At 37.5% G+C, this 72,089-nt stretch overlaps 2 protein-coding genes, 2 long non-coding RNA genes and 1 other non-coding gene across 20 annotated transcripts; 3 read left to right on the forward strand and 2 right to left on the reverse strand.

The window, feature by feature from the left end:
• The first annotated feature begins 14,481 nt into the window (after positions 1-14,481).
• Positions 14,482-14,583, forward strand: LOC147474657 (small nucleolar RNA R71). Its single transcript, XR_015209940.1, has one exon. It is a non-coding gene; the product is annotated as a small nucleolar RNA R71 (small nucleolar RNA).
• Positions 14,584-19,207: 4,624 nt separating this feature from the next.
• Positions 19,208-19,579, reverse strand: LOC147474658 (uncharacterized). The gene has a single exon (XM_086585150.1). It carries the CDS (start codon positions 19,577-19,579, stop codon positions 19,208-19,210), a length of 372 nt encoding a protein of 123 aa, XP_086441276.1.
• A 9,987-nt stretch (positions 19,580-29,566) lies between these two features.
• On the reverse strand, positions 29,567-30,676 carry LOC147474659 (uncharacterized). Its single transcript, XM_086585151.1, has one exon. It carries the CDS (start codon positions 30,674-30,676, stop codon positions 29,567-29,569), a length of 1,110 nt encoding a protein of 369 aa, XP_086441277.1.
• A 3,456-nt stretch (positions 30,677-34,132) lies between these two features.
• LOC147474660 (uncharacterized) lies at positions 34,133-45,631 on the forward strand. 16 transcript variants are annotated; one of them, XR_015208373.1, is made up of 13 exons: positions 34,133-34,260; positions 34,512-34,565; positions 34,644-34,699; positions 35,322-35,398; positions 36,299-37,392; positions 38,081-38,164; positions 38,297-38,397; positions 38,532-38,640; positions 39,556-40,968; positions 41,629-41,696; positions 41,898-42,081; positions 43,289-43,371; positions 44,084-44,813. It is a non-coding gene; the product is annotated as an uncharacterized LOC147474660 (long non-coding RNA). The 16 variants fall into 16 exon arrangements; XR_015208359.1 differs by lacking the exon at positions 34,644-34,699 and adding an exon at positions 45,460-45,631 and having other exon boundaries at positions 35,322-37,392; positions 44,084-44,814; XR_015208363.1 differs by having other exon boundaries at positions 35,322-37,392.
• Positions 45,632-46,129: 498 nt separating this feature from the next.
• LOC147474661 (uncharacterized) lies at positions 46,130-51,153 on the forward strand. The gene is made up of 7 exons (XR_015208375.1): positions 46,130-46,245; positions 47,924-48,021; positions 48,320-48,412; positions 49,107-49,255; positions 50,069-50,144; positions 50,266-50,329; positions 50,857-51,153. It is a non-coding gene; the product is annotated as an uncharacterized LOC147474661 (long non-coding RNA).
• Positions 51,154-72,089: the final 20,936 nt, after the last annotated feature.

Raw genomic sequence — 72,089 nt, forward strand, 5'->3', positions numbered from 1 at the left:
TCCTATCCGATGCTCCGCTGACCTAATCTAACTTCCAGCACTATGCCACTACAAATGCCCCTTCTCAACTCCGCGGTCCTGTTAATGGATCCAGGGTCGAGAACTCTCATGGTTACTCTCTTTTCACTGTACACGTTCTCCTTTCCTCGATTTGCGTGTGATGGGACTGCACTCATCACGCGCATTTTCAGCCGCCCCTCATACCTCGCGCTTCCACGTGTCTTAATCTGGCTGGGCGGTCTACCCGACTCCTCGAATTTCCCAATGTCCATAATTACCTTTAATCCCTTCTTTTATTTAAACTCCCTTCTTCTCCCTATTTTTCATTTTATTTCCCCCCTCGCTCTTTTCTCTTCCACTGCTCCTCCATTTTTGCTCTCTTCCTATCTGTTTCCGGCTTGTGTGTGCTCCTTCTGTCTTCTAGCGGCTCCTTCATCTCACTGGCTCTCTACTTAAGCATAAACAATCTCTTTTTGCCCCCGTTGGTATGTTTTCTAGGCCTTGCTTATTTTTGTTTGTGTTGCATATTCGAGTCTGTTCGTATCTTGCGTCTGTGACTCATCCCTTCTGATGTTGGGATCAGAAACCGATGAGTCTTCCCCTTCTCCATCCCATAGAGCGGCGTCTCCACCTCCTATCGCCACCGCTGGGATCCCATCCGCCTCAGGACGCTAACCCTCTTTGCTGCCACCTCCTTCTAGGTGTCGCCACCCTAATTTGGATGCAATTAGGGTTGCCTATGGCATTCCAGCCAACATCATTTTAGAGCACGTGCCATCTATCACACACTATCCCCATCTGGTTCCCCACCGTCCGGGGTATCTTGTGGTCACTATGGGCCAAATAGTTGCCGGTTTACAGCTGCCCCTCACCCTACTGGACGTCGAGGTATCCAACCATTTCAGTATTCCCCCGTGTCAAGGCATAGGGAATTTTTGGAGAATCATGTATGCCGCGAACTCATATAATAAGACCGGGAACCCTAAGATTACAAGTCGCGACATCTTCTCTCAATATTTTATTAGGAAAAGTACCAAAGATGTCGGCGTGGGTTACCAGTCCTTTTGTGTACGTCCCCAGAAGCAAAACTTTCTCCTCCGCATTACCTCTTCGGACAAAGTGTGGCATCACTACCCGTTGTACGTATCAGGGCAGTTTCTATCCGCGGACCTTCCTTCTGATTTCTCTATTAACAATCTCGCCTTCATAGCCCATGGTGCGTATCTCGATTCCCCCCTTTTAACTTGGTATACAGCCCCTGTTATTTCTAACTGCGATATCTCTCTGTTTTTCAGGTTGGCGGTCAGATTCCAAGTCCGGCATTTACTCCGGCATATCAAGCCCTATTTTTCAGCAGCTCCGTGATCTTGGCCAGTCCCAAGCCGACCGCCCAGGTATCCATCCTACTACCGCTACCCCCTTGTTACCAGTTCCCGCCTTACACGACATAGGCAGTTTCTCCACCCCATTTTATCGCCCTCTGCCTCCCAAAGAACGTAGACCTCGTGCATCCCCTCCTCCCAAGAAAAGGTCCCAAGCCCCCACAGTCCACCGCAAACGCCCCAGAACTTTCACGCCCTCCCTCGCTTCCCTTGAATCTCCCGACCCTCCCAGCTCCTCTGCCCTCGAAGACGTCCCTTCATATCGCTCCATTTCCCAGTGGGACGACCAGTATACTTCACCCCTCTCCCCTCCTGACGACATGGATGTAGACACACAAAAGCTTTTTGATAGCGATTCTGATGAGGATGCTGTGAAGGAGGTTTCCCCAACTAAGATATGAACATCCGCTAACCAACCTCCATCCAAAAGGAAAAGGACTTCGGCCTCCATTGAACCTACCCCTGCCACCCAGCAACCCTCCTCCTCTGAAGATTTTGCTACTGCTACTTCACCACATCAACCCGCTGTCGCTTCTCCCCACCCACGCCAGCCTAGTAAAGACCCGGTCCCCCCTGCTGCCCCAGCTTCTGAGCTCGCACCGGTGGAGGACTTCTGTCCTATTTTCACAGTACGCAACTGCCGAGTAAATATTGCAGACTCTGCTTCGGACAATGCCGCCATAGCCTCCTCTCTCTTTTTCCATGCTCATCTTCCAAAGGACATAGCTTACGCCGACGGGGGCTCGTTCGATCAACATCGCACTTCCCTATATACCAACTGATATCTATAAAGTGAATAGTCTACCTACGAAATGAACGATTAATTCAATCCGTAAGTAAACTAAAACTGTTATTTTACGAGTCTCTATTATCAAAGCTTTTACTCTCGATGCGAATTGCACTAAGTGGAGTAGGAAGTTCGTTCCACTCCTAGTTCCCTAGCATGGATTGTTTTCTAAGTCTAAGAAATCAGTCTTAAGTCTAATGAGAGCTTTACGAAATGTTATGCTAACAAGACGCGTTAATTTAAATAACGAGATATAATAAGTAACAAGATAAAATATAAACTAAAGTTAATCTACGAAAGCTACGGAAATACGATTGTTTGAATCTAGATAAATAAATTAGAGGGGAATTGAATCCACCTCGAATCCAACTTAACGACCTAGCGTAGAATGTTGTATCTCAATTCTCACGTTCTTACGGTGAAAATTTCGAAGTTCTAATCCCTAGTGTTCATGGCATTCCTACGGATACTAACTAGCATGTGAGGTCGTCCACCCATTCTCATAAAAACACGACCTTCTAGAGTGGAATAGATTCTACAACCAATTCTATACTAACCACTAAGTTTTCATCAAGGCTTCATCAACCCCTCTAATGGAGGTTTTAGCCTTGATTCATCAAACTAACATTTCCCATTGAATTTAAACTAAACATAATGTAAGAAATTGAGATTTACTTAATTAAACAATAATGAATCTAATTTAATGGCTGGAATGAAATAATAACAAGAATTGAAATTAGATCTAGAATGAAAATGACAAAATCGAAATTGACAAACTAACTATTTTATTTATCTAATCAATCAGGAACAATGATTCAAAGATTTAATCTAAAACAGGAATTGAAATGGAACTAAAACTTAATTAATTAATAAAACTAGATCTAGAATTCTATATATTAATTTAGGTCTAACTAGCTACCATTAACAAAGAGTGAATCTTTGGTTTTTATACATTCAGATCCAAAAATCGTGCATGGGCTTGGAGCCATGTTTTGGGCCAGAGAATCAGGCCCAAAACCCAATACTTTCAGTCCAAAAAGGCCTCTTCAGCTGCAGTTCGCTTCAATAGACTTTTCGTCCACTTCTGCTTCTCTGATTGGGTCAAGGCTTGGACCATTGGAAAGCTCTTTCCGAGCCGGTCGTTTTGACATAAGGTAGGCCCAATTCCGAGGTCTGAGTCTAAAGATATGGTCTTCTGAAGTTCTGTTGACTTTGTGCCTTTTTACTTTTGCGTGGACTTTGACTTTTCATCTTTTGACCAGGGCTTTACAAAGGCTTTGTCTTCTTGAATCTTGGCCTTTAATCACCGAACTCCTTAGTAACCAACCATTGCTCCTTTATCTCATCAAAGTGGCACATTCCGCCGCATAATTGACTTTGAAGCACGAAATACATAAAACACGTGAATCGGTATTAACTCTTACTTATTACTCACATAATTGGTCTAAAAGTATGATTGCTAAGGGGTTAAAACTACAGTTTTGGGCTCTTATCAACCACCCCAAACAGCATTTTGCTTGTCCTCAAGCAAATATGAGAAATTAGCATAAGTGACCAAAAATGGAGTTCTATCTACTCTCGTCATTTGAGTCGCGATTTCATTGACCATATCTTGACAAGGCCTTAAACCACTAGGAATTCCCTAGTGGGCCGAGTTATAGCCTCGTGAGAGAGTTTTCGATGAAGGTACTCACAAACTTCATCTATACTCTGGCGACTAAGAAATAAAACTATTGTTTTCTCCTTCATGTCTCAACTATCTATACATCTCACTATCAAATACATAAGAATAACCCAAATCGAACCCTAAGCTAATATATGCATAATAATCAATCATCTAAAATAAACATATAACAATGAGTAATACTATGAAATGTAATAGCGGGTTCGTTTTGAAACTTCGGAATAAGCGTCCTTAAGTAGGTCCTCACATAAATGTCAAGACAAAACCACTCACGATTTTTCCACTCAAGTTTATTTGCTCCGATTAATGCGATGGGCACACTTTACCTTACAATCTCAATGACAACAAAGGAAGCGGTCGATCAAACACATCTGCCACTTACTATCACACTAACTTATTCCTAATTGAGTTAGAGGTCTTTATTAGGTATTGCGGGGATTAGGAGATGGTTTAAGAAGGAAGGAAATGGATATTCAAAAGGACAAGTCTGAGATAATAGAGTCTTCATATTATGTAACTTAGAGAAAACCTTGTTATTTCCTTTTGCTTCTATACTTTGTTTCCATCCTTAGCCATATTTTTCTTTTTCTTTTCTTTGGCTTTTGACTCCTTTATTCTATTTTTTGGAGTTTTTATTTATTTCTATATATATATTTTTTTCTTTTCCTTGGATGGAAACTTCTTTTCTTTTTCTGAAGCAACTAACTAATTTTTGTTTACACAGGTTTTTCTCTTCTTCTTTCTTCACTCATTCTATTCTCAGACTTATTCTAAATTGGGTAGGTTGATTTATTTTTTTTTTTTTTTATTTTGTTTTGTTTTGTTTAAGGGGTAAAAGGAATTGTGGTTTATGGAAGGCTAAAGAAAGGCTCGAGAGGCTTGACTAGCGGAAAATAATTCATAGGTTTGAATTTCGGCTATATCGATCCAAAGAGGGCCTAAATTCTCGCTTAGGATATGGCATAGTGATCAAGCAAGTGGACGTGTGATTTCTCTATCCGGATTTTACTTCTCCCCTTGTGTCATTTCTCAAATGTTTTCGCTCATATAAGGCTTTAGGCTATATTCTCACAGGATTTGTAGAATAGGTACTCTAGCCTAGATTTGAAACTTCTTGCTAACAATCATAGATACTCATGTAATAAATTTATAGATAGATGCAAAGATTATTACCTACATATTAACCTAAGTTTCTAACAATTATTCGATGCAAAAGCTATGTGAGACTTCTAAATTGTTAAGAGCATAGAGAAAGAAAACAATACCAATATTCCTAAGTGTATAGCATACTTTTTTTATTTATATTTTTGAATTTTTTTTTTTTTGAAATTTTAACTAGAAAACAAGTGCATATTATACATTATCTATATCCTAACAGATGTCTTAATTACCGTGTTTCTATGCCCCCAAACAAGAAGCATGCTTTGTCCTCAAAGCATTTAAATAAAGAGGGTAGGAAAAATACCATTGAAGCGTGAAATTGAGGGGAACATCGCAAAACAAGGTTAAAACATACAAATATAGTAATAAAAAAACCGACGTAACTCTATAAGAGTTCCACCCATTATGGGGTTAACAGAATGAAATTGCTTGGGACATAAGCGGACACTAACTTAACTAAAACTTACGCATCCCGGCATTTACTTCGTCATCCTCCTCTTCTATATGAGGTTCTTTCGCGCATCTGCCATGCCATAACAACTTGCCACGCCTTCGTGTCGTGTATCATCAACTAGTGCTAACCTCTCTAGTGTTACTTGGTATGATGGGGTGTAAGGGGCAACCAAATGTGGTTGCACTGCCATCCCGCCAAGTCATGGCTCGGAATGATCTTACCACCGCGATTGGTGGGTCTCATGGTTTCGACCCTTTTCCAATCGGTATCGCGGTACGAATATGGGTAAGCAAGCTAAATCGCGACAAACCAAAGCAGGCATAAGAAGGTACTTATGCCTCAAGGTATGGCCTCGCCTCGCCCGAGTAGCAACTAAAACTTCGGGGAATGTCATACCGACGGCGTCCCCAGCTAAAGCAAAGGAAAGCGTCACCCGGTATTATTGGCGTAGTAAACTGCATTTCCCCTAGAATGTTCATCATGATGAACAACATGGTTAATGCCTACATTCAGCGATGATATAGGCTACTTTCGAGGCGATGTTATATTGGTCTTGGTCCATGATCTGAAACACCCTCCCCATAATACTCATGGAAATAGGCATATTCATATAGGTATGAGTTATCTGTCATATATCCCCACGTGTGCATAGGGTCAGGTAATGGCAACCCCGAAACCAAAGCTATCAATTGCTTACTGAATTCCATAGTCGTGCCATCAATAGCAAGGGAAAATTTTTGTTCTCCTTCTTGGGTACAATAAAAAGTAATATTATTATAGAAGAATTCAGTTAGCTTAGGTGAAAAAGAATCGTCATCACTCACCAGAAGATGCCGCCATCCTAACTGCACGATCCGCTCGCGGAACGATGCTCCATAGGTATCGGTTCCCATCAAGTCTTCAAATGACTGTTCGGGAATCACTATAGGAGGTGTCATCTCAAAACTACTCTGTAGAACAGCTGCGAAAACACGGAAGAAACCTCGGAAAATCGGAATTTCACTGTTTTACGGGGAGGGCGGGAGGTTTTCGTCGTAGGTTTTGGAATTACGATGTTTTGGCGCTGGTTGGCGCTCTGCTTGAAGCGAAGTCGCGCTAAAGGTTTTTCGATTCTGATGTTGTAGGGCGAAGTCGCTCTGGCTTGAAGGCTTTCGACAAAAAAATTTATGGCGGTGTATAGTAGCGCAGCGCTGGCGAAGCGTGTGGGCTTCGTAGAATCTTGAAAACAAGTGTTTACAAGAAAAACAAAGCGAGAAAAAGCTTGGAGTGAAAGGTGAGAGATGATTGTGGGGTGTAGTATGGGTTGTGAGTGTAGATTGATGGAAGTTTAAATAGGTTACGGGTTTCCAAAGCGAATCGGCAAGTTGCCAAATTGTTTTAAAGGCAATTTCGGGAAATAGAAAACTGCCAAACGAAAGCGGACACTAACCATAGTTTTGATTTTCTAACAACCCTGGTATCTTTTAAACTTGGTTTAGAATAGTAACTTCTAAACTCTACTACATATCATGCTACCACTACAAAAAAATCATAGATATGCCGATATCGGCCTAATTTTCAACTTTGACTCCAAGACAACCTTACGAAAGATGATCAAAATAAAATATATTAAAATAATATGAAATCCAAGCAATCGAAAACAAACAACTTAATATTCAAATCTAACTACTGAAATAAAATTCCACTAACAAAACAATAAAAAAAAAAAAACAATGAAATAACATGACACACTTGATGGTGAACACCTAGGCGTGTGAAGAAGATGGTCCCTGAGATGGAGACTGGTTCTGTGGTGAAGAATGGCTTGAGCCATCCGGCTCTTGGCGATGGCGCTCATGCCTCTCGGACTTCGGTGAGACGGACTCATCCACGAGTGGCATGCGTCGTAGCATCTCTATCTGAACAAAAGCGTGCTTCCATCTCGATCTTGAAAATCGCATCTTGGGCTTGGTGATTACGGTGGATACTCTCCAAGTTAGACAAGATATCTTCGACCCATTTCGAGCATTTCAACTCTCGTCGAAAGTTCGTTTGCTTATTTCGGAAGTACAATTTGTCTATGTGGGATATCTTCACGGATCGATAACCGCGATCGCAAAACCGGTTTGCAGCATTATCATTCGTTCTAAATTAGAAGTATGACTATCGAAATTATCCTCAACCAACCATGTCATATCTTCCCCTTCATTATGCGACTCAACTTCATTCTCTGCGGACAACGGCCAAGTCTCTTGGATGCATTCTTTATAAATACTTGCATTAGAATGCAATTTGATCTTAATAGGAGCCGATTTAGCGACAGCTCTAAATGAGAGCATAATCTTAGTGATCAATCACGGGGAAGAAGCCATGCTCTTTCCCACTCCTCTAATCACATTCAAAATTAAATCGAGGATGCAGAAATTACACTCATTCGTTTGCAAAATTCAGGAGAACGCGTCACGGTTTGACGAAGTCGATGTCGTGACTTTGTCTTTCCCGAGGGCGTTCCTACCAATCCACCGAGCTCTGACCGGTTGATTGGTTCTCGTGGTCGTCTGGCTTAACGAATGAGATATCGTATTGTATTCACCCTCTATGACCGTATCTTTCATCAAAGCGGGAACTCGATTATCTTGGGATTCCTGAATGGTTAAATATCTAGGTTGGTTCTGGCGTGATTCCTAATAGTTGACCAACAACCTGCCTCGTTACTTCCTCCTCGTTCTGCTATCCTAATGAAAATCCTATTTCCCTCCAATTCTCGTTTCTTATAAAACTGTTCTACCAAATCATAGTGATAGAATTGATCGCCGAATACCCGAGTCTGTTCCAATCCCTCTTAATCATATTGGCGTCGTAAAATGGTGCGAAATGGTCGGCCTCAAACGTGCTCGGCAACATTCTTCGTCGTAAGCGCCATTGAAGTTTCTTAGATAACTAATGGTTTTTGTAGCCTGTGGGGGAGGCGAGTTTGATAAAAAACAACGAGAAACAATGGTGGTGGCGGTGGTGGTTACGGTGGCAGGTTTGAAAACTTGAATTGGTGGGTGTTTTCTTGGTGGAAACGGTTGGAGATTGTGTTGGTGTTTCACAAAGGGCGTGGGTGGTCTTTCTATTTTTATTTTTATTTCTTTATTTATTTATTTTTTATTTTTGGTTGCTAGGGTTTAATTTGAATTAGTGAAAGGCGGTTTGAGAAGATGAAGTCGCGATTCTGTTTTGGAGGATGGAGGATGGGCTGTGTAGGTGAGTGAGTTGGCCCAAAGCCCATTCGATTTTTCGACTTTAAAATCGATTTTTAGCGCAACTTCAAACTAAATTTCCCGCTTCGTTATCGGTCCGATTTTTGCGAATGAGATATGGAAATGATCAGGAGAGAATTTCCAATCCAATGATCCATAAACTACTGTATTCCGACCATGGGTGACATATAAGATAGTGGAAAACACCTCAAAGTGCGTGCATGACGTAAGTTATGCGAACGAATGAACACTAAATTAGATGACGTCAACCCCAATGAACTATACTAATGGACCTAAGCAACACAAAATAGAAAGTTCGAGCAATCCGGATGGAAAGACTGATTTCCCACCCCCAAACAAATTTTTAAACACAAAATTTGTTTTAACATGGGTCGTTTAAAGTCAGATTCCCAAGACTTGTTGGATTGCTAGTTCTCTGGGTTTAGATATATATCTAAAAATGAAAACAATTATTATTATTATTATTATTATTATTATTATTTTTTATTTATTTTTTATTTTTATTTTTTTGAAATGCAAATAAAGACATAATTCACCCCATAGAGAAACATGACTAAAAAATCCGAGAAAACATGCAAGAGTGGAAAACGTGAACTATGTGAACCGTGGACTTAGGATCCGGTACTTACAGCCACACACTCCATAGGGAGGGCCCGGTTACCTTAATGGTGCACTTACCATTAAATGGAAGTGAAAGGAAGTACACCAATGACAAGGGTCATTCCTCATATATAGGGTCTGTAAAAGGACTTCCTCTATATCGAGGGGGCGAAGTTAGTGAAAATGTTTTAATCGTTGATCGTTAACTTGAAAGATACTTGTTGTCCTTGGGATTTACCAAGGTAATTGCCCGTAAGGGGTGACTTGATAACTAGAAAAGGACCGGACCAACGGGTTTTAGTTTCCCGAGAAAATATGTAGGCGGGAGTTGTAAAGCAAAACCTTTTGTCCGACCACAAACTCTTTGCGCCAAGATATGTTTATCATGAACACGTTTCATGTTAGCTTTATAATCCTTGGCGAGATCGTAAGAATCGCTTCGGATTTCTTCAAGCTCATTTAATTGTAACTTGCGTTTGACACCGCCTCATCAATATTGTAGTTAAGGCTTTTATAGCCCCGAGAGCCGCGGTGCTCTAATTCAACGGGCAAATGACATGGTTTCCCAAATACAAGTCTAAAGGGAAACATACCTATAGGAGTTTTGAAAGCAGTTCTATATGCCCATAAGGCATCCGATAGGACGCTTCAACCGATCTTTCCTATCGGGTTTTCTTGTTGTTTCTAAAATCTTTTTGATTTCCCTATTAGAAACTTCTACTTGTCCGCTAGTTTGTGGATGATAAGGAGTTGCTACTTTGTGTGTAACTCCATACTTTTTCACTAGGGATGCAACAACTCATTTGCAAAAATGTGTTCCACCATCACTAATGATGGCTTTAGGAATGCCAAACCGACGAAAATATATTCTTTAATAAAAATACAACGGTCTTATGGTCATTGCTACGGCAAGCTGGGGCCTCTATCCATTTAGAACCGTAGTCCACGGCAACTAGAATATAAATATAACCGTGAAACAGGGGAAAGGGCCCATGAAATCAATACCCCAAACATCAAAAATTTCTACTATCAAGATTGGATTTAATGGCATCATATTACGCCGTGATTAGCCCAAGTTGTTGGCAGCGAATACCGTCTTGCAATGCACTTGGGCATCCTTAAAAGGGTAGGCCAATAAAATCCACATTGAAGAACTTTAGCGGCTGTTTTCATTCCACTAAAGTGGCCACCACACTCTTTGTCATGGCAGAGCGATAGAACTTCATTATATCCCCTTTGGGGAATACAACGACGAATAATCTGATCCGCACAATACTTAAAAGGTAGGGCTCATCCCGGTAGTATAACTTGACTCGGCCAAGAACTTCTTACGTTCATTTCTTGACCAATTATAAGGCATAACATCAGCTGCTAAATAATTTACAATGTCGGCGATACCATGGTCTTTGAAAAATAGCATAAAGATGCTCGTCGGAAAAAGAGTCCCGGTATGGACTCGGAATCACTACTATCGTCATTTGTAAGTCTAGATAAGTGGTCGGCAACTCACGTTTTCGACCCTCTTTTGTCCTTTATTTCTAATGTGAACTCTTGTAGGAGAAGAATCCATCGGATTAATCTACGCTTAGCATCCTTCTTTGCAAGAAGGTACCTAAAAGGCTGCATGGTCCGTGTAAACTAAAGTTTTAGAACCAACCAAATAAGGGCGAAACTTATCTAAAGCATAAATGACAGCTAAAATTCTTTTCAGTAGTTGTATAATTCCGTTGGCGTCGTTTAATGTTTTACTAGCATAATAAATAACAAGTGATGGACTTATTATCTAGTTTACGTCCCCAAGACGGCACCAAACTGCATAGTCACTAGCATCACACATGAGTTCAAAAGGTTTAGACCAATCGAGGGAGGCTGTATAATAGGTGCGATGGTTAGGGCTGACTTTTAAGGTTTCAAAAGCCTGTTTCTGATTAAAATTAAAATCAAAGATTGCATCCTTCAAAAGCGAGGTTAGTTAAAGGCCTAGCTATTTTGAAAAATCTTTAATGAAGCGCCTATAAAACCTGCATGGCCTAGAAAGGCTCTAATCTCCGCGGACGGTCCGTGGTTTAGGTAAATTCGCTATCTTATCTAGTTTGGCTTTATCTGCTTCGATGCCATCACTAGATACAATATGACCTAGTACTATGCCCCTTTTTGACCATGAAATGACACTTTTCCCAATTTAAAAGCGAGGCTCTTTTCTTCACACGTGTCAAGACCTTAGACAAGGTTAGACAAGCATTCGTAAAGGAGTCTCCATAGATAGAAAAATCATCCATGAACACTTCCATAAAGCTCTACCATGTCACTAAAAATATGAAGCATACATCATTTGGAAGGTACGGGGGCATTACAAAGGCCAAAAGGCATTCGATTATAGGCATATGTTCGAAGGGACATGTGGAGGTTGTCTTTTCTTGGTCATCAATATCAATAATAATCTGAAAATAGCCGAGTAGCCATCCGAGAAAACAATAAAAGGCATGACCCGCTAGGCGTTCTAGCATCCGATCTATAAATGGTAAGGGAAAGTGATCCTTTCGTGTCATAGAATTTAAAGCGTCGTAATCAATACTGATTCTCCATTTTCGTAGGACCTTGAGTGACAACATAGTCACCCCTTCCGTTCGCGTACCATGGTAACTCCGATTTCTTAGGAACTACATGAATGGGACTTACCCATTCGCTATCGAGATTGGGTATATAATACCCGCATCGAGTAAACATAAGACTTCTTCCCTAACCACCTCTTTCATGGCGGGGTTCAAGCGGCCGACGAGGTTCACGAGAAGTCTTGGCGTTATCCTCCAAATGGATACGATGAGTGCAAACATTAGGGTCAATTCCTTAATGTCGGCTAGGGACCAACCAATCGCGGACCGATGTTCCTAATCACCCTTATTAAACATGTCTCTTCATCCTTAGTTAACGAGAAGATATAATTATCGGTGACTACCATCCGGATCAAGTTGAATATATTTTAACTCTGGGGGGAAGAGGTTTAAGACGGTGTGGGCGGAATGTCCGTTGATGTTTCATAAGTGTCCTTATCTTGCGTAATGAAGACTTGCTTAGGTAGCAAGTCTTCGTGAATCGATATATGGAGCAACCGGCGGTTCTACAATTGGTGTGGACTCGGGATGGTGTTGACTTCCTCTAAGTAGGAGTCATTTACAAAATCTGAAGTTCCAAAAGAAAGGAATTTGTACATATTGTTTTCGGGGAAACGTGTTGTTAAAATAATCTTGAGCTAAACTCTCGATCATGCTAACCTCCCCATCTACAGATCTAATCACGTAAAGCTGTTTCATCATTTTAAAACATTTACCTCGGCGGAAAAGATGGCCAAAAGATAAGGACATCTTTCCATCGCGACAATTTATAAAGCGCATTGGCGGTTGCCAAGAAGGGCGCCCTAAGATGATCGATGCAGAGTCATTAGCTTACTTACGTATCGAGGATAACAAAATCAGCGGGATAGTAGAAATCCGAACCTTAACAAGCACGTTTTTCCACTACACCTTTAGGATACTTAATTGACCCGTCCGCTAATTGCAACGTTATTTTTGTAGGTTGCATTTTCACGTAGACCTATTTGTTTATACAAGTAATCACGGGAGTAAGTTAACACTCGCCCCGTGTCTAATAAAGGCGGTCGTCGTGTGTGGGAATCTCCTAAGGTGCATTTCTGATGAGGGGCGACCGGGTCCTTGTACTTAACAATTCCATTATTTTCGGATAAAGTTGGGAACCGCTTGGGTTAAAAGGCGTCTTTAGGTATGTTGGTCTTACGCCTAGTAGTGCACAACTCTTTAAAAACTTAGCGTGGTTAGGTAGCTTTTTAATAGCCGAGAAAAGGAAGGTTTATCGTTAGATTCTTGAAAACGTTCCTAATTTCCTCAAAGTTTGTATCCACTGGTTAGCATGGCTAATTTTTTTGAGGAACGGTGGTTTCGCTCTATATTTAGCATATGGCTCTACTTTGTGTGTAACCTTGGCTTTCGGTTTCTTTGTTTGTGATTTAACTGGTACCTCTACCGTGGTAGGCTCCTCGATTTCTATTGCGGTATCTAGTTCGATATCCGGTGTAGGAGTAATCGATGGGGTAACTATAGGCGTGAAGTTACTTTGTTATCAACCACTCTTCGAGCGGAGAGTGGTGATGGCATTTAGGTCACCTACGATTGTAGTTTCCGTACTAGAATTACCGTTTACCTCAAAGGTGTTCTTTGTTTTAGGGTTTGGTATCGCATTGTCATTCCGGAAACACGCCTTTAGGTTGGGCTTTCGCTTGGGCTAACTGTTGTATGCCCCGATTTATGGATTGTAAAATCTGTTGGTTTGATTGAGTCATTGTGCGGAAAAGTTGTTGGGTAACTTGTATAAAGGCGTCGATCACGATCCGGTTGTGTAGGTGTAGTAGTCACGGGTGGTGCGACCGAACTATCTCGTTGATTATTTATGGGTGGGTTGTGATAGTTATTAATATTAACCGAACGATACCTCTATTGGTATTATAATTATTATAATTATTCGACCTTGTGCTTGACCTTGTGGTGGTTCGCTTGGTTGTTATAATTATTATAATTCCCTTGACCTTGTCCTTGCCTAGGTGGAGCTTGGTTATAATTGTTTGCTTGCCTAACGCGTTTTGATTATTGTACCACGGAGGTGTTACTTGTTGATTATTTCTCCAACTGAAGTTGGGATGTTGTCTCCAAGGGGCGTTAGGAATAGGATAGTTATTAATAGAGTAAACATTATCTTGTTCTGGTGGTTGTTGTTCATAAGCTAGAGGACAATAATCGTCGAGTGGTGCTCTGGACTCAAACGAAATTACATGGGTTGGAGTTTACATTCATGAGGGGATAGGCTTTTGTTGGCTTGAGAAATAGCCTCTACTTTTTAGTTAGAGATTCGAGTAAATTTTTAAGTTCGGATCGGTTTTCTTCTCAAACATACCGCCGGCCTTGATTGAAGAAGAACTAGGTGGAGGGGGATATCATCACTACCCCCCAATTATTATTTCGTTTAGTTTGGTCTTCTAAAATTTGTAAGCCTCCAGGGGCTCCTTTACTTAGGAAACTACCCCATTCATTATGTCAAGGACTTCTTTATGGTGGTGTAGAAGACCTTTGAAAAGGCACGAACTAACGTGTCTTTTCGCTAAGTTATGATGTGGACACTCTATAAGGAGATCGGTGAAACGATTCCATGCCTCAGAAAATGATTCATGAGGATTCTGCCGGAAAAAATGAATCTTTGAAACCATCTCATCCGTCTTTAGGGGTGGGTAAAAATGTTCCATAAACAGCTGAACAAGTTTAGCCCACGAGTCCACAGAATTAGGCGCTTGGGCAGTTAACCAAGACGCCGCCTTATCGGCTAACGTGAAAGGGAATACCCTCAGTTTAATTTGTTCCGCACCTACCGTAGGATGATGGAATGTTGTAAGGACTTGTTCAATCCTACGCATGTGCTGATAAGGTTTTTCATGGTCTAACCCATGAAAAACGGGTAACAAATTAAATATGTTTGGGGGGATTCGAAAATCCCCCACTGGGTCTGCTAGAACGATGCAAGATTTGGGGCTATCGCTCAAGGCTTTGTAGAAGTCGGAGAGAGGAGTCTCTCTTTCTTCCCCCATTATGTCAGGTGGTGTGTGTGAAATAGTAGCTAGAGGTGTAGTGTGTGGTATACTAGATAGACTTGTTTGTTGCCGTGTAATTACGTTTGTTGTTTTTGTTCGACCAGACCTTAATCTCATGCAAGACTAAGTTGAGCTTAACTAAACATGCAACACTCCAAACAATTCTGATATACTAGTAGAAAACCTCTGGCGGAAATGCGAGGTATGGAAGAAAGGAATACCGATAAGCGTCCTTGCTTCGCTTATGAATAGCGTCTTGTTTACGCTTGTTTGGTGTATATAGAGCAGGTTAGAACACTGAAAAATATGAAAGATCAAAGTTTGAATCAAAACCGCCGAAATCCGAAAAATTTAACCTGAGGCCGCCAAGGCCCGAAAGTAATTGTCAAATTACAGTGTTTTTAGCACGGTCGCTCTCAAAATGGGGTCGGTCGCTTCGATGTAAATTCGAATTCTGAGTGTTTGGAGCTGGTCGCTTGGTATGTAAGCGTGGCGCCATCGGTAGACGAAATTCCATAAACTTAGCGGGTCGCGCTCTCCTCATGAAGCGCTTGGCGCTTCTGGTATTTTCTCGCGGAATTTGTCAACGTTGAAATGGGCAACCACAGTATGAAACAAACAAGGGTGGGTGGGTTTAATGGGACTTAAAAATGACTACTTCAACTATGAAAACAATGCTAAAGTGCAACTAAGATGGCAGCGGCGCCATTTGATATCTATAAAGTGAATAGTCTACCGACGAAATGAACGATTAATTCAATCCGTAAGTAAACTAAAACTGTTATTTACGAGTCTCTATTATCAAAGCTTCTACTCTCGATGCGAATTGCACTAAGTGGAGTAGGAAGTTCGTTCCACTCCTAGTTCCCTAGCATGGATTGTTTTCTAAGTCTAAGAAATCAGTCTTAAGTCTAATGAGAGCTTTTACTTAAATGTTATGCTAACAAGACGGCGTTAATTTAAATAAGGAGATATAATAAGTAACAAGATAAAATATAAACTAAAGTTAATCTACTTAAAGCTACGGAAATACGATTGTTTGAATCTAGATAAATAAATTAGAGGGGAATTGAATCCACCTCGAATCCAACTTAACGACCTAGCGTAGAATGTTGTATCTCAATTCTCACGTTCTTACGGTGAAAATTTCGAGTTCTAATCCCTAGTGTTCATGGCATTCCTACCGGATACTAACTAGCATGTGAGGTCGTCCACCCATTCTCATGGCGAAACACGACCTTCTAGAGTGGAATAGATTCTACAACCAATTCTATACTAACCACTAAGTTTTCATCAAGGCTTCATCAACCCCTCTAATGGAGGTTTTAGCCTTGATTAATCAAACTAACATTTCCCATTGAATTTAAACTAAACATAATGTAAGAAATTGAGATTTACTTAATTAAACAATAATGAATCTAATTTAATGGCTGGAATGAAATAAGAATAAGAATTGAAATTAGATCTAGAATGGAAATGACAAAATCGAAATTGACAAACTAACTATTTTATTTATCTAATCAATCAGGAACAATGATTCAAAGATTTAATCTAAAACAGGAATTGAAATGGAACTAAAACTTAATTAATTAATAAAACTAGATCTAGAATTCTATATATTAATTTAGGTCTAACTAGCTACCATTAACAAAGAGTGAAGCTTTGGTTTTTATACATTCAGATCCAAAAATCGTGCATGGGCTTGGAGCCATGTTTTGGGCGAGAATCGCCCAAAACCCAGTCTTTCAAATCAAAAGGCCTCTTCAGCTGCAGTTCGCTTCAACAGACTTTTCGTCCACTTCTGCTCCTCTGATTGGGTCAAGGCTTGGACCATTGGAAAGCTCTTTCCGAGCCGGTCGTTTTGACATAAGGTAGGCCCAATTCAGGTCCGAGTCTAAAGATATGGTCTTCTGAAGTTCTGTTGACTTTTGTGCACTATTTTTTTTGCGTGGACTTTGACTTTTCATCTTTTGACCAGGCTTTACAAAGGCTTTGTCTTCTTGAATCTTGGCCTTTAATCACCGAACTCCTTAGTAACCAACCATTGCTCCTTTATCTCATCAAAGTGGCACATTCCTGTACATAATTGACTTTGAAGCATGAAATACATAAAAACACGTAATCACTATTAACTCTTACTTATTACTCACATAATTGGTCTAAAAGTATGACTACTAAGGGGTTAAAACTACAGTTTTGGGCTCTTATCACCAACTGGGAAAGAGTCTCTCTCTCTCTCTCTCTCTCTCTCTCTCTCTCTCTCTCTCTCTTCAATTCTAGGTGAGCCTTGATGTCTCGTTCATGATCCGCGGTCTATATAGTGCCAAGACCAAGGTACCCGCCCTGGAGAAAGAGCTTAATGGCCTCGGCGGCTTGAAGTCTACCTGTGCTGTCCTCCAATCCGATCTTGCAGCTTCTAACTTGGACAAAGATCAGGCCCAGGATGAACTTCGATCTGCGGAGAAAGCTCACCAAGAATATATGGACACTGTCAATGAACGGCTGAGCAAGCAAAGGGTGGCACTTCTTCAGCAACATCAGCTCAGTCTAGACTCACTCAATCATCAACACCAGGATGTCGTGGATACACTCAACCAGAAGTACAAGGAGGCCTCATATGACCTATTCAACCAGCACTAGGCCGACCTAACTGTGCTCCGCGAACGTTTCAAGCTTCTGGCTGACAAACGTGTGGCCAAGAAAATCCAAGAGGAGCATGAAAGACTCACACGAGAAGGTCGTCTTCTCCCGGCCACCTCGGTGATAGATTCTGCCAACGTCTTGAGAGAAGCACTGCCCGAATAAGAGCCCTTTCTCGAACATCCTACAGCCGCCGAACATCTTGAGGCCGCGGAGGTCGCTGTTGAGGAGACCAATGAAGGGGTTGTAGAAGAAATTACTAATGGTATAACTGCTGCTAAACTTCTAGGCACTGCAGAAGGGACGATTGCTGACGATTCCAACTCCGCGATGCCCTATAAATCTTCTTTACGTAATAGGATATTTTTGTCAACTCTTAACTTGCTGTTTGCCACACTCTTCATTTTGCTATTATTCCCGTTAATATGATGCTTGTTTTTGCCTGATGTGCTTGTTGTCTCTTTATTTATTGACTCTGCTACTCCTTCGACTTGCAATTAATATATCTTTATCTTTGGGTTTTCCATGACTCAATTAAATGTTGCTTTTGCCCTGTCACACTCTATACATTTGACTATTTAGCCGTGCGTAGGCAATTCTCCATGCCCAACAAACAAGTTGCGTCTCTCATCTTTGGAGACTCATTAGGGGCCTCTCCTTGCCCCCTGCTTGCTTAGTAAATAGTATCCGCGAAAAGACCCTACCCTCCGCTGTCCCACGTGATGATCGGACTCCATGCCCCATGTGACCACTGTATCTCTCCTCCACGGACTTAATAGTCCCATGAAGTGAAGGGGCAGCTCATCTTGCCCTAGGCCCGCCCCCAGCTTTGTGCCAGCGAAGGGTTCCTCCCCTCCACTGTCTATATCCATGTTTGACTTCTATGCCCCAGGTGCATTGTACGTCCCTCATATAGAGCCACTCATTTTGCCCCTGACAATGTGTCCGCAAAGGGCTCGTCCCCCTCCCGGTCTCTCTTCCTGCTTGAATTACATGCCCTAGGTGTAGGGGGTGTCTCTCCTCCGTGAAGTACTCATCTCACTCTGAGGATCCTTTGTCTCAAGCCACGAGTATGGGGCCACTCATTTTGCCCCAGGCTCGACTTTGGCATTGTGTCCATGAAGGACTCATCCCCTTCACGGTCTCTCTTCCTGCTTGAATTCCATGCCCCATGTGTAGGGTGCATATCTCCTCACTCCACTCCGCAGTCTCTACGGCTTCCGTAAGTCCCTTGGGGGCAACTCTTCTTGCCCCAGGCTCCTTTCCAGCCTTGTGTCAGCGAAGGGCTCATCCCCTCCGCTGTCTCTCTTCCCACCTGGGCTCTATGCCCCATGTGTAATTAGCACCTCTCCTCCGTGAAGGGCTCATCCCACTCCGTGGCTCTATAGCTTCCGAAAGTTCGTTGGGCAGCTCGTCTTGTCCCAGGTCTAATTCCGACCTTGTCTCAGCTAAGGGCTCGTTCCCTCCGCTGTCTCATTGGTATTCCATGTTCCATGTTTATTTTGGATTCTTGCCCTTGCAAATGATAGTTTCTTCTCAAAAGTGCTATCGTATTATATATTTACATACAACTACAGATTCATGCCTTTAGATTTCCATTACATTCAAGTGTGAATTTTTTTTAACATCCTCATGTTCCACGGCTTTTCTATCAATTTGCCTTCCTGTGTCCGCAATTTGTAGGTTCCAGCCCCTCCGATATCCACCACGGTATAAGGACCTTCCCAATTTGGACCCAACTTTCCATTTTTCTCTTTCCAGGTACTAGGTGTCACTCGACGGAGCACCAGGTACCCTACTTGGAATTGTCTCGGCTTGACCCTCTTGTTGTACTGTCTCTGCAATCTCCGATGGTACTCTTCCAACTTTATATAGGCAATGTCTCTTCTTTCCTCTGCCAGATTCAGATCCGCTGCCAAAATTCTCCAGTTTGAGCCCTCCACTATGACTGTTGTTCGTGTTGTAGCTGCCACCATCTCAGTAGGGATCACGACCTCCACCCCGTAAGTCAATGAGAATGGGGTCTCCTGGGTGGACGACCGAGGTGTGGTTCAGCAGGCCCATAGTACATGGTTCAGCTCGTCAGCCCAAGCCCCCTTCTTGTCTTCCAATTTCCTCTTAAGGTTGTTCATGATAGTCTTGTTGGATGACTCCGCCTGTCCGTTGCCCTCGGGATTATAAGGGGTCGAGAACCCCTGTCTCACTTTATAGGCTTGTAAGAACCTGGCCACATTCGCTCCCGTAAACTGAGTCTCGTTGTTTGCTATGATGGCATATGGCAGCCCAAACCTGCAAATAATATTCTCCCATAAGAACTTGATGATCTGTGTCTCCTTCACCTGCTGCAGGGGTACGACTTCAATCCACTTTGTGAAATAGTCGGTCGCCGCGAGCATGAACCTCCGTTTGCCACTGGCCATGGGCAGTGGTCCCACTATATCCATTGCCCACATAGCAAAGGGCCATGGACTTAAGACATTATGCAGGGGTTCAGCGGAGGCGAATATCAGCTGGGCAAATCTCTGACATTTGTCACATTTTTTTGCAAATTCCACGGCATCCCTTTTCATATGAGGCCAAAAATATCCCTGTGTCAGCAGTTGATGTGCCGTAGTTCTTCCCGCGGAATGGCTTCCGCAATCTCCCTCATGTAATTCTGCCAACACCTCATGGGATAGCTGCAGACCCAAGCACTTTAACAGTGGCCCATTAAAGTTTTTTCTGTACAACTCTCCTTCCAGTAGAATGTATCTCCGAGAAGTTTGTTCCCATCTCCTTCTCTCCTTATCCGACACTTCCCTTCTTGCCAAAAAGCCCTTGATTGGTTCCATCCATCCCTCCCCTTCTTCTGCGACCTGACAAATCTCTATCATGTCCTCGGTGCTCGGTTTCTCCAACCTTCCCACTTGTATCGTTCTTTCTTCCAGCCCGGGAATTGTGGCTGCCACATATGCTAGGGCATCGGCGTGTCTGTTCTCTCCCCGACCTAAATGAAGGAATCGGAGTTTTGTGAATTTTGCAAATCATTTACGCAGCACCTCCAAATACCTTGCCATCATCTAGGGGCTTTGAAAAATTACCCGCTTCTCCACCTTGGAACTAGAACCCCCATGCGCGGGCCCCAACACCAATAAATTTGAATCGAGCCGCGGACCAACACGCGCTTGAACCCTCCAAATACACTAAATTTGAATCGGAGTTGTATTTTTGTAGTATCCCGAAAGTCTCTCAAACCCTCTATATGTTCCTCTTCCGACATGCTTTTCTCCACCATGTCGTCTATATAAATCTCAATTCCCTTCCGAATCTTGCTTTTGAACATTTTCTCCCCCAACTGTTGGAATGTTGCCCCTGCATTTTTCAAACCAAACGGCATCTGTGTATAGCAGCATGTACTGCCCTCCACCACAAATGATGTATTTTCCTGATCTGGCCTATACATCGCGACCTGATTGTACCCCATCGACGCATCCATGAAAGAAAATATCTTAAACCCTGCCGTTCTATCCACCAACTCATCCACTCACGGCATGGGATAACTGTCCTTCAGACACTCGAGATTCACATCAGTAAAATCCACGCACATACGCACCTTTCTATTTTTTTTTGGTACCGCGACTATGTTAGATAACCAGTCTGTGAACTCAACCTCTCGGATTATCCCCGCCCCTTTCAATCTAGCGACCTCTTCCCGGATCCCCTCGGCGTATTTTGGCCTAATACTGTGCATCTTTTGCCTCACGGGTTTGGCATCTTCTCTCATATGTAATTGGTGACATGCGAACTCTGGGTCCAGCCCAATAACATCCTCTATTGTCCAAGTGAAGACCTCTCTATTTTCTGACAAGAACTGTATCAACTTACCCCTCCATTCCTCTGACAAACTGGACCCTATCGACGTGAACTTCTCCTCTTCCCCTTTCCCAATGTTCATGATAACCCGTAAAAACAATAGAATCCTAAATATTAATGCTACAAGAACACTAATACGTAATCCTACCGTTCTTACGTTTAAATCAATTCTTCTTACTCTCAAAACAAAATCATGCAATACAACGAGTAAGGATTCGTTCCACTCTTAAACCTTCAAGACTTAAATAGAATTCAATTTATCAAACACAAGGAACAGTGAGAGTGATGTGTTTGGTGTTTAAACTAAAACTACTTATAAATTTAAGACAACTAAATCTAAATAAGAATTTAAGCAATAATCTAAATTGAAAATGAAGAACTAATACTTTATTCTAAAAACTAAATGTGATTTTAAACTAACTAATTGAATGTAAAAACTAATTAGATCTAGATCTACTTTTTCTAACCTAACCCTAGCTACCATTACAAGGAACTAGTTTTCTAAATAAAACTAGATAACTTAAGAACTAAGTTTTACTTTGTTTTTATATGTTTCAGATCCAAAAATCGTGCATGGGCTTGGAGCCATGTTTTGGGCCAGATTCTCTGGCCCAAAACCTAATTCTTTCAGTCTAAAAAGGGCTCTTCAGCTGCAGTTGGCTTCGACAGATGTTTCGTCCACTTTTTCTCCTCTGATTGGGTCAAGTCTTGGACCATTGGAAAGCTCTTTCCGAGTCGGTCGTTTTGACATAAGGTAGACCCAATTCCGAGGTCTGAGTCCAAAGATATGGTCTTCGGAAGTTCTGCTGACTTTGTGTACTGTTTCGCCCGCGTGGACTTTGACTTTTCATCTTTTGACCGGGCTTTACAAAGGCTTTGTCTTCTTGAATCTTGGCCTTTAATCATAGAACTTCTTAGCAACCAACCCTTGCTCCATTATCTCGCTAAAGTGGTACATATCTGCACATAATGGACTTTGAAGCCTGAAATACATAAAAACACGTAATCAGTATTAACTCTTAATTATTATTCACATAATTGGTCTAAAAGTATGATTATTAAGGGTTAAAACTACAGTTTTGGGCTCTTATCAAACCACCCCTTAAACAGCATTTTGCTTTGTCCTCAAGCAAATATGAGAAATTAGAATAAGTGACCAAAAATGGAGTTCTATCTATCTCTCGTTTTATTGAAAGCGATTGAATTGACCATATGCAACAAGGCCTTAAACCACTAGGAATTCCCTAGTGGGCCGAGTTACACCTCGTGAGAGTTTTTCGATTGAAGGTACTCACAAACTTTTTCTATACTACAATGACTAAGAAATAAAACTATTGTTTTCTCATTCATGTCTCAACTATCTATACATCTCACTAGCAAATGAATAAGAATAACCAAGTCAAAAACCTAAGCTAATATATGCATAATAATCAATCATCTATAATACAAATATATATACTATGAGTAATACTATGAAATGCCTAGCAGTGTCAAGTTTCTAAACTTCGAAAAGCGTCCCTTAAGTAGGTCCTCACATCAAAGTCAAGACAAAAATCACTCGATTTTTTTCCAAGTTCAAGTTTCACTACTCCGGTCTTGAAATGGGCACACTTTACCTTACAATCTCAATGACACACAAGAAAGCCGGAGTCGATCAAACACATCTGCCACTTACTATCACACTAACCTATTCCTAATTGAGCTAGAGGTCTTTATTAGGTGTTGCGGGGATTAGGAGATGGTTTAAGAAGGAAGGAAATGGATATTCAAAAAAGACAAGTCTGAGATAATAGAGTCTTCATATTATGTAACTAGAGAAACCTTGTTACTTACTTTTGCTTCTACACTTTGTTTCCATCCTTAGCCATATTTTTCTTTTTCTTTTCTTTGGCTTTTGACTCCCTTTTATTCTATTTTTGGAGTTTTGATTTATTTCTATTTTTCTTTTTCTTTGGATGGAAACTTCTTTTCTTTATTTCCAAGCAACTAACTAATTTTTGTTTACACGTGTTTTTTCTCTTTTTCTTTTCTTCCTCATTCTATTCTCGGACTTATTCTAAAATGGGTAGGTTGATTGATTTTTTTTTTATATATATTTTTATTTGTTTTTTTAACATGGTAAAGGAATTGTGGTTTATGGAAGGGCTAATGAAAGGCTCGATTGGGGCTGACTAGCGGAAAATAATTCATAGGTTTGAATTTTCTGGCTATATCGGTCCAAAGAGGGCCTAAATTCTCGCTTAGGATATGGTTTAGTGATCAAGCAAGTGGGCGTGTGATTTCTCTATCCAGATTTTACTTCTCCCTTGTGTCATTTCTCAAATGTTTCACTCATATAAGACTTTAGGCTATATTCTCACAGGATTTGTAGAATAAGTACTCTAGCCTAGATTTTAAACTTATGCTAACAATCATAGATACTCATGTAATATATTTATAGATAGATGCAAAAGAGTATTACCTACATATTAACCTAAGTTTCTAACAATTATTCTAATGCAAAAGCTATATGAGACTTCTAGATTATTAAGAGCATAGAGAAAGAAAATAATACCAATATTCCTAAGTGTAAAGATAACTTATTTATTTATATTTTTGAAATTTTGAAATTTTTACTAGAAAACAAGTGCATATTATACATATCTATATCCTAACAGATGCCTTAATTACACGTGTTTCTATGCCCACCCCCAAACAAGAAACATGCTTTGTCCTCAAAGTATTTAAATAGAGAGGGTAGGAAAAATACCATGGAAACGCGTGAAATTTCAAACATCCGCAAAACAAGGTTATAACATACTAATATAGAAAAGAAAACGGACGAACTCTATAAGAGTTCCATCCATTATGGGGTTAACAAGAAATAAATTGCTTGGGACATAAAGCAGACACTAACTGAAACTAAAAACATACCTCCACTTCAGCGTTTAACTCGTCATCCTCCTTTTCTATAAAGAAGTGAGGTTCCTTCGCGTCCTGCCATGCCATGATAATTTGCCATGCTTCACGCCATTTATCATCTATGATTGCTAACCTATTAAGCGCCACTTGGTCGGATGGGGTGTAAGGTGCAAACCCGATGAGGTTGTATCCTCCACCCTTGCCAAGTCATTGCACGGAAAGATCTGATAATATAATTGGTGGGTCTCACAATGTCGAACCCAACCTAATCCGTGAAACGGGCACAAAAAATAGGAAAAAAACATAGCATAATACGGGAAATTAGAACAGGCATAAGAAGGTACTTATGCCTCATGCTATGGGCTCGAGCTAAACTAGACATCAAAGTTCTGGGAAGGTCATGGCACATACGTCCCGTGGCTAAAGCAAGGAAGACGCTGCAAGTGGCATCATTCACAGAAGAAAAATGCCATTCCCCTAAAATGTTTAGCATGATCCAAAACATAACAGTTCCTATGTTCATGGACAGGCTACCAAGGGCGACGTTATATTCCTCTTGGTCGACGATACGGAAAATGTCTGCCCCATACGACTCATGCAAAAACTCATAAGTGTAGACATACATATTATCTACCCAATAGCACCATGGGTCTTGTATTTCAGCGGGCATAGCAAGTCCAAGAACAAATGCTAGCAAGAACCATAAGCGGTTCCCAGCCTACGTGTGTGATCACTTCGCGAAACGAAGCACCATAAGTAGTGCTTTGAAACAAATCTTTAAAAGACTATTCTAGTATTATTATAGGAGATGTCATCTCGAACTACGCTCTGGAACAGCTGCGAATGAACCGGGAACAACCCACGGAAAACTGGAATTTTTCCGGGTCGACGGAAGTCGGTAGCCGAAAGGCTAGCCAACTAGGGTGCGAGTCGCCGCGCCTGTATTTGGAATTCCAGTGTTTGAGCGAAGTCGCGCTGACCTTGAAGCGGGCGCCTCTGAACAAAATTTTCGACAAAAGTGTATGCTGAGCGGCGCTTCTCCTGCTGGGCGCCTCGAGGTGTTGATTCGTGAAAAATGCTAATTTAAACGGGAAATGTGGGAGTGAAAGGTGAGAAATGGAAGTTAGGTGTAGTGTGGGTTGTGAGTGTAGAATGAATGAAGTTTTTATAGGTTTTGAATTGTTAAAACGAATCGGTAAGTTGCCAAAAAGCTTTAAGGCAATTTCGGAAACAATAAAATTTCGAACCCAAAACGGAAACAACTCATATTCTTGATTCTATAACAACCCTAATATCTTTATCTTTGGATTTAGACTAGTAACTTCTAAACTCTCTTAGATTTCATCATACCACCACATCTAATCATAGGTATGCCAATTATGACAATATTCTCAACCTTCACTCCAAAACAAACTCTAAAATGGAGGATCTTCTACAAATCATGATAGAATAAATAATACCACCCCAAACAATTGGGAAGGTGGGATTAACAATAAAAAACCATGCACAATTTGAAAAGAACAACATTATATTAAAATTGAAATTCAAACAACATTTAACTACCAAATTCAAAGTTAACTACGGAATTTAACAACGTAACATCCTATCTACTAAAAATAATAAAAACAAATCAAAACAACAAACAAGAAGAAATCTAGCTACTCGGCCAAGGGAGCGAGGTGGGGGTAAGAATAGGAATTTGAGTGATCAAGAATGGAAAAACCAAACACTTACCCCAAACAAATTTTTGAAAATAGGTTTGTAAAAATTTGTTTTAAAACGTGGGTCTTTTAAACTCAGATTCCCGAGACTTAATGTGGGGTCATTTTACGTCAGATTCCCCTAGACTGTGCACACCCCCAAACAAGCATGAAACTGGGGTGGCACAAAGTGGATGATGCGTGGTCAACTATAAACAAATAGTCGGAAGAGTTGGGGGTCTAGCCATAAAAATATGATACTAAATGCACCCCCAAACAGAATAATGTTGTATAATTGGAAGCAAACATGTAAGCAAAGGAATGAAAACTTATGCATCCTATCAAAGAACATATGCAAACCATCATGTTGTAATTGTTTTAAATAGTTGGAATGACCAAAAAGATGAATTAGCGATACTTTAGGTGAGAAGGGAATGAAGTGTGGATCCTGATGTCTTTCATTAAGCTTAGATGAAAAAAAATAAGACAAACTAGGTTTTTCACTACACTCGGTCAGAGTTTGTCTCTCAATTATCGGAATGGTGTACTCATGGGATTGTGTGCTAGGCAAACACTCTTCACTGTGAGGGTTGAAAAAATTATAGATGGTCTCTGAGGCAATTGGCTCAAGGGCAAAATCGAGGTTCCTTTTAAATGGTGGGTGAATGGATGGCTTAGTTGTGGTAAATGGTTGGATTATAGGAGGTGGTAACTCAGGTGGATGGTGGATGGTGGTTGGTTAGTGGTTCATCGGGTGGTGGATCCTCACATGCTCTTAAGAACTCTACATCTGGCTTAGCTGAATCCACAAGGTTGTGGTTCGTAGCTTTATCTTTAAGATTTTCCTCTATTTCTTCCATTGTTATTTCCTCAGCTGCCAAACTGAATTGAGATTCACATTGCTCTAAAGATGTAACTTTCTCGTTTTCTTGCACATTAACTTGTTCATGCCTTAGATTTGAATTGTTAATCTCCATGTCCTCACCTTCTTCCTTTAAAACACTACAAGTATCCTCAATGGCCTCATTCGAATGTGTCGAGACATCATCCAAACCGAAGTGCAGTTAGCAAACTCAAAGGCCCGGACATGCTCAACAGAGGGTCCATATTTACGAGAATGCCAATAGTTATCAAATTCTTCCTTCGCCCGTCACACCTTTATAAATATCTTCTAAAAGTGTAATCATTATATTCATCGTCGAGGGTGGATCGATTGGGAAGTTCCTCGGAGGCATCGCTCAAGTTTGAGTGGTCATCCGAAACTAGTCCTAAAGAGTCGTTTACAAGAATTTTCTCATCCAGGTGGGGTGTGGAGTTAATATCATGGTTAATGGGAGGGTTTTCGGAAGGTAATGGTTCATGAAATGTAGGGTAGGTGTGAACTAGGTTGACTGGGTTAGTTATGGGAATAGTGTCGATCTCTGGCATGGTGGAAATGTCTGGCGTAGGTGACCCTAGTATCTTTAGGTTTCGGTTTATTTCCTGAATTATTAATTTGTTTTGGGCCATCATTTCATCGAATGTTGTTAGCTGAGGTGAAGTTTGGTGGTGTGGGTCTGGTTGGTATGGTGTTTGATAGTCATAGTTATTGGCGTTTGAGTGACTCGGTTGATGTCGTCTTTGTGATGGGTTAGGTTGCCGAATGGGTGGTTGATTGTTATTGGTGGAATTACATGAATAGTTTGGATGACTAGGAAACTTTTGATTGTATGAGTCACTATAAAAATTTGAAAATTGAGGCTCATAATTATTATTATATCCTATAGTAGGCTCGGACTCTTGATATGATAGGCATTGGGAAGCCCAATGGTCGACTACCACAACATGAACATGGTGAAGGGTTCCCATAATAATTACAAGATTGCTCTTGATATGATGGGCATTGAGAAGCCCAATGGTCAGGACTACCACAGTATGAACATGGTGAAGGGTTTGCATAATTATCATATGATTGTTGGTCTACATATTGATATGCCATATTGGTTTTTCAAATATATTATAGTATAATTAATATGCAACCACAACTCTAAGCATACATTTCTAGATAGGTGTGTGGTATTTCGTTTTAAGAAAACAAGCCTGATTATACTAGAATTAAAACTCCTCTGACAGAAGAAACAAGGAGTGAAAGAAGGAGTACCTGAATGCCTCCTTGCTTCGCTTACGAATAGCGTCTTGTATACGCGATTTCAGTGTATTTAACAAGTTAGAAACACTTTATAACTTTAAGGAATAGAAATTTGAACTTTCCTATGAAAATCGAAATGCTGTTCACGATGAATTTCCTTGTAGTATGGTGGGTCATGTCGAAGTGCCCTCTGTTTTGTCAAATGTCCGGTGTTTTGGGGGTCACAAATACGGTTTGGTGGTCAGCTCGTGGTATCAATTCATTTTACTATTCATTCAGCGGCGCCATTTGATAAATGTAAAAATAGTAGAATCCTAAATATTAATGCTACAATAACACTAATACGTAATCCTACCGTTCTTACGTTTAAATCAATTCTTCTTACTCTCAAAACAAAATCATGCAATACAACGAGTAAGGATTCGTTCCACTCTTAAACCTTCAAGACTTAAATAGAATTCAATTTATCAAATACAAGGAACAGTGAGAGTGATGTGTTTGGTGTTTAAACTAAAACTACTTATAAATTTAAGACAACTAAATCTAAATAAGAATTTAAGCAATAATCTAAATTGAAAATGAAGAACTAATACTTTATTCTAAAAACTAAATATGATTTTAAACTAACTAATTGAATGTAAAAACTAATTAGATCTAGATCTACTTTTTCTAACCTAACCCTAGCTACCATTACAAGGAACTAGTTTTCTAAATAAAACTAGATAACTTAAGAACTAAGTTTTACTTTGTTTTTATATGTTTCAGATCCAAAAATCGTGCATGGGCTTGGAGCCATGTTTTGGGCCAGAGAATCATGCCCAAAACCCAATTCTTTTCAAATTCAAAAGGGCTCTTCAAATTGCAGTTGGCTTTGACAGATGTTTCGTCCACTTTTTTCTCCTCTGATTGGGTCAAGGCTTAGACCATTGGAAATCTCTTTCCGAGTCGGTCGTTTTGACATAAGGTAGACCCAATTCGAGGTCCGAGTCCAAAGATATGATCTTCGGAAGTTCTCACGACTTTGTTTTTTGTTTACGCCCGCGTGGACTTTGACTTTTCATCTTTTGACCGGGCTTTACAAAGGCTTTGTCTTCTTGAATCTTGGCCTTTAATCATAGAACTTCTTAGCAACCAACCCTTGCTCCATTATCTCGCTAAAGTGGTACATATCGCATAATGGACTTTGAAGCCTGAAATACATAAAAACACGTAATCAGTATTAACTCTTAATTATTACTCACATAATTGGTCTAAAAGTATGATTATTAAGGGGTTAAAACTACAGTTTTGGGCTCTTATCAGTTCACCATCTCAATCTCATCAAGCGTCTTCAGATCTGCCGATATCTCATCCTCCCCTTCCACCGAGGTGCACTGTAATTGCTATGCCAGCCTCTTCCTAGGATTGGAAGTCTCTCCTTCTGATCTGCTGAACAACCACTTCACAGTTCCCCGATGACTGTTCTTGGCCATCACCTGATCACCGTACACCTCGTACATGCCAGTAGGTGTGGGGAATCGTATTACCTGATAATACGTTAATGGGACCACCTTCATCTCGTGAATCCACCACCTTCCCAAGATTGCATTATATTGCGACGCAGAATCTACCACCATGAATCGAGCAAAGACTGTCACTGGCCTTGTTGTCACTGGCAATAAGAGTTTCCTTATGGGCTCTGTCATACTCCAGTTAAATCCATACAAATTTGTCCGCGAAGGACGCAGCTGCTTAGGATCGACTCCCATTTCCTCCAAAGCACCTCTGAATAACAAGTCCACTGCACTTCCACAATCAATCAACACCCTTTTCACCATATAGTTTCCCATCGCCACTGTGATGACCAGCGCATCTTCATGTGGTGAGTCCACTGCCCGTAGGTCTGCACTGCTAAATACGATTCTATCTTTTTCTATTGCCGTCACCTCTCTCTGTCGTGGTCTATCCATTCTCTCATTAATTTGCTGGATGCTCGCGGTTCGCCTTATCTTATCTCTATGAGCGTTATGACTCAGAACCTCCCAGCTGTAAATCACATTGATGGTTCCCAGAATTCTTCCCTGCGGCGGCCTGCGCTCCTCATTCCGGACGTCTCTCACAAATTCTCCCATCCTCCCTTTCTCTACCATTCTCTGAACCAGCCATTTTAGAGCGTAGCAATCATTCATCTCATGATTCCTTATCTGATGATATGCGAAGAAGGGCTTCTCAGGTATCTCTATTGGCATGCTTTCCGGTCCTTCATACCCCGACATATTCTTTATTAAGGGCAATATTTCATTGAGTGGCTTGTTCAATGGAGTCTGTTCCATCTCGCGGTATGGTTTCCTTTCCCTGTACTCCCTTCGGATACCTTCCCGGCTTCCTTCTGCTCGCGCTCTATGTCTGCGGTATCCCCCACTTTCTTTTTCCGATGTCTCTGCTCTCCGGTGTTCCCGTTCCTTCTCCAAAGACAATACGGCCTTCCCTGACCTCTTGGAATCCTTCTGCATAGAATCTTCATATCTTATATACTTTTCCACCCGCAGATATAGCTCTTGTAGTGTCGCGATCTCATTCTTGGCTATGGATTGGTGCACTCATGTACCCGGACGCAAGCCTCTCTCAAAGGCTATCACCGCTGTCCTCTCATCCAAATTTTCAACTTTTAGTGTCTCTGCCTTGAACTGACACAGAAACTCCCTAACCGATTTCGCGGACCTTTGTCGCACATTGAAGAGAGCCGCGATGTCTACCACCCTCTTCTTCTGATGTATGAAGTGATCTATAAATGCCTGCTCCAATTCCTAGAAATTTTTTATGCTCCCCGCAGGCAGGCTATAGTACTAGTCCGACGCTCTTCCTTTTAGGCTAGCCGGGAACATCATACACCGCAGACCATCATACCGAGACTCCTGCCAGAGTGGCATCTGCTGCCGAAAATGATAGATGTGATCCGCTAGATCTCCTTTGCCGTCGTACTTCTTAAACCTCGGTTAGGCGAACCGCTTTGGAACCTCTGAAGCCCATATGTTATCTGCTAACGGGTTGAGATTCAACCCAACCACCACCTGATCGGCCGCTCCTCTGTGCTCCTTCGCCTACCGTCGGTTTGCCTCCCTATCATTGTTTATCATTTTTGGACCTACTCCATTGTCAAGCCCACTACCGGGTTTTCCACTAGATTTGGTTCGGGCTCCTCCTTGTCCTCAGACCCCTCATTCTCGGACCCCTCACTTAGCTATTCTCCAGACTCTTCCTCCGCTTCTCTCTCTCTCTCTTCTTAGCTCATCGTTCTCCTCTCTCAGCCTCTCAATCTCTTCCCGCATCATGCGTGTTTCTTCCGCTGCTCGCCCCTCTTCTCGTTCTTCCCCCTCCTCAATCACCGCTTCCGGTGTCGGTTCCTAAACCCTCACCTTCTTTAGCCTACCCGCTGCTCTCTTTGGTGCCATTTCTAAGTTGCTTTTCTCTCGGTCCCCACAGACTGCGCCAAATGTATGAACCCTAAATATCCACACTCTACAATCTCTCCTTTTTCTCTCTCTTTCTCACTATTCTCTCTCCTCCTCTTCTCTCACACTGGCGGCCTCCTCTTTTCTTATCCCACTCCCTTCTTTTTATATATCTCTCATCTCCTTCTAGGTTGTCCATCTGTCGCTTCATCGGATGGCTCTCCTTCCTGCCGTACGTATGCCACGTCGCAGTCTAGGGTTCCGCGATACTGATCCCGTACTTCTCCTTTTTTCCATCTTATGTTGCGTCCTATCCGATGCTCCACTAACCTAGTCCAACTTCCAGCACTATACCACTACAATGGATTAAACAGTAACTGTAGGCAATTACAAAGTTACAATAATAACGTAATAGGTTTACATTCTTATTAAATATGCAGTAGACGATTCATGATGCAAGGTGTTACGAGCCGTAACCTTTTTTTACTTAGGTGGTGCTCTGAGTGTACTGGCACTTGAGTACATATTTGAGATGATTGTTTCAGTTGATATGATGAAGGATTTCCTAACTGTTATGCAAATTAAATAACCATTTGAGATCTAAGCCTTTTCTTACTGTTGAAAAATGCCCTCCCTTTATATGAAGCTTTAAGCATTTTAACAAACAAGTTCAGTTTCTACCAACAAATTGGGTAATATCGTCTTTCTGGTCATTTGCATGTTGGCATATCAAGTTTAAGTTTAGTTTACTGCAGGTTGCCATTTTCAAATTCTTTAGATACATGTCGGTCTAAGCCTTTTCTTTCTTCTCACAATCTCTGATATGCTTTGTTACCAAAAAACACTTAAGTTTGCAGTAAGCCCTGTAAAGCTTCTGAGGTGTTTGGAGTCCAGACTCCATTGTGGCTATAATAACTTCTGAGCGAAAATGATTTACAACCAAAGATGAGAGACAACTTACTTGCATCTTTCCAAAACATCTATATATTGTATTAAGATTTAGAAGCTTAACCTTTGGCGTTTATTGTTTATCTTGTTTAATCAATGGTGTTTGATAAGGGCTTCCTCTCTTTTGTTGCAGGGAGTATCTTTGTACTAGGAAGATCTACTTGAGAATGGACAGACTAGTGATGGTATGCAGCTTTGTAATAGGAAGAACTGCTTATGAAACAGACAGGTGCTTGGTAAGCAGCAAGCGTCAGATCGGAAACTATGTATCCATGTCAGTCTGGGGATAGAGGGAATGGATGTTCGATTTACAATGCCCTGGGCACTGTTGTTTTTATTATGAAAATGTATGAAGTTTGATATGCTACTTCAAAATAGTGATATTGGATATGAGTTTTATTTATGTTTCTCTTGAGAATTGGATGATTGTGATGCAAAGAAGTGAACAACTTCATTCTCATTTCTTTCAAAGTTTCCTTGTATTGATTAATCACTGAACGTCTGAACACACAATGTTTCCATGCATACAAGTCTTACATTCTAGTACATTTCCCTTGAAAACTATAAACGACAACACCAATTCGAGTACCAGAAAGTGGAGGATCAGAATGAATCATTTGAACTTGAAACATCTTTTTGCTTCTTTGGAAGAAAGCAGATTCCTTCTTCCACCTCCTTAAATGAGCCATTACAAACACTATATTGCTTTCTCCACCTAAGAAGAATTGTAACGTCCTGAGTAGAGGATCATAGAAGTTATCATGGTAAACTATATGTTGGAATCTCTTGAGTATTTCTAAATACTAGTGTGTGTGTGCAAAGTGGAGAAGATGAACAAAGTGTGTTCTCTCCACTTTAGTGCATAATAGATAGTCCCACATTGGTTATTCACCACTAACAAGTGAAGTATAAGACACATTCCTCTACCATAAGGGCGTGCTCTTAGGGTACAAATATTTTTGTGTTAGGAGGGAGGACTCACCCAAAGCCACACGCACGCGCCTGCCCGGACCGAGCCGTGTCGGGCATTGGCTTGGGCTTACTGTTGTGGGTAGTGAATTAACCAAAAGCCTAAACTTGTTTTTGCTTCACCAGCAAGTTTTTGGCCTCTCTCTTTTTTATCTGATTAGGCCTCTCTCTTTTTTATCTGATTAGGAGACCGACCATGTCCTAGTGCAAGTTGGTCTCTATGACCGACCTAACCTCTATAAATAGGATTGTGTGTCACTACACCATAACAGGATATTTGCAACACGCACTTTTTTTGCTTTGTAACACTTTTTTAGCGTTGGTAAGTTGTCTACGCTATATAAGCCTTGGGAATCCTACCTACATTAATATCCATTCTCCCAAAACGCTCATAGTGAGTCACGTCAGCGAAGTTTTTAAAATAGTCCATACTTGAAAAATAATTACTCGCCTTCTTACCAAAATAACCCTGAATTTGGAGTGCTCGATCTCTAATTTAATATAAGTTAAATTTGTCTTTTTATGTGTTTTGGAAAACAGAAACAAATCTACGCCATTATTTGAGTTGTACGCCCGGGGGTAATTTAGTAATTAAGAACCCAAAAAACAAAACCCAATCTTTCCTCAAACCCAAAACTCAATTACTAAAAACTCTTCCTCCCAAAACACCAGCCACCACCGCCAATAACTCTCTGAAACGAGCCAAAGATGGAAGTATTTTCCCGATGGTAAATCTATCTTCTTATTAAAACTTCAAATTCAATCTCATTCAACTTTAGCATGGAGTTGTTGACGAAGAGTTTTCATAGCCATGATAAAAGCGAGTTACTTTTTGGAAGAAGAAGAAATATATGATTTTATATCTCTGAGTTGTTTATCGTCTATGACTTAGTTGTAATTTGGCATTTATTTGTAATCACATTAATTTTGATTAGTGTTTTCTAATGGTTTCGCAAATATGATCAAAATCTGGAAAAAGCAAGAAAGCTTGGAGAGTACGGTTTTGTCATTTCTAAAATCGGAAAAGCAAAAGGTACGACTTTTCAATTAACTTTTTTTTTAATCCGGCTGTTTTATGGCCAGTTTATGGTTAACAAGTTCTCTACTGTAGGAAACGTGTCTCTTGAAGAACCATCATCAGTATCTACTTGGCTACCAATTGGGGTGGTATGGTACTAAATAACAATAGTAATTTAGGGCCTTTTCCAGGTCTGGTATGCAGAATATATGCAAAATAGTAGTGTACTAAATTACTAAGACCTTCAGTGCAGTAGGCCTTTTGGTGTTCCTCATGGCTTTGTTTACGGGATTTATATTTTGATTACAATAGCTATCTTAAACTATGAGTTATTGTTTTATGTGAAGTGCATGTACAGACTGTGACGTTGTGTACTATGTTATGGGTTAGAGTTCCAAATGAGTCATTAGATAGGTGGGACAGTACTTCGTCCACCTTAATCCCACGACCCAAATTTTCTTGAGGTTTTCATATTGTAAATCGACTAATTTTCAAATCTAATTAAGCCGTACTCTATTTTCTCCCAAAACTTTTCTCTTTCATTAGCAATAATAAAATTTTACTTTATGCATTGCATTTGTACGCTCGTTTTGCTCTCTGTGTACACCACTTTGTTATTATGTATTTTTTGTAGTAGTATGTCTTTAAACATGTTTCAAATTTGATTAACTATCATTGCGTTTTTTTTTGGTACGTTATGATTTTGATAATTGATTAACTTATAGTCTAAAGTTAAACTTGAATTGAAGAAGCACTTATTATATACTGCAGGAACACCATTTCACTCATATGCAACGTGAGACTGAGAAGCTTCAGGAGGAGATGAAGAAGATGCGTACTGAACAGAGGTTTGTTGAAATTCCATAACTTCTTTCGTTCTTTCCTGATCAAAGCATAAGTTCCCCACCCGTTAATTAAATGTATGCTAGCATGTAGAACTATCGATTTGTTCTTCGTATCTTTTAAGGCGTGTCATTTGATTTTTTTTTTCTCCACACAATTATGAGCATATACTACTTTGATCAAAGTCTTGCTACCGACAATGGCACTAAAAGGTGTGTTCTTTGCTCCCCAATTTCATTCGAGTCAAACGATTTACATCATGTTATTTTAATCTATCAATTAAGTATAGTCATCTGTTTGTAATCAAAGCATCTAGGCATTTTACTTTGCAAGTTATATTGTAAATGTTTACATTTCGATGGGATGTTGGACACAATGCTCTAAAAACAATTGTGGTTTCCGTTATAATACAATGAAGAAAAAGGCACCAATGTCCTTCTAGGCAGTTCAAACAATTAACAATTTTTTTTTTTTTTTTTTTTTTTAATTTTTTTTCACAATTTTCAATTTCAGTTTTAATTTGTATGTGGTTGTATTATATGAACTGACCTGTGTTTGGAATCAGCAATGGCATAAAGGGATTGAGTTCTTTTGTTGGAATTCTAGAGAAGCTTTAATTTTGTTTGAATATTGTATTTAAGACAAATTTATATTGATCATTATTACTTAATTTGTTGTAATGTAGGTGTATGTTATGATATTTTTGAAAAATTTTAGTCATGTTACAATATGTACTATTCAGTATAAGTCAGAGTTTAATCATGTACAGGTTTAGGAAAGTGACATACCAAAGCATCGAAATGGTTTAAGGATTAGTGTCTTAGTGGTCAATGATAATCTAGATAGAGTATCATACATGAAGGCAAAATGTGACTTTGAAGTTATACAATAATGTGACATTGCAGCAGGGGAAGAAGAAACATTATAACATTAAAGTTGTTGTCTATAGCTCCGGGATCGTTCTATGACCATATTGTTTATGTTGTTGCCTTCAACGTGTTGTATACAACCACTATCATGTTATCATTCTTTTATTGCGTTTTCACTCTATTTCATTTATATGATCCTTTTATTTGACTTTTGATTCGATGATGTAGTAGTGTGACAAGATTTTCTCTTATGTATGCTCGATGTTGCTACATGCATTATACAAATACAAGCCTACTTGGCAAGCCCTAATTCTTCAAGGTGATGTCTATTTCTTGATTTCCTTTCTTTGTACCGATGATCTATATGGTGGATTGATCATTAGCTCAAGGAATGAGTGTGTTATTTGAAGTTTTGTGTAAAGAGAGTATGTATAATTAGGTGGGTGTGTATAATTTGTTGTTGGGGGTGTGTATTAATTAGGTGGTATAATGAGGTCTCTACGACCTAATGGGCACAATAGGCTTCATTATCACCATAATGTGCTTGCACAGTATTAAGAAACTTGATTCCCGACTCAGAACAGGTTGGTTTGTTAGAAATCCTAAGTCAATTTAAGAGAATATTTTGGAATAGAGAAGGTGAAAACTAAATGTATCAGTAGCAAGTGGTCAAGTGAAATCAAGGGTTAGGTTTAGAAAGTGGCATTACCATTATGCAACAACCATACATAGCCAACACCACCACAATTCTTAGTTATAGGGAGTTCTAACTTTTAACTAATAAAAGGCACAACATTCAACTGCCATCAAACATATTATGCCTACTTCTCAAATTGTGAAAAATTTACTTAATAGTTGGAATTAGCCATCTTTTTTATTCTAAGTTTGCAATTCAACTGTTTGGTTCAAATGTTACAAACATCTTTTTATGAAACTTATTTTTTGTTAGTCATTTAATCACTTAATTTTCTTTTATTAGGATTTTAAGGAATTGGAACAAGCTAGAAAAGTGATTGGCAAGCACAAGAAGAAATCAATTATGTTGAAGACTTTCTGAGGAGCTCAATGTTTGTACACTAGGCTTGCTATAGATGAGGCAAAACGTGAGGACCAAACTCTAGCTAGACTAGGTACATTTTTTTTTTCATTTTTTCAAAAAGTCATGCGATTTGGTGTTAGGCTACTTTAATTTTCATGTGTCTGAAAAGGTGTATTTTAAATGTTGATTCTTGATTATCATCCCAAGCTGCTTCATACAAGCATTTCTACTTGACTTGGTTGTATATGCTTATAGTAAAGCATATCATTGATTAATACCAAAATTGAAAAGTATGCATGATCTTATATATTCAGGTATTCATGGATATATAGACAAGCCTGAAAAAACAGCCTTCTCTACTTTTTATATATATATATATATATATATATATATCTTCTATCCTTTACTATCAGATGAATTACAATCCAACTTTCAATGAATTATATCCCTACGCTTTTGAATGGTCAATGTGACAGTGGATTAACATATATTTCATACATATGTAACTTTTCCCTAATTTATTTCATTCCCGTTTTTTCAGATTTTTGGTTTGGTTTGAGCATCTTTGACTTCTATTCACTTCCTCTCCTTTGTGTTGAGCTTAAGCGCAAAAGCAAAAAACTACAAAAATAAAGGCATATATTCTTATTATTTCAATGCCGTTATGTTATCTGAATTTGTAATCATAACATTCAGTTTACTTTAGCAACAATTGATTGTAATGTTTTTGGAAAGTTTATTTCACATGTTGTTGGTTAATTATATTTTATTTCATTCAGTTGGTTTTATAACATGTGAAACAAAAGATACTACATGCCAAGGAAGAGTGCCTTCAAAGGCAGTTCAAAGAAGTTCCAGATTGAGTAAGTATTAAAGGCTTACTACATAACAAAGCTTGGACTGTATACATATAGTCAGAATGGATCAAGCCTATAAAAGCTAAATTTAGGTTGCTTGATAACACGTAGTAGTGATGGTTTTGGGGGAATTATTAGGGAACATGGAGGACAAGTGTTTCTGGCTTTCACCCGAAGAACTAAAACCAAGCAAGGCAGGCCTTGGAGGTTCCTTGAAGTTGAGTTGCACTAACTTTGAGGTTAGTTGATATATATATATATATATATATATATATATATATATATATATATATATATATATATATATAGTTTCTAAATGTTGAATGATTTGGGTACGTTGAGTTTTATTTTACCAATTTGATATTTCTTTTAGAATTTCTCAAGGTCAAATGCTTAATGAATTGGGAAGTGGCTTTTATCCTTGATCGTAAGTATGAACAACTTCACCAGATGTCTGATGATCCCATGAATCAAGTTTCTCAGTAAGCTCTCTCTCATATTTAGCTTACTATTTGAACAACCTTGCGAGCTTAACTTGAATTTGATTCCTCTCTGGAGAGTTTTTGAGAGATCACTGCAATATGTGAAGCCATTTAGCAGTTAAACGAACCTAGATGCTGTTAGGCAAGTTTGAGAGTATCCTCCAAATTAGTTTAACTATAGAAAACCGTTTTTGCTTGAAACTTATATTAAACACTTCTTCGGTATATAATAAAAAAATCCCATTTGTGGTATGATTACATGATTAGTTATTAATCATGATCACATAATCACATTTTGTAATAAGAAGAGAGAAAGTGTGTTGGTATTATACATTTGTGTCTTTAGGGTCATACACTCATACCTGCCATGCCTATACCAGCATCACTTCTTGCTACAAGGGAAAATAGTTATTCGGAGTCATTCTTTTTTGCCATTATTTGGGTTATATTGCTGGAGTGGAGCTCGCTATATCTTAAATTTATTTGACTTGAAATGAAAGGATATTATGATTAATACTTCCAAGTGTTTATGGTGTGTGTGGTTTGTGTCATAGTTTGTTTCAGTAGCTCTATATTGGCAATATGACCTTAACTGTCCTGTAGAATCTTGAGTAGGTACCAGTTGGCCGAATTTGAGATAATGTTTAGTATGTATTGTTTGATGAAAAGAAAAGCTTATTTGAGGATGTTGATTTTAGTATTAGAACCTACCTAAGAACAAATTTCAGTGCTTAACCAATGATTTTGATGGTGCCAAGTTGAGAAACATATCATTCTATAAGATTAAGCCCAACAAAATAATAATGGGTTAGCACCTTACCATTGAGCATAAGCTACCCACTCAGTTTCAGTTTAAGATCCTAAGTGTTTTGAGTATTAATCTAATAACGAAAAATGTTCTTTTTTTATTTCAAGTTGTCTCAAGAAGCATGTCAATCTAATTACCAGGAACTTTCGAGATGTGAGCATGGATAGGAGTTGGGTTTGGACGATACAATTTCATTCTCTGACGACGATTATGAAAGTTTACTATAGGAGCGTCCTGACAGTTGCTGTAAGTAATGATTTTGAAGGGGATATGACTGAAATCTTATTTGATAAGGCAAAAGTTTTAGATGAATTGTACTACTGGAGCTTGACTAAGTGGTGGGAAGGATTGATTTAGGGAGGACGAATGATACATGTACGAGGACTTCTCAATCCTGGAGCTAGATGGATATAAACATGCTCGATTAGTAGAGTGAAATAGAAAACAATATTTACTGCGACTTCATTGAGGGAATCAGATTTGTGGTCGCATATGGTTGGATCGTTTGAACTTTGGAGGTAGTAACTCGAAGACATGGCGATATATATTGAATTGTACATATCAGTTAGTATTTAGAATTTCTTAGAGAATGATTGTTGTGGGTATATTTGTTCAAGTTCAAGAGCTGCATGTTAGCCTTGCGTAACGAATTGTTGTCTAACAGGAAAATGCTTGCTCTTTATTTCATTAGATATTAAACCTCACAAGTCAAATTAACAGGCCCAACCATAGGGCGGGCAGCGTGGATAGTGTTGATAAGTGTTGCTTTAATTCGGAGAAATTTCAAGAATGAAATACCTTCTTCCTTCCATGTCCTGTATTCCCAACTCACTCAATCACTTTGGAAGCGACATCTTTGGAGAGCAAGCCATTACTGTTAAGCCCAATTGCAGTATTTGAAGAATTGATAATAATTCCTTCTCCAGCATATGGTTCTTCAAAAAAAAACAATGAACGAAGTAGCAGTAAGAGACAGACATGCATGCTTATTAAGAAGAAAAGGTTTTGTGTTAAATCATAAATACTTCCTTTTAAGTTGATTTTGTCCTTAGCAATTGGTGGGTGTTTTCATTTAATTTATCTTGGATGCGGTGAGGAAATTTCAGCTTAACAAGAATTTGGAAGGTTAACTTGCCTTATGAGTGGAGAGTTTTCCTATGGCAATGCATGGCTGGAGTTGTGTCTACAGCAGACCGTTTTGCGTAGCACACTTATATAATAGAAAAGAAGACTTCAAGATGGTGGTCCATCCAAGCAATGATTGACGGTAGAGATGATATTCTTGAGCTCTTCAATGCGTTTATCTAGAACATATATTGATTGCGAGATATATACGTCCTGATCCATTGTGTGCAATATCTAATGCACTAAAACTTTTGCTAGATATGATCCAACATCTTCATGGTCTGCAGAACAATTTTCCACCTGGAGGGTGGCTGAAGTTAATATAAACATTGATGGCTCTGCTAGGTTGAATGCAGGTCATGCTGGAGCGGGAGGTGTGCATAAGGATGACATTGGTAAGTTCATTTTTGCCATGGCCATTCCAATTTTTCTTGGAACAAATAACTTGGTCGAGTTTCAATCATACTCTATGCACTCAGAATTGTGAAAGAGTTAAATCCACCCAAGTAAACAATTGAAGTGGTATGTTTACTATTGGTTCAAGTTGTAAATAGAGAAATTCATAAGGTACATTCATCATTTCAACCACTATTTATGGATATTAAAGAGATCTGTAGTCAATCAAGAGAGTTAACATTATAGTGGTGGTATAGAGAGGCAGATGAGTGTGTCGACAAGTTAGTAGATCAATGATAGGATTTGCAACAGGTGGCAATACAAATACATTCTATGGCAAGGTGACCCTAAAATCCAACGCCCGAGTTGTTTTTTTTTCGGAGAAAAGAGAGTTTCGGTGAATTAAGAGTCTTGGAGTCATGGGTTTGTTTTTTGAAAATCAAATTTTATGTTTGTATGATTCATGGTTATATCGCGAATTGGTTAAAAGAGTTGGCGTGTAATTGGTCTGTTCTTAATATATGTATCTCAAGAACATCCTACGTCCAATGAAATTCAGAGCAAGGATCAATTTGTAATAAATCAAAATATTGTCTTGCTTTGTAATTAACTGTGTCCTTACTTAAAAATTGTGCTGACGTGGCCTCCTAATATTGCAGATGAGCATTTTCGCCAGGGTTATTATCCGGTGCATCTGTAGATGTGATTGTAGTAGACTTTTCTTCTGGTTCGTCTACTTCGTCACCCCATTTTCTTAGACTTTTGTTTCAATTCATGAATTACTATTTTGTTTCAATTATGATTTTTAGGATAGTTTAGGGGTGGGATGGTATATGTTTATTTTTTTTTGGCTGACATTATATTTCTTTTTCTATGGGAAGCAAAGATAAATTGATCGTTGGATTCACCATATTTCTTATTTTTCCAGGTGGGAAGTAATGGACTAGGTTGGAGAAGGGGGAAATTCGGTTAGTTTTTCTGTACTAACAATGAAAGCAATTAAAGACATAGGTATTAATTAGAACCAAAAGAAAGTCCAAATGAAAACCCCTTTGTTCGGCTTTTTTCTTTTATTCTCCACAACGGAACAGTGGTTGCTCCACTACTCTCAGGTAATCTCTTATTTAATTGTTAATTGGGTTGTTCTTCTTTCTGTCCATATCAAAGAGACAACTAACCACCCACTTTAATCAAACCTCTGTGACCAAGCAAGAACCCCCTTGCTCCTGCCCTCTTTAGGCTAAAATCTAGAAAAAACCTATCCTAGATATATTATCAATTGCATCCTTCTTACTCAACACAAATACTAAGCTAGATTGAGTTAACTACTACATGTGCATTTAGTATATTTACCATGGGCATCAGGTTGTTGCACCAGTTTGAATAATCTATTTATATTCTATGCTTTTGTGTTTTTTGCGCATTTAGGCTTGTCAACACTTCTCTTTAGTGCTTAACATGTTTGATAAAATAGGAGACGTGATACACATTGTTGTTTTATTGGAAAACATAAAAGAATAACCGTATCCAGTGATGTGTTTGTGCTATTAATTAGTTATCCAAAAAAAGCTTTTAATATTGTTAGAAATGTAGGTTCATTTGATGTAAATTGCATTGCTCTACTTCATCATCTGAAATGGCTATATCTTAAATTAAATCGTTTTGTAGACTGATGACTACTATGTATATTTAGTAGAAGGGTATTTAATACTTGGAACGATGGTTGATGTAGTGTTATGGAAAGAACCTTACTTTTAAAGGAACACGAACAATCATTCTTGAAGAATATATTTCTAGGGACGTTAAAAAGGGTTTACTCTGACATATACTCTCATTTTAGAATATTTTGGCTTAATTATAAGATACGATAGCTCAAAATGTATCTTCTGTATGGGTTTCTACATAAAAGAAGAGAGTGTATATGTTAGACACAATTGGGTGGAAATGTACAGATCATGTGGATACCATTGAAACTTTTGAGCAAAATATATATATATATATATATAGAGAGAGAGAGAGAGAGAGAGAGAGAGAGTCCATTGAGGTACTTCCACTAATGGAAGAAGAGGAACCTGGAAAAGTGTCTTTTGTTCTTTCAAACAAAGAGAGGGAGTGACTCTGTATGAGACTAGGAGTATACGCTCATAGCTCACCGAGTTAAGTTAAGTTAAAGGTAACAGGGAAAATTACCAACAATCGTATGAATTAGCTTTTATTGTTATTCTATGATTCATCCCCCTCCCCCTTATTTCCAACACATCTAATCTCCATTTAGCATTAATATTTTTTTTTCTTTGTTATAATGCATGTACTTTGCAGATAAGCTGAACCATCTAGCTTGAGGAAGTGATGATCATAATACTCGCTTGCTTTTCACTTTAACACAAAAAGTATACTACAAGGTAACATTGTTAGTTTTTAGTATGTTGTCAGGATTAGAGTATGATATCATCCATGGATTTAGTGCAATGCAATTGAAATGTAATAACTTATAGGCAATCAGGTGTGAAAGTGCATTTGTATTACTAGATGAGTATTAACACTGTTATAGTCTACCGACAAAGGTCATTTGAACGTTACAAAGTTTAGATCACATTTTCTTAGACTTTTGTTTCAATATATGAATTACTATTTTGTTTCAATTATGATTTTTAAAATAGTTTAGGGGTGGGATGGTATATGTTTATTTTTTTGGCTGAAATTATATTTCTTTTCTATTGGAAATATAAGCTTTAGTCACATGGTGACATTGAAAACAAGATCTTAGTTTTTGACATTCAAATACAATATCAGATGTCAATATACACACGTGGCATAAAGTACTAATTTCCTGATACATCAAATGATGAGATGAAAGCATCCCATTTTTATGAAATCTCAGCTACTGCACCTAGTTATACAGGTGATCAAATGATTATCCCACCACTCGATTTCATCTAATCCAGCACACCATACGGAAATTTGGGTAAAGAAGATGCCCAGAAGTTTAATCAAACTTCCTGAAAACTTCGATATACATTTTTTTTTTATGTTTTAGTTAAAATTACTATTTGGTTTTTTTTTTTTTTTTTTTGTTATGTATTTGATATGGCCTTTGCTTTATTTTCTTTACAGGTTTGAGTTACTACCTAAATTCTTTCATGATAAGCTGTATAGATGGTTGCTAGCTGCGGGTCAGGAAGCTTGCTGAGGATATTGAAAGTGGAGTTGTAGTGCATCGTGAAAAAGCATCTAGAACAAAGTTTACAGAATGGTTCAAGGCAAATGAAGAGTATGAATTAGCCAGGACACTTAGATGGAACAATTATTTATAACCTTTTCAAACTCTCTAAGACTATCCACATCAGCAGGGGAATTGCGGAAAAAGTGGAGAAAAAAACCGTGATAGAAGTCTCAAAAACTGCGATAGATGTCCCCCACTCAGAACAGTCAGAATGGAAGGTTAGCTAAGCCCGCCTAAAATACCCACGACTATTCCCAAAAAAAAGACACGCTACTAAACTAAAAGACAACCCTAGAGATTCTCTTCATAATCATTTATAAAGATGGATCTGCGGGACTGAACCTCAACCACTCTTCGAACCTGGTAAGAGAAACTCTAACAGAGTTTTTGTTTTGTTTATTTATCCCCATTCGGAAGGATCAGAAGTTCCACAAAGAAAATGAGTTTTTCATGGAATGTTGTTTGGAGATGGAGGAAGAAATGAAAATGCTGAAAAAAGCCTTGGCAAAACGTAACAGTGAACTGCAGGTGTCGAGAAATATATGTGTACTAAAACAAACATCAACCAGCTACAGGATCTCGATAGTTTTATTAATCCAAACAAAATTCAATTTTTTTTAAGGTATGTGCTAAATTTCTTTAAAAAACTCAGCTTTCAGTGGTTTGGTTATGATTGTGGAATTTGAGTTATTAAAGATGCTAAGAAGTTGAATTTGAAAATTGTCGTTGGTGAACAACTTAGGAATTTCGTCTTTTAAGAAGATGTCACATTTGTTTTCTTCGTATTATGATACTAAATTTGGTAACATGATAGTACATAAATCTGTTTTAGGTGTCTTTTGGTTCAAAGGTATATTTGAGTCACTAAATTACTTTTAGGTTACTTTTGCTTCGACAGCTTCGACAGCAAATATGAAATGATAATAGTACTAGCAACTTTTTATGCATTGCATAGGCAGGTTCGGATTCAGGACAAAGAAATGCTTAAGTCTTGAAAAGTGCATGCCAAAGTTTCATGTAGATTTGCTCTTGAAATTTGAAGTAATCAACAGCTTAACAGTGCATCAAATAGAATCTCAGAGCATTATGTACTATGTAGTCTCAACTTTTTTTACTTTTGAAAGTGCAAAACCATGCATCGACTAAGCTTAAGTGAGTCAATGAGTATGAGGAGAACGTGTGATGGAGGTGTTGGAATTAGTTAGAATATGACTTCGATGTTTTGGAACATAATGCACCACAATTGACAGAGATGGTAGTTTTACAGGAGGTTTCGGAACATAAGGTAGCTTCACCCATGGAGGCATATTTGACACCACAATTGGTGCCTTGACGAGAGGATATTGTTTTGGTACGTATGGTCACTATAAATATGAGGTGTCATAAGTACTGGAAGTGGTGGACATGGGTTTCACCACTAGAGGCTTGGGTATATTGATTTCTTCGTGCACCTATTGTTTTCCCTTTGAGTGATGTTCTAAAATAATCGTATTCTTTTCTTTAGTTCTATTGCAATTATCAATTATTAGTTCTACTCGATTTTTTAATGTGTTTTATTTGAGAATAAACTTACATATGAACTGACGTTGAAGTAATTTGAGATTGTGGCTTATAACTTAGTTTTGGCTCTTCAGTGCTTTTTTGGTGATATTGAAGTTTGGATACTTTGGTTGCACGATCACTTGGGGGATGTTTCCATTGGATTAGGTTGTTCATTAGTTCCATATATTGTTTTTATATGTTTAATGAATATATTGGGGTTTTAATCATGATTGATAGTATTTTATAAATGAGTCAGCAACGTTTTGTTTTCTAGAATTCGAATTCTCTTTTTAGGGGTAGTTGCAAGATTCACAATTTTTAGTAAACATTATATATTATAATTATTAATATTTTTCTACTTTATTTATTTTTGTGGCATTTTAGTTGCTATGAATAGAAGTGAAAGGTGGATTGTGGATGGTGAACAAAGGATTGTGCAATTATTATCCTGTATTGTTTGCATTAGTGTTAGTATCACATCAAAAAGCAAACCAACGGAGATACAAATTAGGTACTTCCTCACCGCCTTTAAACAATTTACTGTGTTATGAGTTGGTATGTTTGTTTGATTTACCCTAGCATAGCAATCATCTTCTCCGACTCATGACATGCGAGGAGTAGCAAGATCTAAAAATGGGAAAAAAGAAGGATGACAAAAAAGGAATATTATGAACAAAACTACAAAAGTAATTCTCTTTGAAAATCAGTAGGAGAGAAAAAAGGAAGATTACGAACAAAACTTTTACAAACAAAACTACAAAAATACTTCTCCCTGATATTCTTCTCTCTCAATCTTCACCAAAATCTTATCAAAAGCCTTCATTAAAATTCACTCCGTCTCCATTCTCAATTAGATAGTTGTTGCTCGGTTTAATGCGCTGAATCCTATCAATTGTCTCTTGGGAAATTGCTTGCAATTATAGACATCTTAAGGAAGACTGCAGTTCATAAAGTCTTTGCTCAAGACTGGGTATCTCTTTCAGATGAATAAGAAGATTAAGTCCACTATACTTGCTCATCAAGTAGGAAATTTGCAGGCACACCTTGAATTTGGAATTGCGGTCTGTTCTTTGCAACCTCAGGGATTCCCTTTCTTGAGGAGTTGAGAAAGAAGGTTGTTTATATGGACCTAACTATGGCAGGCCAATAGTCGGAAAGAATTAGCTTAGGTCAGTTTATCTAATATATTTTGTTCTTAATTATAACCATTACTTAAGTCAAAAAATACAAATACAATAATAATGTTGAAGCTGTAAAAACACTTCTTTGACATTGTGGTGTCTAATTTATGATCATGGCCAAAATAAAACAGACTTATAACCTTGAAGTTTTACTACGTTGAACTGCTAGTCTGAAATCTGATTTACAAAGTTGAATGTTTAGGACAATAGGACTTTCATCGTACCCTGCCTTTATACAGGTTTGTTTGCATTAGAAATTAATTTTCTCTATAGGTTATTTAATGATAGTGGACCTTCATTAAATTTACATAGGGTGGTGTCAATGAGATATGGCGCAACAATTTCAAATGTTGATTTTAAGAGGAGCTTAAATGATTTAGAACTGGTTCCTTTAGGAGGTGTTATTATACAGGTTTCCTTAGTTCAGGCCAAATTAATACCCCGACCGAGTTATTTAGATAATGAGGTTACTGTGTTTCTATTCCATGAATAATAGTAAGCTTCTTTTTACGACTTAATCATTTGATCAGTGCAGACCTTTTTGTTTACTACATAAAAGTTAGTTTTTTCTGACATTATTTATTATAAACTAAGATTTGATTCATCTGCGTGGACTTGGAATTGGTTAGTTTAAGAACTTGATAAAGTATAGGAGAGCCTCTCCTATTTGGGACAATTAATTTGAACCTTGCTAAGGATTTAATGATTTGTTGCTCTCCACACCATTGTACTTTGATGATCGATATGCTTTATAGACCGATTTGCATTGAGCTTTACGTGCTATATTAAACTGTCAATTTGGGATCATAAGCTCCATCGAATTATTTATCTGTATCCCAGGGATTAATATAAATATTATTTATCTGTTCGGCGAATGACTTTTAGGAAGTATGTATGTGATTCATGATTGTATGAAAACGGTGGCTACTGAGTGACTAATGTGTTGGGAATCATTTGCATAGTTTTAAGACTTATTGCATCAGATTTTAATAGTCAATGTTGTTGCAGCTCAAGTCGATGAGGGGATTATTACCAGGGAAGTTATGAACATGATACTGTGCTGATTTCTCAAGGTGGCTGCATGTTTGTCCTGCCATTTATTTTAGGTAACCTATAATTTGAGTTTTCTTTGATATCTTTCAGGCTCAAAAAATCCTTACGATAAGTAGAATTTTGTTTTAAGGTTTTGTTCTAATGAAGTTTCTTTGTTAGTTTTACTTCTATTGGTCTTCTTCACTTTTGCTTCATCCATTTGTTTTAAACAGTTATTGAAGTAAAAAAATTTATATGTTAGTTCTTTGTTTCTTATGTTACTCCGTTGAAAGGCATCGAATCTCCCTTCTCTATATCTTCATGTCTCCTTGCTTGAATTTTGAATTGGAATTGATGGTGTTTCAAATGAAGGTAGCACTCCTCCATGGCTCCATCTCTTCAACCGCCATCATAATCACCATCTTATGTTTAATAACAACTACCAAACCCATTTCTCAATTAAAGGTAATCTTCAATGCCCATTTTTCAAATATTTTAATTAATGTAGTTTCAGTTATTTGAAATACCCGTTTTTCATTTAGTTATTTATAATCTCTAATGTCATTCCATCTTACTCTAATGTCTCTGTAATCTGTCCCCATAACTAGAGTTTAAACTTATGGTATTCTTGAGAAATCTGATAATGATAGTTTACATTGTCGGATTCTTTCATATGCTGCTTATACATTATTATTTCTAAGGTTTTGTTTAAACCTGAAACAATGAGAAGTGAGACTTGCTAAAACTTATTATATTCAATAGAAATGATAGTAATAATTAAAAAAATCGATAAGAATCTCCACTTAGGCAAAGCCTAGGTGTTTGTGGACAGTCCACCGCCTCACCTTGATAACGCCTTTGACAACATATTTGGGGAGAGGTACTCTCATCTTTTATCTATAAAGCATTTCGGTATATGATTAATTACTGCTGACACAGGGAAACCTCTATTTTTTCATGTGAGTTACCATCTCACTCTTTTTCTTTTAAGAATGGGATACTTGATTAAGATGTTTTGAATAAACTGTGGGTTTGCCTTATAATACAATTTTTTTTGCATCTCTTTTAGTTTTGCTTAATGAGTGGAATGTCTTATTTATATTCTCTTTTACAAATAGTTTTGGAAGAAGATGATATCTTATTTTGGCGTTGGTTTCAGGTTGCTTGCTCTGTCCACTTCAAGTACAAGTCAAGCTGTTCAAGTACGTACAAGAAGAATGAAGCAATTTCTTGAGCAACTCACCGTCACTTCTTAGATTTAGGTTTCTTTCGGCAAAGGCTAACTAATCAGGTTCTTCTTCTTCGAAGGTAAACATCTTTTATTTCTTGATATGTTTTTATGCCATAGTCAAAAATAGTATCAACTACAAAAAAAACTGGGACGTGTAGAAAATTAACCATTAGCACAAGGTATTGCTTGAACATAATGAAGTGGAATGTATGATGTTTTTTTATTCGTGAACGGTGAACCCATGATGCATGAGAAGCACAAAATGTAAAACGCATATACACAGTAATTTATCTTTGGTTTCACTCACTAAGTGTAGATTACACAAGGCCTCTGGGTTGCTTCTCATTGGTCTGTGTTAGAGTCTATGTATAACACAATGTGTTTTCCCTTACTAAGCAAACTTGATGGTGAGGACTAAGAGCTGAATTTCTAACCAATATAGATATGTTTGACGTATCTCCAACATAAATGGAAGCATTTTCAATTCGTCTCTTTTAATAATAACTCTTTAATACACTGCATGTCTTATCTTATCTTATCTCATCTAGATGTATATGTTGTTATTCAAGTCACTTTAGACTAGGCAAGGTTGCCTCACACCCTAATAGTTTGAGTTGTTCAATTTTTTTTCTTTAGAGCGTAATTAGATAAGTATACACTGATAGGCTGATATATAGGCTAATACTAGGTTCTTACCTTTGTGCTATATGCTTCTCTAATAGATATGGTTCTCTATCAAAGTTTAGGTTTCACTCAACATACAGGCTTGGAAAATTAGAGATAAGCTCTGATAGTCTTTAAGCCAGCAACAAATTGTGTTAGCTATGTTTTAGCCTCTTGCTTGAAGACAACTATCTTAAATCTAAAACTTTTCTTTCAATTGTTCGCAGAAGATTGAAGAGTAAGCCCTATGTTATCTCCATTAAAACCTTAATCGCTCTCACTCTCCGATAATCAATTTATCAGGTAATCTATTCAAAAGCTAAGGGTTCATTTACATTTGTTTACAAGGTCCAAGATGTTTTGACTAGAAAGTTTGGAATATTTATTAAACCATATCAAACTATGCTTTCTACACTTTTCGCAGTTTTCTCTTCTACCTTTCGGTCTCTCGACACACCAGTTCTGCCACTCTGTTTACAATAAATTAGGTATGGTTTTTTTGAAACCCATATATGTATCTGCCTTTGAGTATTTCAAAGATAATGACAATAAAAAACATAGACATGAACTTGGATTAGGATAATATTATTATACTTATATTGAAGTTCTGATTAGATATCCATTTTGATAACCAAACTTTATCAGATATGTGTCGGCATTGATTCAGTACTATACTAATCCTTATTTAACTTAGTTTAAGCCTAAAATGTTGCAGATTCGAGAAGCTATGAATTTTTTAAAATATTTGTGGGACGATTTGTCTCCAACCTATGTTAATCTCTGAATAGGTCGCAAACGTTTCTCCTATTCCCATTCTAGATTACAATCCTTATTGATATGCATGTGAACCACTGACTTTATGAAGCATGTTAGTTATCTCCTTGAGGATTGTTTTCAAAGCAATATATATATTTTGAGTTTTTACCTACTTGGTAACTTTTGTTTTCTTATTTGTTATGAGTTTCATTGCATATCCCTCAGTTTGATGGTTGGCTTTGTTTTTTATTATGACCAGGTGTTCCCTTGAGTATCTTGGGTCTTGGTGCATGTATGCAGATGCTTTCCCTTATGAGCAGGATCACTATATAGCATGCTTTGTTTTCTGTTCACCATTAGAGCTTTTGTGTAGGTGGAGGTTGTGGTGTAGGACTTGGCCTCGGTTGGGGCTTTTGTAATCCATTCGTAATAGTATATGTGCTACATAATTTACAATGTCCAGAATCCCATCAATGGATTGAGGTGCTTTCTTTTATATGTTTGAAAGTTCCTTTGAGCTTTTACAAGTAAACTCTAAAGTTTCAATTTATCTTTAAAGACAATTGTTCTTATGTCATAATTAATCCAAATAACTCAAGCTGTCCAAACCCTTCTGCTTCTGCTGATGAGTGTCTGATCATGCCGGCACCAGCTTTAATATCTAATTAGTTCTGAATTTGATAGTTCTTACTTGCATGCCTTCCACTCATTGAACCACAGAGTACTCGCAAGATGTGAAATGTAACAAAAATTTGGCTGAGATGCACTGGAGGATGAGGTTGTACTATAACCATTGGATTTGTATCCAAATTAAATATGAGCATTTGCAGTTCACCACTTCATATGACAAGTTAATACTATTACAACTATTGCAGATTTGCACAAACATTATTTCAACTTTTTTGATGGTGGTATTTCAACATTCAGTGGTGCTCGAGGATACACAATTGGTTTTCCGCGTAATATCACCATTTTGTGGTTAAATAAGAAGTTCGAAAAATCGGGATAACTAAATAAGAAGTTTGCGTACATCTTAGTACTTACCTATCTTTTAGGAATTAAACTCTTTTTGGAAATGGAGAAATCTATACGTATCTTTTAAGAAATAAACTCTTTTGGAAACGGAAAAGCCCACATGAATAGCGACTGGACAAAGAATCAGACACTTATATGCTTACAAAGAGATCAGACCACTGTTTCCTGTAACTCTGTAAGGTATTTTCTAATGCTTTAATATTCAAATGCTCAACTATTTGTAGTCTGAACCATTAGTATTAGTGTTGGTATTATTGATTTCTCTCTCAGACTAAAGAAGCATCTCGAGCTCTGAATGCTCTGTGTTGATATATACTCCTGTGGTCTGTGTTGATTACTGTGGTTTGTGTTGAACACTTAGAATTAAATTCAGCCCACATCTAGCTGCATGACAATGAGTCATATAAATCAGTATAAACAGGGAGAATGTAACAGAGTAATAGTGTGGCAATCACAACTACAAGTAGTACCTGTTGCAATAGAATTTCAGCACTCCAATATGACCTAATTCAAGCTCCAAAAATATCTCTAAGGACATAACACGTACTCATACAGTTGATAGTATCAACCTTAATCTAGAAAACCTGCATGGTTCCTCAGTAAAAACTGGCTCCAAAAATTTGAGCAAAGCCAATCATGTTTACAAAACAACCATACGCATCTCCTTCCGCTAGATAAGTGTCCCACAAGGGCTTTTTACCCACACCAGTATTGTGCTGATTACAGCTTTTTTCCCACCATTTTTTGTTTGAACTTCGATCTACTGTGGTTTGTGTTGATTTATGTGGTCTATGTTGATTATAAGAAGTATAAGAAGTAGTGTTGACTTACCTATGGACATGTTGTCCCACTGACCTTCTAGCCTAGGTTTGCTCACTCAAGAAATATCAAACCTTCATCAAAATAGTATGTTTTCACCTAGCCATACAAACTTCACTGAAGCCACTAGCATGCATATAACCACTAAATCGAGTACATAAACTTTTGGTATTGAATGTTTTTTAGTACTGACACAAGACCTTCCAAGCATGTATATATGATATATGATGTTTGATATCAAATTATTAATTTTCTTCTTACTAGGTAGCCATGTCTACAAGAAAGCGATGGTCCCCAACAGCAATGCAGCTTCAAATACTTGAAAGTGCATTTAATCAAAATAGCTTATATTATACTAAGGAAGAAATCAATCTTTTGACCACTCAACTGTCAGTACATGGTCAAATTTCGAAAGATAACATAAAGAATTGGTTCATTTCCCGTCATCGAGTCAAACCCAAAAAAGATCAAAATGGTAAGTATTTTTTGTCGTTAATTATTGATGGACAAGTAGAAGGTCTCCCATTATAATTTTGTCAACAGATGTTAATACATTCTTCATTGTTCATTGTTACTTAGGTTTGTAAATTTTTTACTTAATATGTTTTAATCTTATACACAGTGGATGTGCCGCAGCCAAATAATGAAAACGATCCAAATGACCATATTGAAGTTGAAGCTTTATATGAGAAACGTTGGTCCGCAACAGCGATGCAGCTTCAGATACTTGAAAGTGCATTTAATCAGAAGAGATTATATTATACCAAGGAAGAAATCAAACTTTTGACAACTCAACTCTCAATATATGGTCAAATTTCGGAAGATAACATAAAGAATTGGTTCAAGAATCGTCGAGTCAAATATAAAAAATATCAACATGGTTCAGAACCGTTTCCTAATGAACCTGGTAAGACATTCTTCATTGTTACTTGGCTTTGAGTTTTACTTAACATGTTTTATTCTTATACAGTGGATGTACCACAGTCAAATAATGAAAATGCCAAAAATAGAGATATCCAACCAGCTGAAGCTCATCGTTATGTTAATTGTGATGATGAAACAAGCGATGACAACCATTATTCCCAAATCAGTTGGCATGATTCAGAAGTAGAAGATGAGAATGATACAAATGACTATATTGAAGTTGATGTTTCACATGAGAAACCAAGTGAAGTTTTGCACAAACACGGTAAGTATTTTTTAAAGTAATTTTGATTAATTATTGATGGACAAGTGAAGGTCTTCTATTATAATTTTGTCAACAATTGATAAGACATTCTTCATTGTTCATTGTTACTTGGGTTTTAAATTTTTTTACTTCATTGTTACTTGGGTTTGAAATTTTTTTACTTAATATGCTTTATTCTTATATAGTGGATGACCATATTAAAGTTGAAGTTTCATATGAGAAACATTGGTCCACAACAATGATGCACCTTCAGATACTTGAAAGTGCATTTAATCAAAAAAGTTTATATTATACTAAGGAAGAAATCAAACTCTTAACAACTCAACTGTCAGTTCATGGTCAAATTTAAGAAGATAATATAAAGAATTGGTTCAAGAATCGTTGAGTCAAATACAAAAAAGATGAACACAGTTCACAACTGTTTCCTAATGAACCTAGTAAGACATTCTTCATTGTTCATTGTTACTTGGCTTTGAGTTTTACTTAACATGTTTTATTCTTATACAGTGGATGTACCGCTGTTAAATAATGAAAAGGCAAAAAATAGTCGATATAGAAGAAGAAGTATATTGAGTAAGTAAGAGTCCCAATTAATTATGTTTCCTTTATATACTAAATCTCTTTCCAAGAGTCCTAATTAATTATGTTTCATCTTTCCTAATTTATACACATCCAAACAAATAATTAATTAGGACCCTTTTAGATAAATTGGTGACTACTGAATTACATTATTCAATAGTCACCAATTTTATTCCAGCTGTTCCCCACGAACTGACAAGGGGCTTTCCCCAAAAAATTCAACACCTCCACAGTAAGACGGGAAAAAGGCAACCTCATCCAAGCCTTCAACTGTCCATAACAAACAACTACTCCTCCACCCCAAGGAACGTAGTCATTTCCATACAAATTCCTCTCCTCACTCAGGTCGTACATGGCCAAGTCGGACTCCACCCAACCAAATGTCTCCCTCAAAGCTGCATAGCAATCCTCCAACTTAGGCTTCCTCACATCCACCGTCTCCAAAGATGAAGACGATGAAGCCTTATCACCACTACAAACCATCTCCTCAACTTCTTCATCACTTACCGTTCTCTCTCTCCATTCATTAACTTCCACCTCACCACTCAAACTATCAGTGGTAGCAGACATTACGAGATCTAAAATTAACAAAAGAGAAAGATTTGCAAGATCAAAAGACGCACCTGATACCAAAGAAGGAAAAAGTTTTTTTGTTTTCTCTCTTTACTTTTTTTATTTAGCTCTGGGCTTTTTCTCTTTGTCTAGAATGAGAACTGAGAAAGTGAAATCCCAAAGTCAAAAACCCCTCAACTGCCCCAAACCTCGAGACCACAAAAACGTTTCGTGTTCCCAAAACCTAAATCATTACTCGCCCACAAATCGCCGTAATTTCGAGCCCACAAATCCAGCCCAAACAGTTCCTGCACATTCCCCAAAATCTAAATTCAAAACAAAATAGCTGTCAGACACGTGCTTCCAAATCTTTACTTTTTAAACCGTTCTTTCTCCACGCAACAGCTATCCAAAGAATGAATAAAAAATAAAGGGGGATGTGTAAGTACCCTCCGTTCCACACTATAGTACACGTGTCCACATAATAGGTCATCCTCCTTCAGGTCGTCCAACACCCATCAGACCGTACTCAACGACCCAACAGCCAGGTCGTCCATAGCATCAGCTATAGGCATTTATGGAAGGATATCAACTAGCACAATCTTGGAGCTCAATCAATGCCACAATCAAGAAAACATTAACTTTGTAACAACACATTAATGACGAATCATCAAAATAGCACACAAGGTGGATCTACACTTCATAACGGTCCAAAGCAAATATGGAAAGTCAACTCACACTTCTGTAAATAGAGAGAGATGAACTACGTAAGGCTTGATTCAAGTTAAGTCTGAGAAACTTGATACGTAGGCAACTCTTATCCCAAGAAGAGTGCAACCATTCCCAATTCTCCAGATCATCATGTCGTTGTCCTGTAAACACAACATCTACAACCACCAATTAATGTAATTAAGTACTGCATTTCTGCATCAATGTTGTTGTATCCAACTTGAATGTATTTTATTTTGGAAAGAAAAAACAAAAAAAACTTGAATGTAGTTACAAATCTACATATATATTTTGCAAACTTGAGTTTTGTGATTCGTTTATGTCTTAGCTTTTCCCCTTCTTGAAGGTGTGGCAAGTTTCCAACGCTGCCCTCCTTGTATTCGTGTCTCACTAAGACCTCCCTTTAGAATGGAATTTTGGCTGTTATTAACTGTGGTTTAAACACCGTTTAGGATTCACAAAGTTGTTTCATTATTACTAATAGGGTTTACTCTTAGATGGCAGCACCTTTTCAATAATTTTATGCTATTTAATGTACATCTTTTAGCTGTTAGATATACTGACCAATCCTCCATATATAATAATGCCAAACTGCTATTATGATGATTAAATAGTATCACTTGATGGTAACATTGCCCAGTCTGTTATTTAACAATCTGATATTAGAACTTGGTTTGCGTCCATCAGATTTATCTGGTACTCTATCCTACTTGAATAATTCATAGGCTAATATGCCAAGATTGTTCAGGATTGATAAGCATACCATCGCTCTTCTTTATTCTCCTCTTCAATTCTGATGGCTATATGAGGTACTCTTTTTTTTTACTATCCAAATTCGAGTCCTTTTTTATTTATGTTCAATCCACTGTCAATAGCTATAGCAACAACAATGTTAATGCTACTATTATATGTAAAACTACTTCCATCTATACAGCTAGAATTCACAACCGAGTGTTTAACCAATGCAAGAGCAGTCGTCTTTGTATCTTCTTACCATGATGGAGGCTCCATCACAGGTGTGTCTTCTTCTTCTTCTGTCAAGATCTATTTTGTGTATTATGTCAAGACTCAGTCCTTTTTATCTAAACTCTCAAGGAATAGAACAATCACTCTTTCGTTCTATTTAATCGAATCAATAAAATAACACTAGAAAATGAGAAATTCATTCAAAAGATGCAATTAACACATACCTTAATTGAATGCTTTATAATACATTCACTTATTTTCAGGAGTGCAATAGTTCAATTTTTTACTTTGGAATTGTTACTTAAAAGAATCTGTAACTAATGTATGTTCATTTGATTGTTTTCCATAATTATCTGAACCAGGTATTTAATGAGTACAAATACCTCTTATTGGATATGACTGTAAACATATATAAGGATTCGAATGAAGTTGTGACTTGGACGCTGCCCTCAACCCTCATCGCTCTTCTTTATTCTCCTCTTCAATTCTGATGGCTATATGAGGTACTTTTTTTTTTTTACTATCCAAATTCGAGTCCTTTTTTATTTATGTTCTAACTTCTATCCCCCCCCCTCCCCTCTTTTTTTTTATGTGAATTTCTGATTGTTTAATTATGGTATAACAATGTATATAGTGCCCTTTGAAAAGTGAGTACAAACACTTTCTAAGGGTCTTCTGATCTGAATGAGATTTTGATCTTCAAGTAAGCTATTCGACACCAAACTAATTACAAAGCAAATTGAAGGCAAGTAATTCCTCTCATTAGTAACTCATAACCTTTTTAAACACTAGCTACTAAATTCTCTAGACAATTGAAGCTTGAAAGTGGTCTTTCCATCTTTCGCAATCTCTAGAAATCAAGTATATGTCTAACTTATAAACTTTAAACAACAACAGAGTGCAACCGAGTTAGTAGTCATAGTTACAAGTTCTTATAACCAAGTTATTTTGGGTATATGCATGGTTTTTAATTTGCTGACCTTGACATGAAAACTAAGAGCAATTAGAACCATGTTTAGAATCATGACTACATTACTACATTAGCTCACAATATACATATTTTTTAGTGTGTTGTCCAAATTTCACAATTTGTTTAATGAACTATTGACATGCATTATCGACATGCTTTAATTTTTTTCAAATCAATATGGACACATCAATATGCTTTTTAGTTTGGTTACCACATCAATAAGCTACTCAACACTAGGTTTGAAAAGTAGAATGTTTAGAAGAAATTAAATAACGTACCTAAACTTTACTTTATTAGTACTTTTTGTTTGTAGAAAAAGTTTTTTGTTAGGATCTTCAGCTTAGTAGAAAAGCGCTTGAGTGCATAACATCTTAAGTGATTGTTAAATACATTATTTTGAAACTCTGTTTTGCTTAATTTCAATTATCTAGCCAAGTCCTTTGATGTGGTAAACTAGAAGAAACCATTCAATCGTCTCTCACGCAATTCTCATGTTAGTTTCATCAATCCTTATGTATACCTTTGTGGCTCTTATTCATTTCTCTTTCCTTTAGTGTTTCAGTATTATATAATTATTATTTTATTTTCTTTGGTTTCACTTTGTTTGAGTAATACAGTAGATTGGATGCATGTTTAGTAGAAGGGGTTCATAAGGACTAAGGACTTTAATATTGCATGAAACCCATTTTGCATAAACACAATTAATTCAAATTAAATTCAATAAACTTACAATGCTTTTCCAAAAGTGGTAAATCCAGCTGACACTTCTTTTATTTCTTGGGGAGAATAATAATGACCATCAACTACTGAAGAATCCACATCGATGAAATTTTCTAGAGGGGGGGAATATTAGCTTCCTCAAAATTTTGTGCTTCTTCTTCTTGAATGGGAATGGCAGTGGGGAGGTGCTACACCCTCTTCATCATCTAAATATTTGTCGAAATTAGATTTTTCATCATTTTATGAGGAAGTGTGTTCATCGATTATGGGAAGGGGTGGTGTTGCACGACTACGTCTCGGTTTTTGTTGTTTATGACGAGGACGCATGATCGAAAATAATATAAAATATAGTTTAATTTCATATAAGAGATAAAAAGTGGTGGAGACAAGAAGCTAGGGCTTTCTCCCGCTGAAAGAGAGAGAAAGATAGTGAGAGGAGTGATTTTTCCCGATAATAATCTCATTTTTTTTTATTTTTTTATTAATGGTTAAGATTAGATCATCTAATTTATTTTAGATCGACGATCAAGATTAGATCTAACTATTTTGGTAATCTTCCACACGTGGACTAGTGCTGAAGAATAGGCTTAATTAAACTCTGATAGTATATACACGTGGAAGGGCAAAAAGGGCATCAAATTATTTTTTTCTGTTCCGTGACCAACGGAAGTGAGCAGTAGGGGATATATCAAATTAATTTGAAAACAGGGGGGTATCTCAAATTAACCCATTTTTTTTAGTCCAAGTCCAAGGGGCCAGCGCCCTACCTGGTTTGCATATAGCTCTGCCACTGTATCTATCTATTTATATCTATTATAGTAAAACTAGCCTTTGAACCTGTCCTACGAACGGGTGTTGTTATATTAAATTATTCTAAATAACATTTACAACTATATGCAGAGCTATGACATTTGAATATTTATTTTGATCACCCATCCAAATTTGTTACAACGTGAAAACCCCACTCTCCATAAAAGGAAATAACCCAACCTTTATAAATGCCAAAATATACATGTCAAGGCATTGCCACAACTATGTTTTGAGGTTAGTTTCAATGCATTTGCAACCAATTTTTGATTTTATGTTAATTATTCTTTGAGGTTTGTTCAATGCATTTACATCCAGTTTCTGATTTTCTGTTAATTATTCTTTGAGGTTTATTCAATGCATTTGCATCCAGTTTTCGATTTTCCATTAATTATTCTTTGAGGTTGTTTCAATACATGGTTTGTCGTTAATTATTCTTTGAGATTAGTTCAATACATTTACATCCAGTTTCCGATTTTCCGTTAATTATTTTTTGAGTTTAGTTCAATGCAATTGTAATCAGCTTCCGATTTCTTGTTAATTATTCTTTGATGTTAGTTAAATTCAGTTGCATGAAGTTTATGATTTCTCATTAATTATTCTTTGAGGTTAATTCAAAAGAGTTGCATACAAATTTTGATTTCCCGTTAATTAGTCTTTGAGGTTAGTCCAATAAAATTGCATCCAGTTTCTGGTTTCCCATTAATTATTCTTTGAGGTTAGTTCAATGTAGTTGTATCCAGTTTCAGATTTCCCTTTAATTATTTTTTGAGGTTAGTTCAATGCAATTGCATTAAGTTTATGATTTTTCGTTAATTATTCTTTGAGATTAGTTCAATACAGTTATATCCAATTTTTGATTTCCCGTTAATTATTCTTTGAGGTTAGTTCAATGCATTTGCATCCAGTTAACGATTTTCCGTTAATTATTTTTTGAGTTTAGTTCAATGCAATTGCATCCAGTTTCCGATTTCCCATTAATTTTTTTTTTATGTTAGTTTAATTCAGTTGCATGAAGTTTCTAGTTTCTCATTAATTATTCTTTGAGGTTAATTCAAACGAGTTGCATACAGTTTTCGATTTCCCGTTAATTAGTCTTTGAGGTTAGTACAATGCAATTGCATCCAGTTTCCGGTTTCCTGTTAATTATTCTTTGAGGTTTGTTCAATGTAGTTGTATCCAGTTTCTGATTTCCCTTTAATTATTCATTGAGGTTAGTTCAATGCATTTGTATTAAGTTTTCAATTTTTCATTAATTATTCTTTGAGATTAGTTCAATACAGTTGTATCCAGTTTTTTATTTCCCGATAATTATTTTTTTAGGTTAGTTCAATGCATTTACATTCAGTTTCTGATTTCCCGTTAATTATTATTTGAGGTTAGTTCAATGCAATTCCATCCAGTTTCATATTTCTTATTAATTATTATTTGAGGTTAGTTCAATGTATTTGCATCCATTTTTGTTATATATTTTCCGTTAATTATTCTTTAGGCTCTGTTTGGCAATAACAACTTATGCTGTACTAGGTGGTACTTTGCCAAATTTGGAGTATATATCCAATTATCGTGGTTAATGTCCCAGAGATGATCAATAACATAAGTTGTTTGGTTCTTGCCTACTCTTCCTCAAAACTTATTGCACCCCAAGTCAGAAACACACAAAATAATCATGAAAAACTGCAAATAGAAAACCCAATACAATGCAATCTTAAAACAGGTTGTTAATCAAACTCTCAAATTAATATACCAAAACAACTACATATATATTTCTATTTTCTTGAAAGAAATTTACAAAGAAAGATTACATAAACTTCTTTAGTAGCAACAATTCAGAAATTGCCAACATCAAGTGGGTTCATCTTGTATCTACAAAATTGGAGAAATCAAGAGATGATGTGAGTAGTGAGATGTTCAAATTTGAGAAAATGGAGATTTTGTGCGATGAAAACGGTGGGTTTTGTTTTGAGGTATTGCACTTTTCCTTTTTGTTTAAGTAAGAGAAGCAGGGTGTGGAGAGAAGATGGTGGGGAAAGAAGAAATAAATTGTTGAAGTGGTGAAGAAGAAGAGAGTAGGGTTGTGTTTTCTCGTTTTTTATTTTTTTTTGTTGGTCTTTTCTTATTTATTAAGATGTAGATCGAAATCCAACCTTTTCCAATGGATACCGTTATTCACACTTTTGTAGTTGGGCCAACTAACTAGTAGCTTAAGATCTACAGGCTTAGGCTCAAAATATAGGAACCAAACATAAAAATCGAGATAGTGCACCCTAACCCATGAATGGGTTGGGCAATACAGGCTACCAAACAGGGCCTTAAGGTTAGTTAAATGCAGATACATCTAATTTCCAATTTCCAATTTTCCATTAATAATTATTTGAGTTTAGTTCAATGTAATTGCATCAAGTTTTTTATTTTTCGTTAATTATTCTTTGATGTTAGTTTAATGAAGTTACATCTAGTTTCTTATTCCAGTTAATTATTCTTTGTCGTTAATTATTATTTGAGGTTAATTCAATGTAGTTGCATTTATTCACTACCAAAAAAACAAGTTTACCCGAAAGACACCATAAAGAATACCCGACGGATTCCATCGGTAGAATGTTACCAACACATTTTGTCTGTCGGATAATCTGACCATTTGTCGGGTAATCCCCCTGGGTACCCGACGGTTTTACAAGAGTTGTTAACGGTCGACATATCTCTTCTAAATACCAAGCGGCAAACTAATTTCGCTTCCCACCTATTTTTTTTGGAAAATTAAAAAAATAACCAAAAAAGACCCTAAAGCTAACTGTTTAGGTTGCATCGAACAAAAAGAAAAAAGCTAACTGTTTAGTCTTGTCTTAGCCAGTTGCTGCCCAATTCACTCCTCTCTCAAATCTCAAATCTCTCACTCTTACACAGTTACACTCACTCTCTATCACTCACTCTCACACACAATGAAATACAAATTTACTCCTTTTTAATGTTTTTATAATTATGATTTGATTTCATTTATATTAATCTTTTGTTTCGATGATTTTATAGGTTGTTTTGTAACACTTAATCAAGTTGAAACTTTAAAGGTAAATAATTGGGGTTAATTTCATTATATTCTAATAAATTTTGATTATCTATGAATTGTGGGTTTAGTTAAAATTTGATATTTAATTTTCTATTCGGGGTTTTTTGTAGTTGACTTAAACTACAATCCATTTAAAGATGAAAGATTTGTGTGTTTTCCAATTACTTCGCCATATTTTCTCGTAAGTTTTTCAATTTGTTTGATGTGGTTTCAAGGAATTTTAACGTGCTAGACATTGCAGAAGTCTAATCAGAGTTGAAAGAATCATAATTGGTACGACAATCCTACCTTAATTGCTTCATATTGCTGATGATTCCATGGTTCACTTGAAATTCTCAAACAAGGAATTTGCAAGCTAAGCACATTGGAGTTTATCTGACTGACTTGTGTGATTTTCATGTTTTTCCTTTCTTTTAATGCCTTTTTCTTTTTGCTTGCTCACATATTTGTGGGTGAGTTTGTATAATCACGAATAAGTGTGCATCTGTATTACAGGCAAATGGACTTGGAATCCATCTCGTACCAAGAAAGCTATCATGGTGCATTTTCTTCGACAAATGCAGCAATGAGTCGGATAGAGCAAAAGCTTGATTGCCTTCAGGAAATGTAAGCACTGTATGTGTTATTTGAAGTATTTTTTCTATTTTTTTTCTCATATGATTCAATCTTATTACACACCTAGCATTTGAAATGTGTTGTGGGATGAAATGCTTGATGATATGTGTTGGGTTCTTGTTACTAATAAGTAGATGCAGTGATAAAATTGAGCAGCCTTGTTTTGGACTATATAAAGTTGTGTAACTACAATTTACATTTAATACTCTTAAGCTACATATTATCTAAGCTATTGTTGCTCTTTGCATACCCTCTTGGCTTCTAGATTTGTCGGCATATTTATTGTGTGGGAACTGAAATATCATCTCATTTGGCTTGTAGGAGCTAGAGACAAAAATCTTTGCGAGCATGCTGAATGCTTTGAATGAATGCATACAGGTTTGTCATTTATGTTGGGTTATCTTTCAATGAGATATGAAGTTCATTTTTTTTTTTAAATAACTAGGGGTTTTGGGGTCTCCAACCTTTATTTATGGGACTAAGATACTCGCAAATACATCTTTCCTTCCTTATCCACCAAGATCAAATCATTAAGTTTGTGATCCAGCGGAGGAATAAAGTACACACACTCATTACAAAATTGCCTACTTAGCTTAGATAGATAATCTGCTACTTGGTTACCCTCACGAAATACATGCTTGAAAGTTACTATCTCGAACTTCAAAATCTCAACTTGTATATGAGCAGCTATGTTCTGGCAATGCCATGGCACCTCTTCCTCCTTAGCCAAAATCCGCATCGCCCTCAGAGAATCCGACTACACTTGAATTCTGCTAATCCTCATATTTGTTGTGCCTTCTAGCCCTTTTTGTACTCCCAATAGCTCCTGGTACAGTACTGACATTCTCGTTGAGCTGCCATTATACGCCATTAGAGTATCTCCATTCCTATCTCTTACCGCTCCACCATAGCTGGCCCTTCCCTTTTGTACCGATCCATCTGAATTCAGAACTACTAACCCATCAGGTGGTTTACTCCATTTTACCCATATCTCCTCTCTTTGTTTTAGAGTAACTCATATTCCCAGTTTCGCTAGCAGCACTTTCGCAGCCTCCTCCTCCTTTACCTGCTCCATTGTTTTACCCATATAAATCTTCATACTGCTCAAGACTTTCTGGCTCACAACATTTGTTGACCGAAATCTCTCTTTCTTCAACCTCCAGTTCCGCTCATTCCAAATGGTTTGGACTGCCGCACAGGTAAAGGCTCTTATCACTTCAGAAGCTAAGGTGTTCGCTCTGCACAGTCTCATCAAGTAGTACCATTCGTTATGCGATGCTCGCACCATCTCTGGCAGCCCCATGGCTATCTTGAAATTCTGCCAGACCAGTTTTGAGAACGGACAATCAAAGAAGAGATGAGCTGAACTCTCTTCGTGACCCCCACACAAGCAACACTTTGATTGTGTTATCACCCTCTTTGCCATTAACCTGTTCTGAGTTGGGAGAGTACCCGAAAATAGCTGCCAAGTGGTAAAGGAGTGCTTCGGTATAGTGTATTTCCCCCACACAATCTTAAACCATTTTACCTTACTTCTCACTCTTTTCAATACAGAGTAAGCTGAGGAAGTAGTGAAAGCTCCTGTACTGCTTGGGGTCCATGTCACTTGATCCTCATCAATGTAGGAATTTATCTCAGTTCCCATAATCCAATCAATTACCTCACCCTCTGGCATATCAATGATACAGCTTGACCATCTCCCCTCTCTTAAAACTGTGGATACCTTCGCATCCTTTGGGACGATATTGCCTAACAAGCTTCTGGCTTGGTTATTCAAGTATAGAGGCCCCGAACACCATGGATCATGCCAGAAACTAGTACCATTGCCATTCACTATACAATATTGGACAAACTTCCATGTGACTTCTCGGTGTTTCAAAATCCTTCTACACACCCAGGAGCAATCCCTCGGCACCTTCATATTCCAAAACTGCTTGTGCTTTATGTGTTGCTGCCATGCGCATCTAACCCACAAACAATATGATTTCTGCGCAAGTTTAAAAACCAAACCACAGTACGCAGCTTGATTCCAAATGTTTGGATCCACAAGACAAAGCCCTCCCTGATCCTTGTCAAATCTGAGAGTAGCATGACTAGCATGATGCATCTTCCTATCCATGTTTGGCCCTGCCCATATGAACCTATTGCACAGCTTCCCCACCTTCTCAATCACTATTTTTGGCAACACAAATGTCTTCGCCCAATAGGTTTGGAACGATGCTAGAACATATTTCACCAATTGTACTCTTCCGGCTCTGTTTAGATCTTTATTCTTCCAATTTGAGATTCTCTCCGTGATCTTTTCAATTAGAGGCAAACATTCCCTTATACCAAGTCTAGTGGCCGTAAGAGGCAGCCCTAGATAAGTAACAGGGTGAGCTATAAGAGAAATATTCATAACTGCCGCTAATTCTCGTTCTTCTTCTTCTGACATGCTACCCGTTAGGAGAGTAGTCTTTTCATTGCTAAACTGAAGCCCTGTAGCCTGAGAGAAGTCCTGCAAGATGTCTTTTATAGCCAGCATAGATTCCATATTACCTTTGCAGAATATTAGGACATCATCGGCAAAACAAAGATGAGATATATCCAATTTCCTACATTTGGAGTGAGCACTAATTATTTTCTGCTGAAGCCCTTCGTAAAGAAGAGCACTCAAGATCTCCATGACTAGCACAAACAAATAAGGAGAGACTGGGTCACCCTGTCGAATCCCTCTTTTCCCTTCAAAATACCCTTCCAGAGTCCCATTTACCAGTATTGAGTACGAAGGAGAAGCATAGCACATATGTAGCCATTCAATGAACAGGGGAGGGAACTTAAACTTATGCAAAATAGCTTCTACTACTTGCCAAGACACCGAATCAAAGGCTTTCTTTATATCAAGCTTGATAGCACATCTCTTCTAACCATGTTTCCTAGAATAACCCCTTAGTAACTCATGAGCTAATAGCAGGTTATCTTGAATCGACCTCCCCGGTATAAAAGCTGATTGTGTACTTGAGATTAAGGAGGATATACAAGTCTTCATTCTGTTGGTTATAACCTTTGATACACACTTGTATACAATATTACAGCATGCTATGGGCCTGAACGATCCCACAGTCGTCGCATTCTTATTTTTTGGCACAAGACAAAGGAGAGTGGAATTTATTCCTCCCGTCAATTTCTTCTGAAGAAAAGTGTATTTGATTGCGCTAGTGAAATCTGCCCCAATAGTAGCCCAACTATTTTTGAAAAAGCATGCATGGAAGCCATCTGGTCCAGGCATTTTATTATCCTCCATGGCAAAGAGAGCTTCCTTTATCTCCATATCAGTTCATTAACAATTATTTTATCTAATTTAGGGGTAGTTATCTCATGTATTTTTACCCTTGTTTTTCCCTAGATGAGTTTCACTTGTAACTCAAAATATAAATATCTCACCCATCACCCGCATCTTGTTTCCTCTTTCTTTATCCGACGAGTATTTTGATTGTATTACACCAACTTACTCCTTTCTTCCTGTGGTATTACTAATAAGAAGAAGTGTTTGATCAAGTTTGTTCTCATAGATCCTTTTACTGAAATATTTCATTTATCAGTTGGTTCTATTTACTAGCATACAACTTTTTCAATATCTTTGTATCTAATAATTTTGTTGTTCCTCAGGTTGGTTATTGTATGTTAATTCATTGAATTGTTCACTATACTCGGTATCAAAAACTGAACCTATTTGTTCTGTATAGAGGCTCTTTCCAGACTAAATGTTGTTATTGGGCATCCTAATGCAATGCATTCAGATAGTGTGATGGCATATGATAATGCTATTTCAGCACTTGGGAATATATGTCGCTATTCTTTATATTCTTTTGACGTCAGTTTCATTGTGAGAGTATTGATGTTACCCAGGTGAATTTTCAGTTTCCATTACATGTTTTTTCAGAGCAAGTTTGGTCTTTGTCATATCCCATCTCTCCTCTTTACGTACTTGAACCGTAATGAATCGTTAGCCTCTTATGTTCTTGGCAGGTTGTTCCTGCTTGGTTAAGTTGCTTGCCAATAAAAGGTGGTTTAATCGAAGCAAAACTTGTGCATGACCAACTATGTTCAATGGTTGAAACTTGAAAGGTAAAGTAGAGTCACGATGTCCTAACTATCCTTGTTATACATTGTGCCATGGTTCATTTTGCTCTTTGGTGTTTATCTACAGGTCAAATGCGGTTCTTTTAGGCCCTAATAATCAATATCTTCCTAAAATCGTTGCCGTCTTTGCTGAGGTAATACTTATCTCATTCTTTTTGAACTTCCACTATTTCATTTTCTTTTTAGTTATTTTGGCTAAGGCTAAAAAAGTTTTAGAATTCTACATTGATCTCATTGTTTTGAAAAAAGTTCAATTATCATCTCTGGGTAGTTAAATGGCTTTTAGCTAAAGCTTTGGTGAACCTCTGGGTAGTTATAGAGCACTCTTAGTCTCTTAATTACAAGTTTTTGAACCATTAGACGTTTGTTTTATACCATTTTCTGCACTCTTAGATGAATTAGCTTGGGAAAGTTGGCCACCAGCTCTTCGCGCTTGGGTTCCTAAGTGCTCCCTGAGTTCAACTCATCGTACCACACAAGTTCATAGTCTTTCAACTGCGTAGCATGAAACTTGACCTGTTTGTGGTCTTGAAGGTTTTTATGATTGAAAGCTTTCTCCATATAACTTAAATAATCAACAAACTCATCCGACGTGACTCGACCTTTCTCTGGATTTGAATTAAATTGCCTCGTTTATTGTTTAGGTCTATTACCTTGGCAACACCTCCTGGAAACCTTCCTGATTTTAAGATGTTATTGCTATTTGGTTGTGGATCAGTGCTTTTACGAGGTGCTGAATGCACCTGGAATAACCTCCTAGATAGGAAGATTGATTCAAAGGTATTATCCCTTTTTGTTCTGTAAATAGATACAAATGCCATATTTTATTTTATAGATGCACCTTGGTTCGGTTTCTCAATATGCTCAATAAATGTTCTATTTGGAAGCATGGTCCTAATAACATTTGATTTAAATATTCAATTATGTTCTTGGTGTAGGTGCATGGTGTAAGGGCTTGTTTTTGTCATCTCTTCTTTTTGCGGTTGTTGGCTTCTCTCTCTGCCCTTCCTCAACAGAAATATCTTTTTTTTGGTGGAAGGGTAAGTTCGGTGATTCATAAACTTTAACCTTTTCAAAAACAGAAATAAATATAAGTAAAGATTTTGTTACCTACTAGAATCACTAAGCTCCATACAAGTAATGCATGACGTGATTTATTGTGCAGAACTGAATTTGCATTTTGATGTGCAGTTATTGACATACAAGGGGATGCATTACTGGATTGATTGAAACTTTAGCGCCTTGCTTTTTGATTGATCACTCACTTATTCATAATGTTTGTTTTTGTTTTCTCTTTCAGGAGTGATGCATTGTGCGAGAAGAAATGCTTTGGTGGCAGATTGCAAAAGGCTTGCATGATTGAAACAACTTTGAGGATTCGGTACGAAAATGCAGGTATGAGGTTTGGTGTTTTTCTCTCTTCGTAAGTGATTTTTTTCATTAATGGTTAAACAATTAATTGCCATGACACTTTTTGAACTTGGACGTCAACTTTAAAACTTTTTAGTTTGGGTGATTTGAGACTCTTTTCATTATTATTATTTTTTTAAATCATTAAAGCTTGCATGTACTTCATGAGTGGATGAACTTTTAATAACTGTTAATGAGTTTATATAGTTCATTGTATTCTTGTACTCCCTTGTTGTTCATAAAAAATAATTAGGTGATGATGTAAAAGAAAGATGTGCACTACACTAGTAGTTCTAAAATTGGATGGACCTTAGGACCTTTACTTGCAATTTTTTCATGCTGTTTTTATAGCTTCCATAGTGGACAAATATAATGACCTTTAATTGTAAACCATTACTTTTTTTCTATAATTTTTAATTGTTCAGTTTTTACTCTCGGAATTTAGGCGTCACAAAAAGGCTGTCATGTTATGGTGTAGTGTTTATGGGTTAGGGTTTAATGAATTGATGACTTAACAAAATGTATATCTTTTGCAGACTTGTAGCAGCCACTGCATTATAATCCAAAAAGTCTTGAATGTGAAGCTCCTCATTACAAATCCTTTGGATACAATAGCTGCTGAATGTGGTGCTTCCAGGTAATTGCTTGAAATTCATTGTTAGACCTATGAACAAATTATATCCACTTTTTCTTTTTCCTTAGTTTCCTTAGTTGGTTTGTCCCCAATATGGAGTTTTTTTTAGCAACATGCATGTAAAAGAGGATTTCTATGCATGCCTTCTCTGTTATAGGGTATCATCCTCTAAGGTTTACAAAGTTATTCCTCCCCACTGCAATTGATGGTTGGGGTTCACAACTTAGGAATATTTCAATCTATATCATGGGTTGGTTGTATCATTGGAATAAAATTGGCAACAAAAGCTATTAAGAACGTGAGTGCCTAGCAATCCATGCTGATGTTTAATTGTTTAGTAGGTTGTTTATAAAATAAGAATTAGCATGTTCATGCCCAGAGTACCTGGAATCATTTTGAAATTAAGATTAAAGAAGTCTGATAAAAATGTTTGAGCTATCCACGACTATGATTAGTGGTAGTTTACGCCTTTTCCTTAATGTTCTTTTATTATGTGTGGTTCAAGTGATTGAAAGTAATTGTAATTTGAGTAAAGAATTTCCCTTTGACATTTTTTTTGGTTGGTAGGAAACTGAAGTCAAAGGGAAACCGCATCTTGGATCGAAACAATGGTAAAAAGTTAAAATCTACTTGGTTTTTGTCAGGGTTTGGCCTGGGAAGTTAAAAAGTGTTAGAATACTCCGTTTTGTTTTATGTAAAGAGCTTGACATCCTTGTAGACTTGGGCATTACAACAGTATGGAAAGACAGTGTTATAATTTCATCGAATCATTGTTGTTACACGTCCTTTCTACTTGTGCTAGATATAAGTGTAGCTCTTTTGTAATAATTGTGATGTTGGCCTGAAAAGGAATGTGATGTTGGGATCTTTTATTAAAATCCCAATATAAAAACTAATTTCCGATGGACACAAACTGTCACAGGTATACCCGACGGTCAAAGACAGTAGGAATATCCGACCGTCTAAACCTAATTTCCGATGGCCATAAACTGTCACAGGTATACCCGACGGTCAAAGACAGCAGGAATATCCGACGGTCCAAAACTTTAGGAATGTCCGTCGGCAAAGATCATCAATGTTGACGGCCTATTCTGACTGATTTTAACCGTCGGAAGCCTATGCCGACCGAGCATTTTCCGATGGTCTTGCGGCAGTTTTGGTCTGTCGGGTAATACCTTTCGCGACAGCCATAGTCAGTCAGGAAAAGTCGTTCTTTTTGTAGTGATTTTTCGATTTCCGATTAATAATTCTTTGAGTTTTCAATACAGTTGTATCCAGTTTCCGATTTCCCATTAATTCTTCTTTGATGTTCGTTTAATACAGTTGCATCCAATTTTTGATTTTTCATTAATTATCCTTGAAGTTAATTCAACGCAGGTTGTATCTAGTTTCCGATTTTCCGTTCATTATTCTTAGGTTAGTTCAATGCAGTTGCATCCAGTTTTCGATTTATCGTTAATTATTCTTTGAGGTTAGTTCAATTCAGTTTCATCTAGTTTCCTATTTCTTATTAATTATTATTTGAGTTAGTTCAATGTATTTGCATCCATTTTTGTTATTTTCCGTTAATTATTCTTTAAGGTTAGTTAAATGCAGTTACATCTAGTTTCCAATTTTCAGTTTTTTTTTTTTTTTTTTTAGTTTAGTTCAATGCAGTTGCATTCAGTTTCCGATTTCTCATTAATTATTCTTTGATGTTAGTTTAATGAAGTTGTATCTAGCTAGTTTCTGATTCATGTTAATTAATATGTGTGGTTAATTCAAAGTAGTTGCAACCAATTTTTGGATTCCCGTTAATTATTCTTTCAGGATAGTTCAATGCAGTATTGCAGTTGCATCCAGTTGCAGTTGTATCAAATTTATGATTTCTCATTAATTATTCTTTTATGCTAGTTCAATACATTTGCATCCAATTTTTTATTTTCCGCTAATTATTCTTTCATAATATACTCTTATTTGTTTTGATGATCTCTTGATCTCTACATAACCTTCCAGCGCCTTTCCAAAACAATGGTTGGTTAGTAAGGGTTCTTGTCACGATGGAATCTAGAGTGCATTTATTAATCTAGTTAAAAGGGTCTTCAGCAGTCAGCACACCAAGACATGGCAAATGTACGTTATTGGGGAGTAACAATCTTGTCAAGACTTAAGACTTAAGACTTAAGATCATGCCACAAAGTCTGAATCTTATGTTGTACTAGCCAAATACACGTGCTATGCACGTGTGCTGAAGTAACGTACTACATCCTTCTCTCGATACATTAGTGGGTCACTCTGCAGGCCACGTAGGTATGGTCTTAGGTCCAGTCTCTCTCTCTCCTTTGATATAAGAAAACAACAAACAAAACAAAAACAAAAACAAAAACAAAAACAAAAAATGAAATGCAAATTTTGACAACTTTATTGACTTTTGTTTTGATTGACTAGCTCAAATGGCTTAACATGTGACGTGTCAGAAAATTAAGAACCGACACACAGCTTATTCAGCTAACTCATCCATGCCTCTTATAAGTAGTAGAGATGGGCTTGGAGAAGTGTCCACGTACAAATATGTTAAATTGTTCGTACGAGAAATTCTCAGCCAAACCCTGCTACCTGCAAGTATAACCCATTAGCTTACTTGTTGGGTACAATCGTAGATCAGTATCAAGACAAAATTTTAAGGGTCCTGTATTGGGCAACCATCGAATTCGATTGGGCGGCCTCCAGCCCAAGCCTAACAAGAAGTCCAATAGCAATAACCCATACACACGTCCACTTGATTGATCTCTCTCACGAGTTTGAACCCAAAAAAGCAAAAAAAAAAAAAAATTGAGTTTTCTGTCGTGTTCATACTACAAATTAACACTTCATTAATATAAATAACTCAAAAATTTGTCCAACTAATACTTGAACAAGTCCGGAAGGAAGGTTGAGCAAATTTTTGACAAGCTTGGCACAAAGGCAATCCATCCAATACTTATAAGGTTGTTTGTATAAACCCATTGAATACTGATGTTGTATAAATCCATTGTATAAACCCATTGAATACTGATAAGGTTGTTTGGAAATACCAAACTGAATTATTGTTTGAAAAATCCCCAAACGACCCAACAAGGTCGTTTTCAAGGTGCCCTAAATGACTCAATGAGGTCATTTTGTATATGGGCCAAACGACCCAATGAGGTCGTTTGAATGTCTTTGTTTTCGTTTTTTTTTTTAATATTTTCTGTACATTAGTTGTACGAGTTAATATAAGATTTTTGAGTTATTTGAATTGTGCATGGAAGGATCGTTTTGAG

This window comes from Coptis chinensis, chromosome 9 (genome assembly GCF_015680905.1).
Source record: "Coptis chinensis isolate HL-2020 chromosome 9, ASM1568090v1, whole genome shotgun sequence".
NCBI lineage: Eukaryota > Viridiplantae > Streptophyta > Magnoliopsida > Ranunculales > Ranunculaceae > Coptis > Coptis chinensis.

Excerpts from the sequence above, each read along its gene's own strand:
- LOC147474659 (XM_086585151.1), bottom strand. The coding sequence starts at position 30,676 with ATGCAGAAGGATTCCAAGAGGTCAGGGAAGGCCGTATTGTCTTTGGAG.
- LOC147474658 (XM_086585150.1), bottom strand. The coding sequence starts at position 19,579 with ATGGTGGCAGCTACAACACGAACAACAGTCATAGTGGAGGGCTCAAAC.